Here is a 56,091-nt window from a genome sequence, read left to right as displayed (position 1 = left end):
TAGCTTTTGGTTTTCTTTGTCTGCCACTGTGTTTCCATTCCATCACTGACAGATAGAAATTTAACCATTTGTCACTGTTCACCCTGATTATCTGTCGTTTAAGCAGCTCTTTTTTTCGGTTGTTGTGACATGTGAGGTCGTTTATAATGTTACCTTTATCTGCTATATTTGGGAAAACAAAATACCCATAATAGTTTTTCAAGAATCAATGGGAATGTGGCTTGGCACAATCATGTGATTTTATATTGAAGAGTGAAGATCACGTCTCGCCTCTTGTTATTTCACTCACTGTATGTTTTTTCCTCAGGAGATTAGTGTTATCATCCATCAAGTTACAGGCACTAAATGAAGCTTGTGATTCGGGGGCCATTTAATGATGGGGGGAAAGAGAAGGCAGAGCCTTTAAAATCAGCGCCAAGGCAGTTCAAGCTGAGATCAGGAAGAATTTCTTAGCACAAAGGGTTGTGAAGATGTGGAACACTGTGATCTAACCCAGTAGGCTGTTAATTCCGCCCCAGTAGAGGCGGAATCAACAGGGATTTTTCAAAGCGAGAGATAGATACTGTAAACAAAACTCAAAATACTGTAGATGCTGGAAATCTGAAACAAAAACAGAAGTCGCTGGGAACACTCAGCAGGTCAGGCAGCATCTATGGAGAAAGGAAAGTGAGTAAACGTTTCAGGTCCACGACCCTTTGTCAGAACTCGATAGATAATGTACTTGGTTGATAGAAGGGGGTATGGCGGAAGGGTGGGGAAATGGAATTTAAAGATCAGGCAACATCTAACAAACTCGCGGAACAGGCTCGATGGCTGAAAGGTTTCCTCCCATCCTGTATTTCTATGGTTCCTAAATAAAAAGCTGCAGTACCTCACTGCTGTTTTCCACTCTCAAACCTTTACGCAATTCTCAGTCGCCAATGTATGCTCATGCAGTTTATCATCCGCCCACTGACTGGATTCATGTGGAGTATAAACACAGACTAATTGGGCTGCTTCTGTGTTGTACAATCTATATAAAATCCTTTGGGGTAGTGGAAAGTCATGCTTTATCATTTCCGTTGTTCCATATTTAAAAAAAATGCACTTTTTAGTGATAATAATGATAATAATCCTTGTATTTCATATAGCGCCTTATCACGCCTTCGAGACGTCTCAAAGCACTTCACAGAATATACTGTAAAATTAATTGACTGTATATTTTGTGGGTGAAACGCGGCAGCCAATTGCACACAGCAGAGTCCCACAAACAGTGACCACATTGTTTTTAAAAATTGTTTTTCTTTTCTTAAGCGATTATTACCCCTGGAAAAGCGATCCGCCAATCAACTAACAACCGGGTACCTACTTACTGCTAGGTAAACAGGCGTGTGGAGTAAGGAAACTTGCCTATCATTTCGTTTTGCCTGGGAATCAAACCCAGGTCCTCTCGCAATTGCAAAACACAAATGCTACAACAGCATGCAAACCTCACTCTTGCAAGCTGAATTTAGTTAAAGTTTTTGCAACATTCACCTACATAATACAGTCACTGCTCTTTACTGTAAAGCCTATGAAACACTTTGAGATATCAATATATCAAAATATCAAAAGCAGGATTTTTTAAATTAATACTTCCAATACAATATTTTTTAATGCTACTATCAATGCCGTTTGCACATTTCCTTTATCGATAAGCACCTAATCTGATCTCTATATATATATCAAGTCAGTATGGCACTTGCTTATAATTGTGGTAATGATTTGATTTGATTTATTTCCTCCACTGGACAGCTGATCCGGACTGATCCATGGAGCCACTTCACTCTGTGAAATAGAAGAGAGAATTAAAAAAAAAATCACCTGACACCTCTTTGCTGTAATAGACATAGACTGCTGGAATGTTCTCCTTGCTGATCAGGATGACTAAATAACTGCATTTACCTGTAATTGTTAGTGTAGTTGAACACATGGCTCGTCCCAATGAATTCTCTGCAATGGCTGTGTATAATCCACTGTCATTTGGACTTGCCCCAAAAATGCAAAGCGAACAAACTCCACAGACATTGGTAGACCAATAGTTACGATTGTTCTCGAGAGCGATATTATTCTTGTACCAGGTCACTTGAGGCAAAGGATAGCCTTCAACAGCGCAGCTCATGTTCACATCACATCCACTGGGCACGATGTGAGTCTTTAACTTCACCGAGAACACGGGGACTCTGTTTTTATTTACCTCCTTGTACGTTGGCAGTTTCAAAGTGAAAGGATCTGCGAGATAGACACGATCAGAAACGCAAAGGAGATCAGAAACCATCACAAAGACATGATAAGGCACTCTATCAAATATCAAACGCAAGGATTATTATTAGGGATTATTATTATTTCCTTGCACTGTATTTGGGAGGCCATAGTAATACTTATACCAAAGCAGTCAACGTTAATCGCTATCATTTGCTCAAAGGATTAGTGTCTGAGAGCACAGGTCTTGCTTCTACCAGGATCCTGGCTTGTCTAATACCTTGGCCTTGGGGTGTAAGAATATAATGGGAGTAAGTGTGTGATTGACTTGTGATTTTCAGTGGGCTCTCCACAGAGCTTGGTCTGAGGAGATGGAGTCTGTGATACAACAGCTTTCATGTATACAGAAGGAGTGGGCTTGATGGACAGAATGAACTTTTTTTTGTCCCATACCTTTTCCAATCAATGATGACATCGCTGAAACACTGAGTGTTTTAGGTTAGGTTGTGATCCTTCCTAATAATTTATCACTCCAGGCTCCTTTTCTTTTTGATCGTCAGAGGAGTTGGGGGCTCAAACCCCATATCCACATTTTGTGTTCATGGTCTGGGGCTAAGAATGATGGGGTGGCTTTTCTGTAGGTCTCAAACTTGCATTAAATCAGCTTGAAAATTAAGGCTGAGTTTATGTCTCTTCCTATTCTGCGCGCTCTGAAATGCTAAGAAAATAGTGTAACTCTAGATCAGGAAGAATTTCTCCCCTATTCCTTTTGCAGAGGTATAATCTATTGCAATAACTGTAATATTTTATGTAACTACACTGAGAAGCTATCCTGTGAGAAGGGCGCTATATAAATAAAGTTGTTGTTGTTGTTGGTGCCCATCTCCCTGATAAAACTTTGATACACATTTTGTGGTCAAAATATTGAAAGACAAGGATGTTCTTTGTATTTTCACATGTTGCGGAAACAGCCCATTTGGCTCAACTGATCCGTGCCGGAAATTCTGATAAAGTTAGCAACACTTGTACTTGTACAAGTACATGTATACGTAAAAAGAATCTTTCTTACCTCTTTTCTTGGAGATGGACCAGGGCTCCTTTGTGTCGGAAGGGTCACTGAAGGCCATGTCGTTCTTTGCCAGAACCCTGAAGTAGTATTTACGTTCTGGAATGATGTTGATGATCGTAAATCTGTTGTTGAAGATGTTATTGCCCACTGTGTGCCAAGCTGTTCTGCTCGAGTCTCTCTTCTTGACAACGTAATACAAGTGGTCATCGAGATGTTCATCCCAGGATGATTCCCAGGACACAGTGACTGTGTTTGGTACATTTTCATCCAATGTTAATGGCCCTGGAGGTTTGGGGATGGCTGGAAAACAAAGAACATTAGGTTAGATTGCAAGATCGGCTCGGATGAAGAAGGCCCTGGTCTAATCTGTCGTGAAAAATATCTCACAGCACTTCACTGTAAGAATCTACAGTAAAGTGTAGTGACTGTGTATGGAGGAACAACTGGAGTCCTGTAGCTCAGTGGTTAGAGCACTCGCCTTGCAAGCAAGACACCTGGGCTCAATTCCAGACAGGGCAAAACCTTGGGCTAGTTTCCTTTCTCCACACGGCTAATAATAATCCCTCTAAAACAAGCAAAAAAATAAATTGGTCATTTTCAATCCACGACAGTTTTTTATGGGACGCTGCTGTGTGCAATTGGCTGCCGCGTTTCGCCCACAGATATACGGTCTATTCACTTTACAGTCTATTCTGTGAAGCGCTTTGAGATGTCGAGAAGACGTGAAAAGCGCTACATCAAATGCAAGGATTATTATCATTATTATTAAGTATGACTAAATTGATGAAAAAAAGATGAAAAATACATTTAGTTACCTGTAACTCGTATCTCAAAGTCAAATGATTCTTGCCCAAAGAAATTCTTCAAGAAAATGCTGTAAATGCCAGAGTCTGATCTCTGAGATGCTGGAATAAATAGTTGAGAGTTCTCAGTAGTGTTGATGATTGTGGCTTCCTTTGACAGAGGTAATCCATCCTTCAGCCAAGTCACTTCAGGAGGGGGCGATCCCTGAAATAAACACAGAAAGATTCCCAGTTATGTGTCTGCCCAACACTTCAGATACAAAGGCAGCAATGTCTCGGTTAAGCTACTCACTTCAAAAGAAAATTGCGTTCGAATTGAATTTCCTTCTTCAATGACCATAAATTTGTTGATCGATTTATTCAATACAAATTTGGGGCAAACTGGAAAAAAAGCAGTAAGGAAATCCGTCAACAAAGGTGCAAAGAGAGAGTAAATAATAACAATAATCCTTCCATTTGCTAAAGTGCCTTTCAGATCGGGAGGACACATGAAAGCCCCTAACAGGTTACACTGTAAAGTGTAGTAACTGTGTATTTTGTGCGGGAACGTGGAAACTAGATATGTCTCAAAGTGCTTCACAGGACACACGATAAAGTGCGTGTATTTTGTGGGTGAATTATTGAATCAAAAGGTGACTTTCAATTCGATTGGACTTTGTGCTTCACTTGACTTTGAGCCAACAGCACAGTTTCCATGTAGAAATTGTCCAGTAGAAAAATATGATGTGGTTAAATCACTTCTCATGTTGCCCATAAAATATACAGTCAGTTCGCTTTATAATGTATTCTGTGAAGCGCTTTGAGATGTCTCGAAGCCGCGATGAGGCATTATATCAAATGCAAGGATCATTATTATTATTATTTAGTGAGGTTTGAACAAATAGTATTTGTGAAAACAGTTACCTGCAGGAGGCATTGCGAAGACATATCTGTCCAGTTCTAATGGGGTACCCATTCCACCACTATTGACAGCTGTCACTCTTAGCGAATACTTTCCCATCTCTTTCAGTCCTTTCACAGTGTACGAAGTCATGTTCACAGCTGCAGTGTTACATCTTGTCCAAGTGGTGCTTCCAAAGGACTTCACTTCTACTAGATAGCCCTCAGCAAAATCGTTATTCTGGCGCAATGGAGGAGTCCACGCAAGTGATATGCTTGAGTAGTCAGAGTATGTGACTCGGAGGTCTTTCACTATCCCAGGTGGGTCTGAAAGGAAAATATAATAATAATATTAATATAATAATCATCATAATAATAATAATGAACCTTGCATTTGATACAGTCCCTCCTCACCATTTATCGAGACGTTTCAAAGACCCTCATAGGATTTTACTGTCAGGTGTAATGACTGTGTATTGGTAGGAGAACACGACAGCTAATTTGCGCACAGCACAAACAGCAATGGAGTGAGTGATCAATTTTATCTGGGGGTGGGGTGTGTAGGGAGTAAATTGTTGGCCAGAAGACCATGAGAAATTGCCATAGCCATCTGAACGGGTGGAAGGGATGTTAGTGTTATGCCCCCAAAGGACGGCACCTCCAACAATTCAGTGCACCCCCAACACTGTATTGGTGTGACAGTTGAAATTAGTTGGAGCAAATCCGCAATTAGAAAATTATATGTATGAGCGTCGAATGCCAATCTAAAACATGGCTTTACAGTGATAATTAATAATCCTTGCATTTGATATAGCATCCTGTCAGGTCTTTGAGACAGCTCAAAGTGTTTCACAGGATTTTTACTGTACAGGGTAGTGACTGGTGTATTTTTACAGGTGAATAGATTGGCAACAATAGATTGTGGAATAGGATTTCAAATGGAACCATTAAATAACTACATCATGCTTCTTTATGATTATCGGACGTAAAATAAATTATTACTCAGAGGGTATTTTTGCCTGGGTTTTCTAATTACACGTTGACAGAAGGCTGGGCGTAAGTAAATTCCTCGTCATAATAAGGACGCCTTCAGCTACTCGCAAGTGAGTTGTTTAAGGTGTTTAAACTGCACCATATCAATTCTACGTGTCCAGCCAAGTCACGGGAGGTCCACTGTGCAGAAGCAGCGGCTTGATACAGTAATATCAGTCGACCCAAACTCCCGCTGCGTACTAGTGATCACTGGGGAAGTGCTGAGGGGAGACCAGACGCTTCTCTTCACAGTAAAGGAAAGGAAGGTTGTGATGTGTTAGTCATGAAATAGTCTTTGAAGGAACGGGCTCAAAGAGCCAAATGGCCTTCTCCAGTTTACAACAATATCATAATAATCCTTTTACATTTGATATACGAAGCGCCTTATCATGTCATCAAGATGTCTCAAAGCACTTCACAGGATATACTGTGAATGTGTAGAGACTGTGTATTTTGTGGGCGGACACAGCAGTCAATTTGTGCATAGCAATATCCCACAAATAGCATGCAGTGAGTGACCAATTTTATCGGAAAATTGTTGGCCAGGACATAGGGAGAAACTCCCTCTCTGAATAGCGCAATGAGACCTTTAATTTCCACTTCCAACCGTGGTTTAAGTCCTGCATCCAAAGGACGCATGTTGCTAATTTGTCAATGTTCCTATGATCATTTGCCTGGCATTTTTTTGTATTATTACATGCAAAACCTTTCATCTACAGCAGTTCTCCGCATTAAAACGACTTACCCATTGGCTCCCGTGCAAAGACTGACTCTGATTCACCACTGGGTTCTCCGCGACCAGAGGAGTTGACAGCTATCACTCGGAATTCATACTCCTGCCCTGCAACTACATCAGTGACTATCCACTGCAAATCTATGTGAGAGAACTTTATAAATCATTCATAGTTTTATCAACAGCGTTACAAATCGTTCATCTCTTTCAGATGCCTTGTTACCTGAATGCAGTTAACATTTAAGAACTCAAACAACACCAACAACTTGCTTTTACATAGCTCCCCTCACCCACGGTAGAGTCCCAGATCACTTAGAAAAAACGGAAAGCTGTCTGACTGTTTCTCTATAAAAGCCAGGTAGGGGGAAGGTGAACAAGCCACAGTGAAAGAGATAGGTCTTTACCTGGGCTTTGAAAACAGAAAGGGAGAAGATGAGGTGGAGGGACTCCAGGGAGGGAGAGGGTGTGGGCAAGGCACAGGGAGTTTGGAAGAGAATTCCAGAAGAGGGCAGAGTAAACTGGGAGTTGCAGCTGGAGGAGGAGAAGTAGACTTTGGGTGTCATCTGCATACATGTGGAAGTCGACCCCATGTTTGCGGATGACGTCGCTGAGAGAGAGCATGTAGATAGGGAAAAGAAGGGAAGGATAGAGACTTGAGGTACTCTGCAGGTGACCGGGCTGGCGCGGGAGGAAAAAACATTTGCTGAGATGTATTGTTGGCGGTTTGTTAAGTAGGACTCGAACCATGTGGGTGCAGGTGCCACTAAGGTGGATGAGTGAGGAGAGGAGGTGAAGGAGGATGGAAATGATTGGTTGTGTCAAACGCGACGGAGAGGTCCAGGAGAACGAGGAGGCAGAGGGGGCCCTGGTCAGAGAGAGAGAGAGAGAGAGAGAGCACGCCATTTGTTACTTTGACGAGCGCTGTCTCTGGGCTGTGAGTTAGGCGAAACACATGAAAGGCAGAAGAAAATAGTTGTGTAAGCAGTGAGATGAAGACTGGATGTAAATTCTAGCCTGAGACAAAGTTACAAATTTGGTTTTGGGAAATACTGTAACGCTGGCCAAATGGGTTGTTTTCTGGGAGTTATTTTTAGGGGAAAAAGATCACAATGGTAACATTTCTTTGCAGGATAAGGTGGAGAGAGGTATCAAACCAAGGGGTGGAAGCTGGAGTGTCGTGGGTTAATGCTGTCAGCTTGTAGTTACAGCTCGTTCACATCTACGGAAGATGCAGGTGGAAAACTGTGAGAAATGGGATTTTATTTTTTGCCGTTTTTGCCTTAATTAAAGGCAAAGTTTGAAAGGGAAAGCGTGGCCTTTAAAATTGCAAGGATTTCGGATATTAAACGCCTTCACAACGCAGAAGGCAGAGACCACTGTGGCTTTCGAGAGGGAAGTAGACAAGTATATAAAAACTTGAGGGGGTATCAGAATAGGGCAGGGCAGTGGGATTGAATGAACAACTTGCTATGAGAACCAGGTCAGATGTGATGCCCCAAATAATAATAATAATTGTTGCATTTGTGCCTTATCAACAACAACAAGATTACGTTTGTATAGCGCCTTTCACGTCGGGAGGACGTCCCAAGGCGCTGGACAGAGTACAGCATTTCAGACCCGAGCTGGGGTCAGGGGGGAGAAGGGAGGGGAAGGGGGGTGGCCGATGGCATGGTCGAAGAGAAGGGTCTTGAGGCGGGACTTGAAGGAGGCTAAGGAGGGGGCGAGGTGGAGTGATTGGGGGAAGGAATTCCAGAGGTTGGGGGCAGAGTGGCTGAAGGCTCTCCCACCAATGGTGGGGTGGGTGGGTTGGGGGACGTGGAGCAGGCCGGAGCCGGCTGAGCGGAGGGAGCGGGCGGGTTGTTAGGGGGTTAGGAGGTCACAGAGGTAGGGTGGAGCGAGACCATGGAGGGCTTTGTACCTTGAACCAGGATCTTGAACTGACATCTGACATTTCAAAGCGCTTCACAGAACATACTGTAAAGTGAATTGACTGTATATTTTGTGGGCGAAACGTGGCAGCCAATTGTGCAGAGCAGCGCCCCACAAACAGTCATGGATTGAGTGACCAATTTTTTGTTTTGAAGGAATTATTACCCCCGGAAAAGTGATCCACCAATCGACTAACAAACGGGCTCCTGTTTACTGCTAGGTAAACAGAGGCCTGTGGAGCAAGGAAACTTGCCAACGTTTCTCCCCACCCGGGAATCGATCCCAGGTCCTCTCGCTTGCAAGGCGAGCACTCTAACCACTGAGCTACAGGTCTCCTTCTGCACTGTAAACGTCTATGACTCTTATAACTCAGGCTTTAAGAAGCTCTTAGTGTCATGCTGCACCTGACCTGGTATGGGCTCTTCGTTAATGGTATTCCAGATGTTGCTGCCTTTCTTGCGCTTCTCTATGAAGTATCCAGTGAGTCGTAATCCCCCTGAGCTGCGTGGTGCTGCCCAGGAGAGTTTGATGGCTTTGCTGCTCGAGGTCACAATCTTTGGAGGTGCTGGAGGCCCAGCGAGAGCTGGAGGAATACAATTCCGACGAAAGTAAGATGAAGTGACCACATTTGGTGAAAATTATTTGATTTATCTGTGGATATTTTTCTTTTGTCTATCCACGCAACTACTACTATTCATTGTCATATTTGATACAGCGTCCTTTGTGCCGCGAAAATGTTTCACAGGAGATACTGTGAAGACATTGTGTTTGTGGAAGCCAGTGTGCAAACAGCAACACCTCGCAAACCGCCATAAAGACTCATTTTATCTGGGGTGGGGGGGTGGGGATACCGAATGAAAGTCCCTTTTCTTTCCGTTTAGCGCTGCGGGATCTTTAATGTCAGCCTGAAGGAGCAAAACAAGCAAACAAGCACTCCCCCCCTGCCCCCCCCCCATCGGATTGTGAGCCCACACAATGTGAGTTTAAGACCTTGATTCAGAGACGAGAGCGCTACCAACTGAGCCAGGCTAAGGACTCGCAAGGACTTGCCTTTGATACCGGCTGCCACTGCATCTGAGACCAGTGACTCACTGACACCTTCGGGGTTCACAGCCCAGATTCGGAACATGTACTTCTTCTGCGGCTCCACCTTATCAGTGGAGATTGTCGTCGTGTCCTTGTCCACGTCCCCGACTTTGTTCCACGTGTTTCTTCCGACCTGCTGTCTCTCGACCGTGTAGTGGGACAAAGGCACTCCCCCATCATCTCTGACCGGCTTCCATTTGATGGCGATGCAATGTTCTGAACTTTCTACAACTTCTACGGGGCCTTGAGGCGAAAGGGGTTTATCTGAAAGGCGCAAGTCGCGTCGTGTTAATTTACCCATTTTCGCCCCAAACTCAAAAGTACAACAAATGTGTTTAGTAAACCGCACGTTTTCGGGTTAGTGAGTTGAGTGTTTCATCAAGTGATACTTTGGAACTCTCTCAACCCCCAATCCCTCCGCCCGGCCCACTCCTTTAGATCATGATTGACGACCTTCCTCTCAGACCGTGCTTACGGTCACCTCCCACCCGCCATGCCCCCACCCCCCACCCCACCCCACCCGGCTCAGCGTCAGGCTCCGAGATGCTGCCCTGCATGAAGGGCGCTGTATAGATGCAAGTTGTCGTCGTCGTTGTTGATATACTTAGTGATATATTACCAGTAACAAGCAGGTCAGCCACAAATGTCTCCGTAGTGCCGCTTTCATTCCTCAGTTTAACTGATAGCTTCCCCCGGTCCTTTCTGCTGCAGTTGGAAATGGACAATCGGGTGAATTTCCCGTCGTTACTGATGGAGATTCTCCTGTCGTCCAACAGCTCATCCCCGTCCTTGGACCAAGTCGCTTTCACCGGCGGCTTCCCCGAGAACGGAACCTTCACCGTGGCCGTGTGACCGGCCTTAACCGTTATGGGTTTCTTCCTGAGCTGGTTGAGCACGTCCTGATCGAGCTCCGGGGGTTCTGAAGGCAAAGAGCGAGACAAAGGACTCAACGGGCTGAAAAATTACAGAGGTTTACGTGAGCTTCAGACTTTGTTCTAAACTTGCCTGTTAATTTCCATTCCTACCGCTTGCTGTGCAGATAGGATAGTGAAGAAGTAATTGACCTGATTATTGGCTATGGACCTCTAAGTGGTGTGACAGCCCTTCAGAGAGGCAGACCGTACAAACTGTGTGGAATTGCATAGAAATTTACAGCCCTGAAACAGGACTTTTGGTCTATCAAGTCTGCTAAGGTGTTTATTCTCCTCGCGATTCTCTACCTTTCCTATTCCCATCTCCCTTAGCCCTTCATGTGCACGTTAAGTTTCCTCTGAGATGTAGTAATGCTTTCTGCTTCAACCACAGGTTCTGTCAAGGAGTATCACATTCTCGCCATCTGTCTGTCTCAGTCGGTAGTTACTCTCGCCTCAGAGTCAGAAGGTTGTGGGTTCATACTCCATGTTGGGGCTTAGAGCTCACAGTGTAGGCTGACACTCCATTGCAGTGGTGGGGTTTGCTGCATTGTTTCTCCTACAAAATATATAGTCAATTCACTTTACGATATATTCTGTGAAACGCCTTGAGACGTCTCGAAAACGTGAAAAGAGCTATATCAAATGCAAGGGTTATTATTATTATTGTTGTTGTTGTTGGAGCTGAGCGGACTTTAAAGGTCCCTTAGCATTATTCGAAAAGAAAAGGGAGCTTCCCCTGTTGTCCAGATCAAAATTCCCCTGGTAAAATTCATCATTCACCTCCTGGCTGCTTGTGGCACATTCCTCTGTACCACTTTGCCTACAAAACACAATCACTACATTTTACAGCAAATCTTATGAAGCGTCTTGAGACGCTTTAACGATGTGTTAAGGTGCTGTATCAAATGCAAAGAAGTATTATTATTATACTTGCATTATAGGTAACTTATAGACTTTACCTTCAATAAGTAGAGAGGCTTCAGTTTTTCTTCCATCGGATTCAAATCTATATATCCCTGAATCTTCCTCTTGAACATTGTGTAATTTCAACGTGTGCTTTGTTCCGTCCTTAACCATTTCTGATTTGTCTCCTGCAATTATCTGCATGTACAAAAAAATTAAAAAATGGAGACTAGCTGCATCTGCTCTATGAAGACTGACCCAACCAAGCTACAAATACTGTACTAACGCAAGGGTTTTACAGCTGAACAAGCAAATGTATCACATGCAAATATGCTGCAGAACAAAAGTGAATGCACTTTGTAATAACTTAACACTTTGCATTCTGTCTATTTGGCTGTTTTGTGGGATATCTGTGTGCATATTGGTTGCAGCGTTCACCGACAAAATACACACAGTCGCATCACTTTACAGTGCTTTCAGACATCTCGACGACGTGACATGGAGCTGTACCAAATGCAAGAATTTTTTTTGTTTGTTTGTTATTTTAGTATCATTATTCATATTATTATAATCTGAAAAGCCACTCGGATAAATATTAAGGCTTACCTTTTTGCCATTCTTATACCAGCAGCCGTCTGACATCTCACTGGCCAACACACAGCACAGCTCAGTGTCCTGTCCCTTTCGAACGCTAACATTTGAGAGGCCGGTTTTGAAATGACGGGCTGAATCTGTGATGAGGCACAAGATGAATGCGATACGCAGCACAGGAAATGCAAAACAATAGAGCCACACAGCAAAGCTTTCCTAATGCCAGTTGATACTGCTGGACCTGAAGCAGTGAAATGTTTTGGCAAAGTGAGCCCAAATTCATCAGAACGCTACTATATACTGTATGTTCTGCAGAATGTACAGTAAATGGAAGCTCAGAAGAGTTCTGTACATAAACAACTGAACGCATGCTTAGGAACTCCCATTAAAAGCTGTTCGTTTCGAGGTAAATCCTATGAAGTGCTTTGAGGCGTTTCGACGGAGTGCTAATGCATTTGTATCAAATGCAAGGTTTATTATTATTATTTCTAGGTTAAACTTCGGTCTTTTCCTGGTGGCTTTCAATTACCCCTGTTCCCGCCAAAGCACAAGCAAGAAAGTTATGATCGTCACAGAATGCCAATCCATAACACCACCGTATTTGGATTTAAAACAGAGGTAATAGTCATGAACAGCAGCAAACGTGTCGTGCCTTGCATGTATCATTTGCAAAACAAAATTCAGGCAGTGAGGCGAAAAGCTCTCAGTAAACAGATTGGTTAAGAGTTGCACATTAGACAAAACCCAAATAAATCGCAGTCTTAATTTCAGAGAACAGTAAGCAGCACAATTTGCACCAGGAATGTCACTGGCTTCATGCTTTAACACTGCATCATTTACCACTAGCCAGAGAGTCGTCTTGCATCGATGTCTGCCGCCTCCGAGAAGAGCCTTTCTGACTGTCATCTCTGTTCGAAGTGGAATCTTGCAAGCCTTGTCCGTCTTGGCCAGACCCACTCGCGCCGGACAGACCTTTGTTTTTATTGGCATCATTGCTGGAGTCGCCAAGCCCTGTCGAATAATTTTCATCTTTCCCCCGAATGTGGGAACTAGCATTAAGATTATTTCCCAATCCCCCAAATCCGGTTTTACCGTCACCACCGGAACCAGCCAATCCGTCTGCTCCCATTCCATCCAATCCGCCACGTCCGTCTTTTCCCATTCCGTCCAATCCGCTGCTTCCATCTCTTCCCATTCCATCCAATCCGCTGCGGCCGTCTCTTCCCATTCCATCCAATCCGCTGCTTCCATCTCTGCCCATCCCGTCCAATCCGCTGCTTCCATCTCTGCCCATCCCGTCCAATCCGCTGCTTCCATCTCTTCCCATTCCGTCCAATCCGCTGCTTCCATCTCTTCCCATTCCGTCCAATCCGCTACGGCCATCTCTTCCCATTCTGTCCATTCCGCTACTTCCATCTTTTCCCATTCCGTCCAATCCGCTACTTCCATCTCTTCCCATTCCATCCAATCCGGCCCGTCCATCTTTTCCCGTACCATCCAATCCGCTGTGGCCATCTCTTCCCATCCCATCCAATCCACCTCGGCCATCTCTTCCCATTCCATCCAATCCGCCTCGGCCATCTCTTCCCATTCCATCCAATCCGCTACTTCCATCTCTTCCCATTCCATCCACTCCGCTACTTCCATCTCTTCCCATCCCATCCAATCCACTGCGGCCATCTCTTCCCATTCCATCCAATCCGCTGCGGCCATCTCTTCCCATCCCATCCAATCCACTGCGGCCATCTCTTCCCATTCCATCCAATCCACTGCGGCCATCTCTTCCCATTCCATCCAATCCGCTGCGGCCATCTTTTCCCATTCCATCCAATCCGCTGCGGCCATCTCTTCCCATTCCATCCAATCCGCTGAGGCCATCTCTTCCCATTCCATCCAATCCGCTGCGGCCATCTCTTCCCATTCCATCCAATCCGCTGCGGCCATCTCTTCCCATTCCATCCAATCCGCTGCGGCCATCTCTTCCCATTCCATCCAATCCGCTGCGGCCATCTCTTCCCATTCCATCCAATCCGCTACTTCCATCTCTTCCCATTCCATCCAATCCATCGCGTCCGTCTTTTCCCATTCTATTCATTCCATCCTTTGAGGAATTCTGCCCATCTCCCTTACCACGCTGACTGTTAGTACCATCTTGTGAAGACTTGAGTTTGTTAAGACCATCTAGATCGCTGCCATGCAACCCTCGCCTTTGACCATGTTTAGAACTCTTGCCGGATAAATTGCTATCTTCTCCACCGACAAAATAATAGAATTGTCAAAAGATAAAATAGAAAAGGAAAGAGAAGCTTTCAGCAATTTTAAACAAACATAAAAAATATCCATATCAAAAGCAGCTATGAAATAACTGGATTCTAAAAAGATAAATGATAAAATCTAAGCACGCATGGACTCAATTGATGAATTTAAGCATTTGTCACCATTGTTTGACGCTGCCCCAACATTAGGACATGTAAGTAATGATTCCTGGCTGACAATCTCCCAAAATAACATTGGTCGTTCATTGTTTGGCTGTTTGTGGGACATAGCTTGGCGCAAACTGGCTGCTGCGTTCGCCCACAAAATATAGCCAATGCACTTTATCATGTATCGTGTGAAATGCTTTGGGACGTCTTATGGAACGTGAAATGCGATACACCAAAAGTAAGCGTTACTATTTTATCACAGCGTTGGACTGGAGGGAGTTTTGACACAGCTGATCAGGAATTAAAGGATTTGAATGCTTTTCTTGTCAAACGTGAGCAATCGTGCACAAGCGCGGCACTTTTGTCCACAGATCTAATCTATCAGGCTTAATCATTCAATTGTCAGAGCTCCTGGAGAATTAACCATTCCACCAACAATGTGAATGAAGGTGTACAAAGATCCTAGGTTAAAGATCCCACATCTATGCCAACCACTTCCATTTTTTTTTAATGGTGCTTTATAATGACGATAAACTTACTTATGTCAAAGTCCAGAAAAGTTTCAAACCTGTTTGATGATGAGATACGTGGGTAAGGGGGAAACCTCATTGTAATGCGCCCAGCTCAGCAGCCGTGTTATAAGCGAGGCAAACGAAAATGGCTGGCTTCCAGATCGTCAGGTTACCATTGATGTTACTTCCTGGGCCTTGCTGTGCATGCTCTATGCTCAGGAAACGCCGATAACACCATTTCCTTTATAAACTAAGTGACATCAGTGGTGCTACCCGTGCACAGAATGTGTGCGCAGTAAACATGAAGTGATGTCAGCGGAGATCTGGTAACCCGAAGAGGGTGATTGTTTAGCTTTGGGAAGCCAGCATGTCAGCAATGTCATTGAAAAGTGAGTGTGTTACACTGGAAATGGACCAAGGAAGAGCTGTACACTCTGCCTATATTTAAGGACATTAGAATGGAGTTCCTCCTGTAATAGAATCTAATAATGATTGACACTCACCTTCCAGTATAAGACGTGCGCTAGACGATAGCTCGCCTGCAGAAATAGTATAAAGTCCACTGTCGGCAGGAGAGATGTCCTTTACAGTCAGGGAATGCATCAAACTATCTGGTGAAACTTCAATTTGGTATTTGTCACCGTCTGCTAGTGACTGAGATCCGAAGGTCCAATTCGCCACAAGTGGTACAGAGGAGGCACACTCAAAGACGGCATCTTCTGACTCCTCACACTTCACGTCGCTCAGCTGATAAGTAAAACCAACTGGGATGGCTGCAACAAAACAAATAGAACAAAGGAGCAGAGGGATTAAGAAGTGCAATAAAAATGTGTTATTGATACATGCGGTTGGTGGTGGGGGCTGAGGGCAGGAGGCTGAGGAGGGGCAAGGGTGGGGAAGGTCTCTTAAAGGTGGCCCAGTCAAAGGCGGGCAGGCAAGGAATTAATTTGGAATCTCACGGCAAAGAATGTCACTTACCACTTTCTTCAATCGCGGTGGAGAACACAGTGGCATCTTCAACATCAACCCTGTACATTCCCACATCATCAGGTTGGAGATCTTTAATGCAAAAGGTGTACTTCTTGCCGACTTGTTTCAGATAATGTCTCATCATCTCTTCAGTATCATATGAGATCATTTCCCCATTCTGTAAGAACCATCAATGTGACATGCTGCTGGTTCAGTATATTCAGTCTGATAACATTTCTTTTTTCTGTCTAGCTCCTCACTCTTTCTTCTCTCCCCCACCACCACCACACTTCTCCTCTACCCCAAAATTCACAACAGCATCAAAGGTTAGGCAAGTTTCCTTACTGATCACACCTCTGTTTACCTAGCAGTGAATAGGAACCTGCTTGTTAATTGATTGCTGGATCATTTCCGGGGGTTATATTACCTCACCCAAAAAATGTGGACACTCAATCCACGATTATTTGTGGGACAGTCCTGTGCGCAATTGGCTTCCACATTTCACCCACAAAATATACAGTCAGTCCACTTTACGATACATTGTGTGAAGTGCTCATGAGACACCTCGACGAAGTGATAAGGCGCTGTGTCGTATGCAAGGATTATTAATATTATTATTTACATTTTAATCCCGCTTTTCATGTCAGAAGGATGTCTCACTATGCTTTGTCCATTGGACTGGGAACCTGAGGTAGTGGTGGGAGTGGGGAGGGAGAGAGATGTTCATGGGGGTGACCAAAAGTATGGTCGAGAAGATGGGGCTTGAGGTAGATTTGAAGATAGAGTGGAAGAAGGGGTAAGGGTGTGAGGCAGAGGGACTCAGACAATAAGGCATAAACTTGAAATTATAGCTAGGCCAGTTAGGAGTGAAATCAGGAAGCATTTTTTCGTGCAAAGGGTAGTGGAAATCTGGAACTCTCTTCCCCAAAAGGCTGTAGATGATGGATCAATTCAAATTTTCAAGACTGAGGTGGATAGATTCTTGTTAGAAATGGGTGTCAAGCGATATGAGCCAAAGGCAGGGGAATTGAAGTTGAGGTACAGATCAGCCATGATCTAATAGAATGACGGAACAGGCTTGAGGGGCTGAATGGGGCTACTCCTGTTCCTATGTTACTATGACTCCGCAGTGGAGTTCCAGAGATTGGCTTTCAGACAGTTGTGCAGTAGATGGAGCTTTAGGCCTGTATTCCAGCCACACAGGCATCTACAATCACCATTGCACAGTTACTACAAAAATATCAGCTTGTCGTAGCTTTTCAGTACAGTATAGTATTTGAATAGTACTATCCCCAGCCGCAATTTTAATACTCTTCCTTACTCATTACTAATGAATTATGTGTAAAGTGCTCTACTGCACCCGACCATCACTACCTCTCTCCTTCCAGTGTTGCTGCTGAGACCCGCATCCAGGCCATCATCACATCTGGGCTCGATAATTCCAAATCCTTGATGGCTGGGCAACCCCCCATCTCCCCTAGCTAACTCTCTACACAAGCTCCAGACCATCTAGAACTCTGCAGCCCATGTCCTTTCCTGGACAAGGCTCCACGAGCCCATTACTTCTATCCTCGCCCAGCTCCACCGGATCTTCATTCTCCCAGTAGATCGAATTCCAGATCCTCCGTCTCACGTTCAAATCTCTCCGCAGCGCAAGAGTGGGATAGGAGACGATCACAGAGGGAGGGAATTGCTGGGGCTGGCTAATGTGTGATCAATAGCAGTATTGTTGAACACTTCACTGTATCGAAGCAGAATTGATGATCACCTTGTATAGAAAAATTTTGCTGGCTGGATTTTTGAGGTCCATTTCAAATCCAAATGTGCAGCTACCATCTTTCTTTGTTTCCACACGCTTCAGATTAGCAATGGATGTCACATACTAGAAAAGAAACGCGAGAGTTAAAGAACACATTCAAGGGGGGCAGCGACTTGTCCAAACACACAGTGTGAAAAAAAATACTGTAACTGAACGAAACATCTCCCAGGATCCACTATTTTGGACCAAGGTTTTGTGAAAAACAGAGGGACTATGTCAGCGAATTACTACCCTGCTGTAGGCAATTCAATAAGATGTACTCTTCCACTTCCATTTGATAAATTGCTCTAGTTTAGGGTGATCATAAAATCCCTGATTTCTGAGAATGAGGGATTGTGTCTAAATTTGCACTCTGTTGAGTTCAGCAAAACAGATACACTCATCAGAGAAACCCAGCCAACAAGCTTCTCTGGTATTGCCAGCATCAGGAATTGTGGTGGTTTCAATTTTTGTAATATTTGTCCCCAGATTTAGTTTACAAAATATGGTCACCCTACTCTAGATTCAATGTGAACCAGAAATCAATTTCAAATTTGGTTAACGTTGGTCAAACTGAAGCTGTGTCGTGCTAATGGTGTACTATGATGGACTTTGGCAGTGTGGTAGGCTCCTTAAGGTGGGGCGGAGGAGTTTGCACCAGAGATGAGAGTTGAAGGCCTGGGCTTCATAAAGCAGGTGATCGAGGCCCTTTCAGGAAGCTCTGTCGGCTCTGGACTGTGACACAGGGAGGTCCTGTTGCCTTTAGGACAGGACAGAGGAAGCCACATGGACCAGTGAAGGCTTGGCTGTTGAGAGTGGGGTGTGAGGAATGTAAGCCTCAGCTGTGTTAATTAACCTCTGTTTTGGAACTATGTCCACATGTGCACGTTCGGTTCTGTCTGACCCAGGTCTGAGTTACAATAATTTAGGTACTTCCTCTCTCCCGCCTATATCTATTTAAAAATAAAACAGCTTGATAGTATGATAAGCGTAATGGCTAAATGATGCAGGTTTCAGCCATCAGTAGTTAGGCCCCTTGACATCTTGGTCCCTGCAGGCAAAGAAGAGGTTGTGAATTAAATCAACACCAGGATATTCAAAAGGCTCAATATTGCATTTGAGATTCATAATGAAGTGAATTACAAGTCAGGGCTTCTGTGGAGGAATGTTTCAAAGCTTATTCGAAGAGGAAAGATAGCAAGAGCCCAGAAAATAGATGCAGGTAGTAGCAATTCAATCTTTAAAACTGCCAAATGCATGAAACATGGAAATTACATCTTAATAACCATAGTAAGAAATGATTGCAGTCCAATATATACGCTGGATCGAAACGCAACTGTGTTGACTCAAGTAATGTGAAATGTAATTGATGCTTGGTTAGACTAAATTAAGATTGAATCCGTTTAACAAAGATTAAGATTGAATAAGACTAAATTAAGATTGAATCCGTTTAACCTGCGCCTGACACATGTGGAAATCCAAACTAAACTGAGTCCTACATATGTATGGTACCTACACTCCAGTGTCAGACACCTCGTTAAACAAAAAGAATCATTAAAGAGGCAACCAAAGGCTTTGCAGGTGGCAACTCCAAAGGCTTTCGACATTGAGCTGTTTTTGAGCCTGACATTTCTTTGGAAGTAAGGGAATGAGATGAGCTTCAGACCAACAGCAGGTCTTTAGTTACCGACTCAGTTTATTTCCTCCAATTTTTTATAACTGTGCCTTTCCCCGACTCAGGATCCAGCCAGCTCTATGAAACGCTTTGAGACATCCTCCCCACATGAAAGGAGCTGTGTAAATGCTAAATAAATAAACAAACAAACAAACAAACAAATAAATAAAAAAATGCTGCATTAATGTGATAAGGTGCTATATCAAATACAAGGATTATTATTATTATTGTCTGTTGTAATCAGAGCAAATTGTCCCATTTGTCATTCCTTCTCTTCTCTGTGAATTAAAAACGAAAAGTCACATCATCTCATTAAGCCAGGAAACATTGTCGTTCCAACACAACAGATACATGATTCACCTCTGCTTGCTTTTCCTCTCTTTCTTTTTTCATCTGATTCAATTGTTTCAACATGTAGCGATAGTTAGTGATACCGTATTTGTGGCAAATCTTTTCATAGTCTTTCTTGTCTGCTTCCATCAGAATCTCCCAGACGTACTCTTCCGAAAATTCCTCTTTCTTTTCTGTTGCTTCGCTGGAATGAGGAATAGAACAATCTAATATTCCTTTTTATTGACATAGAGTCACGTTCGTCCACAAAACACAAAACACTTTACAGTATATCCTGTGAAGTGCTTTGAAGCGAAAGGCCCTATACCAATTGTAAGGATTATTATTATTGTATAATATTATATAATATGCACACGCAATCTAAATGATCTTGCTGGCCAAATACCCTATGCGCTAGAAGCCAGAAGTGGAGAGACAGTAAACTGACCCAGTGCTGTACTGAAGCAAACTACAATGGGATCAGTCTGGATATATATTTTTTTCCCCAAGTTTCTCCTCCTGAAGATAGCGTTCTAATGTTCCATGGATCAGTTGCCTTCCATCATCCCATCCCATCGAACTGTCCGTTATTCACTGCTGAGCCTCAGTGAGTGAGTGTTTGCAGCTTGTTGACAGTAGGGGACGCCAGAGCTAAATAATCCACCGTCCCCCGTTGAAGCTGTACTGCGGTTGGCACAGAGCCTGGAGTTTGGATTATGGATCCTTCCACTAAATTGGGGACAATCTCAGATCATACCGAAAACCACGGCTGGAGATTTTACAATTAAGACAGTGTTAGAGTCAAGTCAAAGGAAAACCAGCAGTGCAGGTGCTTCAATGAAATCCCTCCTCTCCCCCGCCCTCCCCCCCCCACCCCAGCCCCAACCCCTCTACTGAGTACAAAGTAAAACTACAAACTTCCAACATTTTGTGGGTTCAAGCCCCACGTCGGAATTTTGAGCTCATTGTCCTCCAGTCTAACTTTCCAATCTATTGCTGGGAGGGGTTTGGTTTTTTGCTGCATTGTTAGAGGTGGCATCCCTCAGGTGACACGTGAAACCAAGGTCCTACCTATCTGTACAGGTGGACATTATTGTTGCTATTTGAAAGGAGAGCGGAGCTTCTCCTGGTGTCCTGGACGAAACACCTTCAGGTTAAAAAAAAATGGCTCCGGCAGTGTGTGGGACATCGCTGTGCGCAAACTGACTGCCGCATTTGCCTGCAAACCACACAGACACCACACTTTACAGAGACCTTGTCAAGCGCTTTGGGATGTTTTTGAAATTGATAGGCCTGACACCAAATGTGAGGTTGTTATAATCGCTTACCGTTTTTTCAATATCTTCAGAAAATCGGCGGGATCTGAACCATGTGCTGATAGAATAAAAAATAATTTTAGAAAATAAATTTCAAGGCACGGTCTGATCGTAATACGATTTCAGTGTATTTTATACAGCTTTAAAATATAGCCAATTTGACCGCAACACTCTGGAATTCCATCCCTGACTCCCTCTGCCTTGTTCCCTCCCTTCAAAACCCACCGTAAGACCCAACTTAAACTGCATTCAGCCACTTTCAACACTTCTCCCACATAACTCCAGCTTCCAATCTGCTGTGGAAAGCCCTTTGAGAATTCCCTCAATGCAAAAAGGGTTCTATAAACGTTAATTTTTTTAAAAAAATAGAAATGTTAACACTCATCGTTGGCAGATCTTTTTCCCACGAGGTTTCTTACCTCATAGATATCAAACAAGCTCACAAAATCAGTTTGGCTGTCTGATCTCATCCCTCCAGAACACCCACCTTACCGTTCCCCCATCACAACATCAAGACATATTTTGAAATGAGTCCAGCTCCTGGCCTCAACTACCCTTACGCTCATTAATGACCCTGTGGATAAACTAAAAAGCTTCCTGATATCTGTCCTGATGTCCTGGTCACTGATTTCTCTTTGATGCTGTACAAAAGCTGCCGTCATTTCCCCATTCAATTATACTTCACAGTTGATTACTGGAAGAAATGTTTAGGTAATGCTAGGGCTCAACTCATTCAAACACAACCGTGACTGGAGTGGTAACTTGCTTGGATTGTCTCACTGAGAATTCCTAGTGCTCAGTATCCGAAGTATTGAGATGCAATCTTACCCTGTGCAACGATGAGATTGACTGTGCAGAAAGCCTCTCCGTACTCATTGGAAGCCGTGCATTTGTAGTAACCAGCATCACTGATAGTCAATTTTTTTATCTTAAAATAAATAGGAAGCACAATAAGAAACAGGCATTGTTGCTATGGAGAACATTCTCTGTGTCTACCGCAGGCATTTTAAAATTGATAAATTTTAATTGGCTTTATATAATGTTACTGATTCTGACACCAGGTTCTTCAATGATCGTATGTCTTTGATTGCGGTTTTGGTCAACTTTCCTTTCCCCATGCCCTTCAGCTTCCCACCAATTGACTCCCACCCACCCACATGTCTCACTGCCCTCTTTCAGGTTCCCAGCCAATATTGTTGAGGGTAGTCCTTTTGATTTGATATAAAGTTTCTTTACCTTTTAGACATTTTAACCCTTGCCACTTTGCTGAGGAATGAAGCATTTCTGCACAAAGTGATATCGTCAAACATGGCCTCATCACTGTGTCTTTGGCCAAAATCAAAGGAGCATTGTTACTGCGCCAATCTGACATTTCTGTTTCCCACCACAAATTCTCTGAGTGAAGTTACCAAATTGACAATTAAATCAGTCGTTCGTTTCGTTTGTTTGTTTCTGTGTGATGTCCGACGGAAAATAAAACAATAACAATCCTTGCGTTTGATATAGCGCCTTATCAGGTCATCGAGTCATATACAAACACAGCAGTCAATTTACACATAGCAATGACCCACAAACTTTTATGTGAATGACCGGTTTTATCTGGGGGATTGATGGTCAGGATATCGGGAGGAACTCTCTTCTCTTTTCCAATAGTGCCATGGGATCTTTAACGTGCAACCAAGCAGGCAGATGGGACCTCAGTTTAGTATCTCATTTCAAAGCAGAACTGCCCCAGCACTGCCCCATTATTCTGGAGTATCAAGACATTAAATCAAAATTCAAGGATTAATTTAGTGCAAAACTTGCGGAGACTGAACCGAATTTCAGGCCACTAATATTTCCCAAGAAATCTATTGAATTTCACGATTTTAAGATACTCAAATGAATATCATTCCTACCTGTAAAGTAAATTCAGTCATTAGTTTGTTGTGGAGTATTTTATGTTTCTTTCCATTCGCAAGGTTTTTTCCTTTGTGCGACCAGATGAAAGAGCACTTTGGGTTTCCTTCTGTCACTGCTTTAAACGTAGCACTTGCACCTTAAAAAGAAGTAGTAAATGTACAAATGTTAACACAATCTCAAGCACACAAAATATACAGTCAATTCACTTTACAGCGTGAAGCGCTTTGAGACATCTCAATGACGTGATAAGACGCTTTATCAGATGGAAGGATTTTTATTTGTTATATACAACAAATTGTGACTCAGAAATCTGTGAGCTCAGTTACCGATTCCCCTGAAAGCAATAAATTGTGAACTGTGTCATGCAAAGTGTGCTTGATGTTACACTTAATATTGGATTCAATATATTTGAAGTGAACCCCACTATTCTTAATTGAACTGTATTTCTGTTGCAGTTCTCTGCATTCGTAGAATACTTGTGCACCATCTGTCAATGTTACAAATAAAACAGCCGTGTGAAATTACACTAATAGTGCACTGCATTCTTGGGGGTTGAATGTTGCCGTTTGTGGTACTATATAGCGGCCGTCACATAAGATAGTGCTCTGGGACGCTACCCTGTGTGATGGGCGCTATATTAATGCAAGTTGTTGTTGTGGTTGTTGCAGTTTGTGGCAGCGAGGGCAGCAACCACACCTGACACCACCTGGAGGAACTGGGAGCAGGAATTTAACATCCTCACCTTCCCCCTCTCTTCCCAGCCCAGCAGTGAAACACATTAGCAGCCCAACTACTGCCCTGACTGAAATCAGCCAACCCCGCACAGACCAAGGTTGCTATCTTACATAATCTGATCAGTACGGCTTAACCTCAGCTGCTGCATAACCCCTGCCTTCTCCACCCACTTCACCCCCCACTACGAACCCAATGACACCACTGGTGGGCCAGGTTTTCAATTCTAATCCCCTGACCTCTGGAACTCCCTCTGGAGTCCTATAGCTCAGTGGTTAGAGCACTCGCTTCGCAAGCGAGAGACCAGGGTTTGATTCCCGGCAGAACGAAATGTTGGGCAAGTTTCCTTACTGCACACGCCTCTGTTCACCAAGCAGTAAATAGGAACCCAGTTGTTGGTCGACTGGCGGATCGAATTTCCAGGGGCTGATAATTTCTTCAAAGGGTCATGGACCCAAAACATTGACTCAATTCCCTTTCTCCATAAATGCTGCCTGACCTGCTGAGTGTTCCCAGCGACTTCTGTTTTTGTTATTATTACTATAGCTCCCTCCGTCAACCCCTCCATATCAGCTCTCAATCTGTCTTGAAGTTCTGCCTTAAGACCTGCCACTTCGATGCCTGTCACATCCTTCACTCCCCCCCTTCCCCTCACTGCCCCGCACGCTCACCACCACCCTACCATTGAAAGATCTCAAAGGCAATACTCTTCATGAAGGGTACAATATAAATGCATGTTGTTATAGGACACAATGGTACTTGGTTCTTCCTCCAGGTTAAGTAGGAAAAAGAGAAAGAGAAATTTTCTGTTTTTAGTGTCTCCTTACCCTCTGGTTTGGTGAGTGGCAGAGGTTTGCGTAAAATATTGGGTGCGTTGCATCCTTCAGGAATATTTTCTACGAACTGTAGAATGGTGACTCCTGGTATAATCGACTTCTTGACGACTGAAAGAATTGAGAGAAACAAAAGAAGGGTTTCGCTTTTGTAGAATATCACAGAGGTAATTATTGCTTACAGACCAGCGAATGGAAAGTCACCAAGAGAAATCCAATGATTTCAATTTCAAAGAAAGAAAAATTGGCGACTTGACATTTAAGAATCAGATTTTCACATTAATATCAAAGTAATAAGTGTCGCAAACATCATTCTATCTTATTCTATGCGAGTGGCTTAATGCTCTTTTCTATTTCCGGCATGAACTAGTTGGGCCGAATGGCCTGTTTCCTTGCTGTACAATCTTTGTAAATTACTGAACATAGTGGAAACGTTCAAATCTTTTTCAATGAGATCACATCAGTCTTACTTGGCGCTGAGTTATTCGTCATGTTCAAATTCTTGCTCATTTTGACGTTGTCTTGCTTTACTTGCCCAAACGATTACAATGTCATAGCTGTTGATCATAAGAACACAGCACACATCACACAGTGATCGGAACTGACACTTACATTGCACCTTACATGTGAAAGAACATCTTGGAACGTTTTTCATCTGCGGAGGAGGCGAGGGGTAGGAAACTAAGCAAGGCAATAATACTCCTTGCATTTAATGTAGCGCATCACGCCTTTGCGACGTCTCAACGTGCTTCCCTCCCAAAGGTGGGAAGAGATGGGGTATGGGGAGATGGTTGAAGGCATGGTTGAAGAGCTAGAATCTCTGAAGTGTTTTGAAGAAATGGAAAGAGGGATTGAGGTGAACTGAGTTCCAAGAGCAGGACACAGTGTCTGAAAACTTGGCTGCTGATATTGCTGTGCAAGGGACGAAAGATTGGCAGCAATCTTGGTTTGTGGAGCAAAGAGAGTAGGACGGAAAGCAGAGTTTGAAAATGATTGTAGAGGCAATGCAGGGCAAGGGCGTGCAAGTTTGGATGACTATCTTGAAGATGTTCCATTGGAGCACAGTGAAGACTGACAAAAATGGGGATAATGGTCTCAAAGTGCTTCCCACGTTGTACTGTAATGTGCAGTGGCATATGAAAGATTTCAGAAGCTTGAAGGGGTATTGGGATAGGAGGTGGCAGGACGATGGGGTTGAATGAATGCCTTGCTCTGAATGGTCCCGTCTGCCTATTCAGGTGGACGCTAAAGATCGCATGGTACTATTTGAAAAGAAAAGGGAGTTTCCCACGGGATCATGGCCAACAATCGTCCAGATAACATTGGTCACTCACTTCATGGCTCTTTGGGGACATTGCTTTGGGCAAATTAGCTGCTGCATTGACCTAGAAATACAGTCATAACATGTCATAGTATATCCTGTGAAGCGCTTTGAGGTGATCTCCTGACATGAAAGACGCTATATTAAATGCAAGCAATATTAATATTTACTATTAATTTTCCTTTAATTTAACTTAATTAATTTAACTCCCTACTCCTTGGTATCCCAGTGAACGTAACTAACTTGTTGCCAGGCCCTGCAAAGGTAGACTTAATAGATATGTATTTGTAGCATATTACGTTCCATATATGATGTGTGATCCGTGCCCAGAGAACTGATATTTCATACATATGAAACCCCAATCTCATAATTCACCAATGTGTCGAAATAATGCTGAACCGTGGACAGCAACATGCTGTGTTGCAAACTTATTTAGATATTCCTTGGACTCTATTCAAAACTATGTCCCCATTGAGTAAATCAAGTATCTTCCAAGTGACAACAATATTCCTATATATAAATTCGCTCACACCTCTAATGCCAACCTACCTCAGATGCCTCTGAGTCAGAAGGTTGTGGGTTCTAGCTACTTGTCAGGTCTTTGAACTCACATAGTCTAGGCTGACACTTTAGTGCAGAGCTGGGAGAGTGCCGCTTTGTTGGAGGTGAATTTCTTCAGATGAGACAGTCAACCCAGGTCTTGTCTGCCTGTTCAGGTGGACGTTAAAGATCATCTGGCACTACTCGTAAAGAAGAGGGAGCTTCTTCCAATGTCCTGGCCAACAATCCACCAGATAAAATTAACAAAATTCACCTTGTGAGTGTCTGTGGGACATTGTTATGTGCAAATTGGCTGCAGCATTTCACCTACCAAATACACAGTTATTACACTTTGGAGTAAATCCTCTGAAGTGTTTTGAGACGTCCATTTTGATGTCAAAGACTCTGTATCAAATGAAAGGATTTGTAGGACTTGCTCATTCAATCATTCACTCACTGGCTCCCCAGATAATTGCTATACCTCAGGCACTGCTGAAATATTCTCCTGTTATACCACAAAGCAAAGTCTCAGTCTATTGAATTCTGTCCAGTGACACCCTGATTTAGAGGCTAAAGTGATATGTTCAGACATGTGAACAGCAAATAGCATGTGAACTAGTCTCCACTCCTATTAATAGAGCTGTAAGGTCACATGAGGTATCTGGATGAAGATGATTATTTGGTCCATTTGATCTCATCCTTACAGATTACCAAGTCTGCCATCTTTCCACTCCCAGCAAACTGATTCTTAAATGAATCCCATGTCCTAACCTCATCTACGTTTCCTGATCACTCTTTCCAGTTGGAAATTATTAAGAGATACTTCCTGTTGTCTGTCCTAATAATAATAATTCTTACGTTTGATACAGTGCCTTATCACCTCGTTGAAACAACTCAAAGCCCTCCAGAGGATTTTTACTCCAAAGTGTATTGACAGCATTGAACCAAAATGTCCAATTTAATCTGGGAGATTGGTAATGAGGGCATTGGTTGAAACTCTTTTCTCTTTCTGAATAATCGATATTTAATGTCCACCTGAACAGATAGTGAGACTTCAGTTTAATATCTCATCCAAAGGACAATGCAGGGCATCTGCAGCACTGAACTGAACTGAATCTTAAACTGTGAGCTCATAGTCCCGATAGGTGGCTTAAACCCACAACCTCCTGACTACCCACTGCGCCAGCCTGAACTTGTACTTCGCAATCTTGAACCTATGGCCCACCCTGTGTCTGACTTGATGTATCTGAAAGAATTTCTCTGGGTTTAATGTCTTTATTCTACACAATATCTATAAGGACCCAATGTAATACCTCTTTGGAGATTGAAGAGCGCTAGTTTATCTAGTTGTTCCTTTTAGCTCAACCTTCTTACGTGGGATACCAGCTTCATTGCTTTGCCCTTTGCTGCTTCTATTCATTCAATAACCCAGATGTCCTCAGTATTGCAAATGCAACCTGAGCATAACCTCTGGGGATCTGCAATGTCCACTTTATACTTTGTTTATTACTGTTTCCCTAGGGAAGACGGTTGAAGCAGGAAATGTTGATTTCTTCAAGCACAAATTAGACAGTTTTCTTTTAGGAAACAATTTTATGGGATGTAGTACATAGGTAATTCAAAACATATGTGATGCAACCTCCAGGAAGATGGAAGGCGAATTAGATGGACCTTGGTCTTTTGCTCATTTAGCATGTTCTTATGTCTCACATTGTTGTCTCACAATAAGCAATGAGTCAAAAAGACCCCAGGTCTCTTCCCCTTTGGCAATGTCTATTCAATCACCAGAGAATTCGTGCACTTTTCTTAAAACATCAAACTAAAACTAGACTGTGAACTAGAACTGAGTGAACTACAAATGGACATTTGTTTAATACCATCACAAATATTCAGTGGCCAGATTGATTTGCTTTCAAAATACGCAGCCACCGCACTTCAAAGTATATCCTGTGAAGTGGTGTATGGCATCTTCCCAGCGTGAAACGTACTACACCAAATGGAAACATATTATTATTATTATTATTATTATTATTATTATTATTATTATTATTATTATTATTATTATTATTATTATTATTATTATTATTATTATTATTATTATATTCATTTCATGATCGGGGTTCAGTTGTATGGATGAGTTCGGACTGATCCGATTCCGATTTCTCTTTCTAAAACAACTTACCGTCGGGGAATGGATGAAAACATTTTAAGCTGTGACATTCCTGTCTGGAAATGCTGCTCTTAATTCTGTGCCCACAACTCGAGAAGGTTGGACTATGTCGAGGGCTTACATGAGTAATAAAGTTGCTACCAAGCTGGATGGACATTACCGTTGCATAAATCATCTGTAAAGTGCTGTAGCAGCATACTATAATCAAGCTATTTATACAACAGATGCTCTTTACCAAGCGAAGCATCTTGCAGCTCTGTTCGTATGAAATCAGTGCAGACCCCATGCGGTACAAGCACTAACTGGAGAGGTGTAAATTGAGAGGCAAAGGCAGATAGTAATCAGTTCCATTCACCTTTAGAAACCTTCTTGTTTAAGGTCAGTGCGTTGGTTACCAGTACACTAAGTTTAACCAAAAGGGAATCCTGCTCCTGCCTTGAAAGCTTATGACTCTTTACGCTACCTCTACATGTTCTGGAGTGCAATGCTGAACCCTACATGATCTTTAGTGATGTTTTTTTTTAACCCAGATTTCATCGAATGTATTTGCCCAGCTTCTTTAGAGAGAGTGAGTCATTGAACGATGCGAATCAACTTTAATCCACTAGATGGCATTGAGTAAGAAGGAGAACTATTTCTCTTCAACCCGGTCTGGTGGCACGTATGCTAATCTTTATAATCTGCACATTTCTTTTTCTTTATAATCTGCACATCTGCACGTTGTTGTTGTTGTTGTTATTGTTATTTCCTCTACTTCAATGTACAGTCAATCTGCACGTTCAGGCGATGGCTCACTCCAATAAAGTAATTACGCAGTTGAAGCTTACATTTCAATTCTCTGTATCACAAACAGTTCAACCCGCTAACATAGAATAGAATTTGTTTTCCCTCAATGTAATATTTTTGTAATGGCACATTTCGTGGGAGACTCACAATCGCCTTCAAACACACAGTCACTACACATTAAAGTAATTCCTCAGAAGCGCTTTGGGACTTTTTCGACGACATGATAGGGCGTTACCTCAAATGCAAGGCTTATTATTACCTAATGCTGAAAATCATTCAATAGGCATACAGTGTCAGTACATGCACTTTCTAGCACTTTATAGAGCTTTCAACACTACAAGTTAGTCAAAAAACTTCAAAATGTCTTTGCTTGTTGATGCTGATCACTAATATTACATCATTTCAATGTTTCAATCATTCATTTTTTTAACTTTTTATCTAAAAAAAAGCACATTTTACAAAACCAAGTGGAAACCGTAACCTCAAGCTACATTCTTTTGAACAATCTGTTCCATCAGTTAGTTTTACCCTTTCAATTTTTAGCTCAGAGAGTTGAAATTTCTAAATTAAACTCTTAATTTTAAAAAAAGATCTATGGTTGACCTTTTCATACGCTCACATTCATTCGTAATAATAAATCATCATAATAATAGTAAATAATAAGCCTTGCCTTACACGTTGGAAGAATGTCTCAAAGTACTTCGCAGGGTTCACTGTAAAGTGTAGTGATTATGTTTTGCAGACAAACATGGGAAGCTAGCAATGTCCAGCAAACAGCCAAAATATACTGCACACAAAAAAAATTCTCCTGGCATATTAAAAGGTATTCCAAGCATGAAATGCAAGAATACATAAAAACAAATACTGCTCTGGCACAAGAATTCAATCATTTGCCAAAAGGCATGATCGCTTAAGCATCGTTGTTGAAGCCTTGAGCCAGCAAAAGAAAATCGATTTTAAATTATTACAACGTTGAAAAAAAAATCAGTGGCCTTTTTGCTCAGCTTGGCTCAATCACACGTAGGTTATAGTGGAGAAAAGAAACAGCATTTCTTTTAGGTGTGTGTTAATATTCCTGTACGTACCTCTCCCTTACGAAGCTCTCAGCTCGATCCCAAATGGTTGAATGTGCAATATTTCTGACGTGGTTTGCACTTTAGTCCTGTGATAAATACTAAGATTACATGAACCTCGCCAAGATATCTATTGGTGGTGGGAAGTAGGCTTATTAAATTACTTGAAGCCAGTTGGTTGACAGCGACGGCTTCCTCGGGTTATACGCTGGACATCCACACTTTTCCCTCAGCACTTAAAAGGACAGAAGAGGTGACAGAAGGATACAAGCTTTCAAGCCCTGAAACAATTCAGCAAAGTAACTGGAAATGGGGAGGGCAGGGGCAGGGGGAGTTCACAGAAGACAGCGTTGAACTCTTTCTTTGTAGATCATGATAATCTACCGTAATCACCACAAAATCAGTGGCTGTAATTATTGTACAATCCAAAATTAAAAATAACCTTCTTCACTTCATTATGGGTTTGACTGAGTCGCTCAATCCACGACTGTTTGTGGGACACTGCTGTGTGCAATTGGCTGCCATGTTTTGCCCAGAAAATATAGTCAATTCGCTTAATAGTATTTTCTGTGAAGCGCTTTGTAATAAGGCACTATATCAATAGCAAGGATAATTATGATTATCATCATCAAGAATGGGGAAGTCAGTGGAAGTTAGATATTTTTGTGCGTCTGCATATCTGAGTAGAATAAAGTGTGTGTTAGCCGCTGAGTCAGAAGGTTGTGGGTTCATGATCTGTAGTCTACGCTGACACTTCAATGCAATGGGAGAGCACTGCATTATTGGAGGTGTGGTCCTTCAGATGACACGGTAAACCAAGGTCCCGTCTGCCCGTTCAGGTGGACGTTAAAGATCCCGTGGCACCATTTGAAAAGAAAAGGGAGTTTGTCCCGGTGCCTTGGACAACAATCCCCCAGTTAAAATTCATCATTCACTTCATAGCTGTTTGTGGGATATTGCCGTGTGTAAAGCCGCCTACAAAATACAGTCACTACACTTTGAGGTAAAATCCTGCGAGACGCTTTGAGACTTCCTCCTGACATGAAAGGCTCTATAACAAATGTAAGGATTATTATCATTATTCTAAGATTTTGATGATGTGCTTGCTTCGCTGCACTTGTGGATCTTAAGAGAACGCTCCAGTGTTTGACCTATCCATACTGAGTCAGATGGAGCTGCCTGTGTTAATATCACAGCAAACTGTGCGAACTGAAAATAAGCGGGAACAAGTGACGTGACTGCGTGTGGAACAAATGGATCAAACATCAACCAAGAGCAATGAATAAATTTCCTGGAACGCTTGCCTTCTTCAAGTGACACATTTAATTTCAATCAGTCCACTCAGCAGGTACTTAAATGTTCAGAGGTTCACAGTTAACGTTAACATGGGGGGCGAGGAGGGGATGCAAACAAAACCAGATCTACAGCCAAAATACGAAAGCGTCATGAACCTTCTATTGATAATTCAGTGCCTCCATTCTTTCTGACCACGCCTTGCAGAAGGACTTGTTCGCTGTCGATATCGCAGATGAACACGCGGGTGGCCCCTTTGCTGTTGAGGAGTATGTTGACGGCAGTTCTAAGCTTATTGGAAATCCCACCGGTGGTGTCGTGGGGAAGAGAGGCTGTTTGGATGGGTAGCGCCAAACTACCATCTGCTCTGAAAGAAACCTGGCTCAGGAGCTGAGAACCTGTTGAGGCAAGAGCTCAGTGAGTAAATCTCAGCTCAGCATGAACGAACGGTTCGCCAAAAAGAGTCCAATAAAACTTTGCACGTGAACAGGCGTGAATCACAGAAACAAAAATCGACATCACAGAAGGAGGCCATTTAGCCCATCGAGTCCGCACCGGCTCTCAGAGTCAAGTCAATCTCCCTGCACTACCCTATCCCCATACCACTTTCCCTCTTGAAAGCTACAATCAACTCTACCTCCACCATCCTACTTGGCAGAGTTTTCAACATCCCAACTATTCTCTGGGTGAAAGAATTCCTCCTAAGTTCTCCTTCCACTGTTCTTTCCAAACACAATCAGTTCCTTTCCAGGCAGCAAACATATGTTCATATCCTGTAATTGTCTCACGATGATGCAAGCATTATCACAAGTCAGTTACACTTCTCAAGGGTAATAATAATACTATTATAACAGTGAGTGAGATGACTTGGATTCGATTCCCGGGAGGGGAAAAACCTTGGCTAAGTTTCCTTTCTCCACACACCTATGTTTACCAGTATATAGCAGTATATAGGAACCCAGTGTTAGTCGATTGGGAGATTGCTTTCTGGGGATAATAATCCCTCCCCCCAAAAAAGATTGGTCACTTCAATCCACGACTGTTTGTGGGGCTCTGCTGTGTGCAATTGGCTGCTGTGTATCGCCCACAAAATACGCAGTCAATCCACTTTACAACATATTCTGTGAAGCGTTTGAGACGTCTCAACAATGTCATAATGCTCTATATCAAATGCAAGGATTATTATTAATATTATTATTAAACTGGGGTTGAGATCGGCCAAAGTAATTTCACGGGTTTTAATCTAGTCAGTGCCCACGGGCTGAAATTGCAGGAGTTTAAAATCACATGCCACAGCGGTTATTCATTTAAATCAGAAACTGCTTGGGTCACAGAAACAAGGTTTAAAGTCCATATCCACCTGGTTAAGACAGGCGACAATGATGCTTTGTCCCCTTATCCCTTGTTAGATAGAAACAATAATTTCTCGCAGTTGAGCTGCTTCGAGCAACGCAGTGGTGAACCCAACCAGCAGAAACAAAGCAAGTGGAAATGAGAGCAGATAGTCACTTAGTTGACTCCAATAACGAGTTGATAACTACTGTACCTGACAGATTTATAATTCGGGTCGATGAGGTGAAATCATTGGATTTCATTAATATTTTTGGGCAGCCAGGATGAAATATTTAGCAAATTAAAACCTGTTGTTACAATCTGTCTCTAGCACTTGTTCCCTGTTACTTTGAGGAAAGGTCATACCTGGCATGTGTGGAGGCTGATCATATATTCCAGCAACGTCCGTAAGGAATACCACTCGCTTTGGAATAAACTCCTCACACATGACCTACGAAGAATTCGGGATCAACTTCAATTAGTTCCGTGCGAAAGGAAATCAAAAACAGGAAGACGAGCGCGAGTGACCTTGACCTTCTGTTTATTCATTAATGAAAATTCACCCAACAACAACAACATGCATCTATCTATATAGCGCCCATCACGCAGAATAGAATCGCGGAGCTGTTTCTGTTGTCACACGATTTGTTTTTGCTATGATCTGAAATCTGTGATGTTGCTCCCTTGAGTAAATTTAATGGATTAAAAACAAGAATATGTCTGCATTCCAACCAATTCCAATTACCAGCACAGAAATTTCAAGAAACGTCCCTAAAATAGATAGAAAGGTGGACGAGGAGAATAGCCACGAAGGTTGATGGAACTACCTCTATAATGGTGTCTCCACTCAATATGCAGCAATGTTGATTGGAGTCCAAAACGCAGTCTCCGTGAAGAACAGGGACATACCCTGCTGCCAGCACATCGTGAACCGAAGAAATATTATGCTGAATCACACGTCTCCCTGCAGTTTTCCAAATCCCGAAAGCCTACAAGAGAACAAAAGCCACAGGCATGTTAGCAATTGTTCGTGACTTTTATTCTCTGTTTCTATACAATAAAATAGTAATAACAATCTTGCGTTTGATATAGCGACTTTCACGTCGGGAGGGCGTTTCAAAGGCCTTCACGGGATGTATTGTAAAGTGCAGTTGACGCTGTGTTTTGTGAGCCAAGTAAATGCAAGTTGTCGTTGTGCACATTATTTTATATAGACAATGGCAGACAAAGTGCAGATGTGCAAAGAGAGGCATACATAACACCAGTGCCAAACCACTTCATGAATCTCCCCGTAATGACCTAGAAAATGTACAGTCGCAGTACTTTATATTATAATCCCGTGAGGCTCAGCGTGAAAGGCGCTGTGTCAAATGCAAGGATGATTATATACAGGTGAGGGAAGCTTACGCCAGTCAAAGCAAACTGGAAGCCACAGTGGCTGAAACACAATCCCTGAGTATCGGCGACGCTGCATGTGACGATGATGAGATTTACACCCGCTGCTACCCCACATAGCTGCACTCAAAATAGCCAATCAGGTGATGTGAGGAAAGGAACACTCTAATTCCTTTCCAAGTTGTGCGAAAATATTGCATTTGTCACTGTCGGTGCAATGTTGCTGAATTATGCTTAAAACCTGGCTTCCAGCTCACTGTTACTGTGTCATTGTTACTGTGCAGTGGTGTCCTGCAGCTCAGTGTTTAGAGCACTCCCCTCGCGAGCGAGAGACCTGGGTTCGATTCCCGGCAGGGCGAAACCTTGGGCAAGTTTCCTTACTCCACACATCTGATAATAATCCCTCAAGAAAAAAAAAACAACAATAAATCGGTCGCTCCAATCCACCACTGTTCAATCCGAAATTAAAAATGACCTTTTTCGCTTTATTATGGGTTGGAGTGAGTCACTCAATCCACGGCTGTTTGTGGGGACGCTGCTGTGCGCAATTGGCTGCCGCGTTTCGCCCACAAATATGCAGTCAATTCACTTCACAGCATATTCTGTGAAGCGCTTTGAGACGTCTAGAAGACGTGATTAGGCGCTATATCTAATATAGGGATTATTATTATTATTATTATTGCTGTTTGTGAGACATCTCTGTGCACAAATTGGCGGACGCGCTTGGAAACAAATAAATAGTAAGTAGGTTGCTGTGTCGTTTTTTTTTGATCGGATGTCTTCTGTTCAATTTTGTAAGAAAATTATTGAAATGGTGAACGTCTGATTCACTGTGTGTTCGTGTTTGTCAAGCGCTGGGCTCTAAGTGATAATCTGCCGTGCACAATTGGCTGCCGCGTTTCCCCCGCAAAATATACAACCAATTCGCTTCACAGTATATTCTGCCAAGCGCTTTGCAGTATATCCTGTAAGCTCGGCACAGATGAGGGAATAAAGCTGGAATCGTGGCTCTGTACCAGACCAACTGTTGCATTCACCCGCCCAAGCCATCAGGAAAGAGCCTCAGTCGCCCATTAAACATTCTGTAATCTGGGCGCTGCCGAGCTGTGGCTTACAGACCAGATGCTCGCTGGTTACAAATACTGCGTCGAGTTCGCTGGCTTTAGCTAGTGACACATGCAGGAGGTTACATTGGCGCCAGCCTTCTCGGGGTTAGGGAGAGGAAAAGCAGCCAGGATAGCTGCTCCAGGTCCCTCTATTGTTTGTGCGTGTGTGGCTGTGACGTCCTCTGCAGTCCAGTGGGCTGCCCACACTCACTGCCAAGCCTCACACAAGACCAACAGCCACTTGGGGCAGGGTTACCAGAGGGCAACCTGTGCCTGTGGAACTGTAACCCAACCAGACAAGAGCAGAGAGACACACACATGCCGATGGGGGGAGAAAATCGGAAACAAAATCTGACACAATTTGTGCTTTTCTTAAAACCACACACGATAAGCAAGTCTTTACTGTTGGGAAACTCACCGATAGCCCGACCGCTGGCACTCCAGCTTTCACTAGTTCTTCAATTATCATCAGATTCAGCTGTAAAACATTTTGAAAATGATTCAGTACACCCCACGAGGTGAGGGCGGTCTCCATGTGCCAATTACATGTAGTCCCATTTCCATCAACGCATGTCTGCACACTGGCTGATCAGTGGAGCCCAACAACAAGTCAGTTTGTGCCCTAAACGTTTGGAAAATAATGATATTAGTAACAATAAGAATAATAATTATTTGCATTTAATGTAGCTCGCTGTGTTGTTGGAGACGCCGTCCTTCGGATGAGACATTAAACTGCCTATTCAGGTAGACGTTAAAGATCCCACGGCACTGCTTGAAAAGAGAAGGGAGTTTCTTCCAGAGTCCAGGTCCACAACTCCCCAGTTAAAATTGGGCATACATAATAATAATAATAATAATAATAATAATAATAATAATAATAATAATAATAATAATAATAATAATAATAATAATAATAATAATAATAATAATCCTTGCATTTGATATAGCGCTTTTCACGTCTTCTAGACGTCACAGAATATACTGTAAAGTGAATTTCATTTCATGGTTGTTTGTGGGACATTGCTGGTGCACAAAATGACTGCTGCATTCACCTGCAAATACCAAGTCCTACACTTTACAATATATCCTATAAAGCACGCTGAGATGTCCTCCCAACATGAAAGGTTTAGAAGGATTGCTTTAGGATTATTATAGGGCCGGGCTGTTGTGGAAAGGATACTGATATGAAAATAACCAATTCCAATTCAAGTTGTTGAATCCAGGACACATCACTGGATTAAAGTGCATCCACTCCTGTATTTTAACGTTTTGAAAATATATTAAACAATACAAGGAAACAGAGAAAACAAATAAAATAAATAAGCAAAACACTATACACAGATTTAAAATAATGCCTGTCTGGACAAGCAATGGGAATCTTAGCAGTGTTCAATGGGACACTTGAAGATGTGCTAAGGCGCTATATCAAATGCAAGGATTATTATTTATATTATTATTTATAAGCTTTAAGCGATCGGAGACACCGCTTGGCGTGAGGGGAACGAGATAAATGTTAGTTGTCATTGATCACAGCAGTAAACTGTGTGGTTTTGACTGGTTAAACTTCTCCCAATGCACATTCTGGATTCCCCAAGTCTTATCTTTTGCTAAAACTTCCCCTAAACTCTCAGATTAGGCAAACACGGGATGTCCCTCTGCGGAGAGAGTGGGCACTCCATACTTGGTGAACAGAAATCATCGATGGGTAGAACTGTTAAGCATGGCGATGGGTTTCTGTGCGTGTTGGACCAGATGAGGGCCAGACATTAACCACACAGGTATCCTCTGATCTTTATCTTATTCATATAATGTTGGCGATTACATTTGGCGATTAACCACAGTCATTTTGGTGACAACTTGCAACATAAATGGGCTAATTATGGCATACTCAGACCACACACACTCTTGTGATATTACTCCCTAGTAGGTTTGATAAAGGGAATTGAAGCATGTGTATGTGTGTGGGTGTGTGTTCTAAATGTGCAGTCACACTCATTGATGAAAACTTGCGGAAATATTCGCAAAGTTTGAAATAAACAAAGAAGCCTTTGATCAGCATCTCGGTGAAAGACCATTACAATTGTTGTATTTGGTATAGTGCCTTTCACATCAGGTCTCACACCGTAATGTGTCGTGACTGTATTTTATAAGCGAACGCAACAACTAATTTGCAAACAGCAATATCTCACAAACAGCTATAAAGTGGATGGATGATTTTTTTTATCTGCGGGACAGAATTAGAAGCAGCAGGTTAACAGAACCTGATGCAGGAGACACGAGGAAGATAAATTTGGATTTCCTTCATTACCTTAGTAACAGACAGCCTTGTGAGGCACAGACCAGTCCTCATGCGATCAATGCCATCACTGCCTTCAGTAACTGCCCTTCCTTTTGCCACCTGATATTCCTTCGCTTGAAAATGCCCAAATGACCTGCGATCAATATAGAATATAAAAGCTTTATGTGAGCAGCAAAGAGTATAATTTAGCTCCAAATGTCATAATGGGGTAATATCTACAGCATTTGATGTTTAATGCCGAGGTTAATTGTTGAACACCTCAATTTTTTTAACACAGTGTTTCACCAAGGCCATAAGAAATATAATATGTTCTCTGCCATTCCAAAACAAATCCTTTTTGACCCTGGAGCTGGCAAAATGTAAGGTTTATTGACGTCAGCGACCACGCTGGAGGTAATGCTAAGCTTCCTTTTAGCTTGCCGAGATTAAATGATTGAATGCAGTGTTTATCCAGTAGGTGGCTCACAACGTAAAAAATAAGACGGCAAATGTTTATTACATCCTGCAAAGCAAATCCCCTTCTGCTTACCATCCCTGACACATTGAACAAGTATCACAACACAGAATCAGTTGAAAGTTAGCGGAGAACTTTAAGTTTTAGTAAAAGTTACACCGGCTCAATTGAAAAAAAACACACGACAGATTCAACACAGAAAGGAGAGATGGGTTTTGCTGGGGGGGATGGGGGGGGGGGTGGTGTTGGGGGGCAACTGCTGAATGCAAAAATAACATGGAAAAGTTCAAACAGTAAGAGAAGTCTCGCTTTACAGCATTGCAGAGCTTGAGTTTGATCTTCTTGCTAAGTTAATAGCTGCCAAACAACCTGATACAAATATTGAGGGTTGGTGGTCTTTTGCTGTGGTGATAAACATATGATGTGATAACAGTTGCTTGTGCCATGAACTCTGCAATGTAATTTCTCCTCAAAAAGTTCTCAGTTACAGGATACTGTTGCCCTTGGCAGATGGTACCAGGATTTTACAACAACAACAAAATACCAAAATTGCATTTGTATAGCGCCTTTCACGTCGGGAGGACGTCCCAAGGCGTTGGACAGACAAGAGGTACGGACCCGAGCTGGGGGTCGGGGTCAGGGAGGGTAGAGGGCAGGTGGGGGAAACAGGGAGATCGAAAGCATGGTCGAAGAGGAGGGTCTTGAGGTGGGTCTTGAAGGTGGCGAGCGAGGGAGCGAGGCGGAGGGAGTTCCAGAGGGTGGGGGCAGAGTGGCGGAAGGCCCACCTGTCAATAGTGGGGCGAGTTCATGTAACAAACGTATCAGGAAAAGTTAAAGACGTTGGGGAAGAAAAAGATATCGAACCAGTAGAGTTTGACAAGGCTGCCCTGGATAACTTTGCATGACATTTTACATTGATACAGGGTGAATCAGAAGTCCTTCCTCATAGGCAGGGCCAATAGAAAATTGCGGAAATATTTGCCAAAAATCGCAGGGAAATTTGACAAATGTTGCAGAAAATTGCGGGGAGTTGATGGGTGCTATTGAGGTGCATTTCGCTGCCAACTTGCATTTTTTCACTCTATTGATACAAACTAAACATGAAGAAACAACACATTTTAGATTGTTGCAAAAGAAACCATTATGAATGCTTTCTTTAACAAAAAACTAGGGGGGTGGGGGGCGAATGACGATGACAACAGTGCAGTCCTGAAGGGCCTGGAGATCTGCCAAAAAACAGCATCGCTTGCCAAGCTCGCTAGTGTCCTGACTGCGGGGCTCACAGACACAGAGAGAGACGCACACTCACAGACACAGAGAGACGCACACTCACAGACACAAAGAGACACTCACAGACACAGAGAGACACACACTCACAAACACAGAGAGACACACACTCACAGACACAAAGAGACACACACAGACACAGCGAGACACACACTCACAAACACAGAGAGACACACACTCACAGACACAAAGAGACACACACAGACACAGAGAGACACACACTCACAAACACAGAGAGACACACACTCACAGACACAAAGAGACACACACAGACACAGAGAGACACACACTCACAGACACAGAGAGACACACACTCACAGACACAGAGAGACACACACAGACACAGCGAGACACACACTCACAGACACAGAGATACACACACTCACAGACACAAAGAGACACTCACAGACACAGAGAGACACACACTCACAGACACAAAGAGACACACACAGACACAGAGAGACACACACTCACAAACACAGAGAGACACACACTCACAGACACAAAGAGACACACACAGACACAGAGAGACACACACTCACAGACACAGAGAGACACACACTCACAAACACAGAGAGACACACACAGACACAGCGAGACACACACTCACAGACACAGAGATACACACACTCACAGACACAAAGAGACACTCACAGACACAGAGAGACACACACTCACAGACACAGAGAAACACTCACAGACACAGGGAGAGACGCACACTCACAGACACAGAGAGACACTCAGACATAGAGTGTCACTCACAGACACAGAGAGAGACACACACTCACAGACACACAGACGCAGAGAGAGACACACAAACTGACAGACACACACTCACAGACACAGAGAGACATACACAGACACAGAGACACATACACAGACACACAGAGAGAGAAAGAGACGCACACACACAAACAGAGAGAGAGAGACACACACACACTCATAGATACTGAGAGACGCACACAGACACATTGACACTCATAAACACAGACACACACATATAGAAGAGACACACACAAACACAGACACTTACAAACACAGTGTGTGTGCGTTAGTGAGTGTATCTCTGTGAATGTCTTTATGTGTCTCTCTTCTATATGTGTGTGTGTTTGTGAGTCTCTCTGTGTGAATATGTCTATGTGTGTCTCTCCTGTAATAGCTGCACACGCTCTATGAACGTTGTCTTAAAAAACATAATTGGTAATTAAAGATTCTGTGAATAAGGACTTCTGATTCACCTTGTATCGCGTCTTTCACATTGGAAGGACATCTCAAAGCTCTTAATGGTGCTGGATGGGTACCCAAGCTGGGGGTGGGAGGGCAAAGATGACTGAAAACTCGGTCAAATAAATATCTTTTGAGACACACACAATATGCAGGAAAAATTATCCAGAAAGGAACAGAGAAACAGTAGACAGTAGAGGAGATAACGGGATGCATTTCTGAGAAAAGATTAAAGAGTTTGAAGGAGAAGGCAGGGAGCTGAGCTGGAAAAAACATCAAAAAGGATATAACTATTTTGGCGAAGTAACCCTTTCCTGACCTAAAAATAATTAAGTTCTTTTTAATCCCATGAGTTCTCAGGTAAGGACATGTGTGTGAAGAATTAATAAGTAATAATCCTTGCATGATATGGCACCTTATCACATCCTTAAGATGTCTCAAAGAGCTTCACAGAATATACTGTAAAGTGAATTGTCTGTACATTTTGTGGGTAAAATGGGGCAGCCAATTTTGCACAGCAGCGTCCCACAAACAGTCGTGGAGTGAGTGACCAAATAATTATTATTTTAAAAAATATATTTATTTATTATTATTTTTTTGAAAGGATTATTACCCACAGAAAAGCGATCCGCCAATCGACTAACAATTGGGTTCCTACTTACTGCCAGGTGAACAGAGGCGTGTGGAGTAAGGAAACTTGCCCAATGTTTCACCCTGCCCGGGAATTGAACCCAGGTCCTCTCGCTTGTGAAGCAAGTGCTTTAACGACTGAGCTACAGGACACCATGCTTCTTGTCCTCAAGCTGCCTTGGTTCTGATTTTAAGTCTATGCCCCCAGGACACAAATACTACACGTTGAGCTCCAAGTGGAGTTAGATGCATACCATTGCTCAGGGAACACCATTGAAGGATGGTGGTGATATTTCTGTCGCCAGGAATGATATATAAAGCATGGCGGGGGATGGGGAGGAACGCTCTGAAGGATTAGGACTCTAGGATTCCCTCGTGTAAGCAGATATTTTCTTTGAAAAAGCTCTGGGTCATTCTTGGCATTACCTCAAACCACGAGATTCATGTCAAGGAAAAACGCTGGCAGCTCTTATCGACAAAGGCCTCGCTTCATTTCATACAAAAATAAGCAGAGGCAACGCAATAAACCTGAGAGGGTTTCTGATCAATTCCCTCTTGACAACTCAAATGAAGCATATTCTCATTGAATGCTCAGATGTCAACCTTGCAAAGAATCTTTCTGCCTTACACTGGGAGGGGGACTTTCGCAAAGTGCTGGGAGAATTATCAGTGAGCTCACAATCCAGGCTGACACAGCAATACAGTGTCAGGAGAGTGCTGCATTCTCAGAGGTGCCATCCTTCGGATAAGACATCAAACCGAGGTACCGTTCAAATGGTCGTTAAAGATCCTGCTGCACAACTCATAAAGAGAAGGGAAGTTCTCCTGGTGTCCTGGTCTACAATTCCCCCAGATATAAATCAGTCATTTACTTCATTTACCCTGACCATTTCCCCCCTGCTCGGGTCCTGACCCAACTGTGCAGCGCCTTGGGACTTCCTCCTGACGTGAAAGGCGCTTTATAAATGGAATCTTGTTGTTGTTGTTGTTGTTGTTCATGGCTGCTTGTGGGACACTGGTGTGTGAAAATTCACTTTGTTGACCTATGATTACGCAGTAACTGTACTTGTCAGTAACTCCTGTCAAGGTCTTTGAGGTGCCTGGCTAACACAACAAGGCACTATATCAAAAGGCCGAATATATCTTTTCTGGTTCTATTCCGAAATGTAGAGTAAATTCCTGGATGGATTGAGAGAGCTAATAAAAATAAAACCCTTCCATTTGCTACAGAACACTCAACACATCAAAATATCTCAAAAGTGCTTCACAGACGTTTCTGTAAGGTGCATTCATAGGCGAATGTGGTATGCAATTTGTACACGGCGAAGCTGCACAAACAGCCTTGAGGTGAATGATCAATTTTATTTGGGGGATTGTTGGCCAGGACAACGGGAGAAACTCCCTTCTCTTTTCGTGTTGTATCATAGGATCCTTATTACACACCTGAACAGACAGACGAGACCTCAGCTTGATGTCTTATCTGAAGGATACATTATTTTATTACATATATGATGGTATATATAGTTAAACAACAAATTAATGGGAAAAATCAAAGGCAAAATATATTTGGTAACTATATCAAGCAGGAAAATATTCATTGCCCTTATTATTAGCACTATTAGCAGTATTAATAAGTAATAATGCAATATTATTAGACATCAGATGTCTAGAATTGACCATTATGAGGGATGCCAAAGGAAGTTCTAAATCTTTTTTTCACTCACTGTTAAATCTAGGAAAGGGAGTTTCACCTGGCCAACAACCCATAAAAAATGACTAGTTTATGACTGTTTATTGGGGGATTGCTGTGTCAAATTGGCTGCCACATTCACCTAAAAAAGGACACAGTCACTACACTTTACAGTTCATTCTGTGAAGCACTTCGAGACTCCTTTCCGACATGAAAGGTGCTATATGTAATGTAAGGATTTTTTCCTTATAAATCTGAGGCTCTGAATCTTATTCTGCAAAGGGCAAAATGTCAGCAATTATTCGAATGGGAAAGGAACTGCATTGTATCTCGAGCGAAGATGGGGCTTAGAGGGATTGACTCTGGTGAGATGAAGCGAGCTTCTATTAACCTATAAAAGATTGCTACTAAGTGGCAGAGCACTGATAAAGAGATCAGTCTCCGACTAACAGCCATCAGTCAATTCTGCTTTCAGAAACCTGCCAAAGATAAATGAGCTGTAAGTACAGCTCAGAAAACTGATACCTGCTTCCAGGATGGTGAGTTAAACAAATGATACGGGACATTGTTGACTATCTAATGAATTATTTTACATTTTGACTGAGCACTGAAAGGTACATGGCAACACACTGAAATGAAATGTTCTGAGTTCGAGGCGTATTTTCTAAGAACACAACTTTCCAACTACTAACATCACATGACATGTCACACAACGCACATGCTGAATGCCTATGAAATGCTTCTGAAAGCAGAGCTCCAGACCATTCCACAAAACTGACTGGTAGACTGATTTATTCCAAAGTGCCAGGTTGCTACCTCTCAGTCTCAGCGAAATCACATGTCATCTGAACAAGTTGCCAGCTGCAAAGAAGGTTCTAGTTTATTACCTCTCCTGATTAACTTTAGTTCCCTTCCCCTCCATCCTATTTTTTTGGGGTGTATTTTGGTAATTGTGCTGATTTTTAAAAACAGATATCTCGAATAAATGACCTACTCCATCTACCATTCACGTTACTCAGAAAAGACAAGTGAGTTTCTACTAATGCCCTGGCTAATAGTCATCCAGATACAAATTGATCATTCACTTCAAGGCTGTTTGTGGGACATTGCTATGCGCACTTTATCGTGAATCTAGTGGAGCTCTTTGAGAAGTCCTCCCTTCCAAAGTTTGACGGGTGGTATATCGGATACATTGAGTAGTATTACTATTATTTCACTCTATTTTTCACCCCAGAGTGGGGGTTCTGTACTTGACTTGGCAGAAAATCCTGTGAAGTCATTTGAGATGTCCCCAGAATGATATCCCACAGTGGGAAAATTATCAATGGAACAGAGGAATCTATAGATTTTAAAAACAGGGCTATATGGTACGTCCCTCTAGGGAGAGAGTGCGCATTCCTTTCCAGGCAAAGGGAAATTTCTAGATGTAAGTGGCACTACATATGTGGAACTCTGTATTGCCACCTCGCCTGGTTTGGATTCTCTTGAGCACCGATGGGTTTTGGTCGTTGACTGACCCGGCTGACCAAAAAATAAAATTCAGAAAAGTCAAAAGCTTTACACGCTATCGCTGGGAAAAGATGACTTTCACAGCTCAGAAACCTAAGAGACAAACTGTCCAGGCTCGTTACATATTTTAGTTACGAGCTAATATAATCCTCCATCCTACTGCCAACAAGTAGCAATGACATGGGCTAACTTAAGTCGAGTCTCAGCATAACGTGTTGGCCACCTGTTCCGTGTAAATACTCTTCTGCTTTGGTCAGAATAGTGCAAACCTGGTAACACTTTCCGTAATGACCTTTCTAGTGAACTTCTAAATGTGTTTTTACAACAAACGTGTTATCGCTGAATGTTATTCCATCTCTCAGGAATAGCTTACTTGGATAGCTACACAGAATGTTGGGTCGGAATAGGAGGAAAAGCGAAGAGAAGGGGTGAGTCGAACTCTTACATAAAGAGAATGTGAACCGTAGCACAAACTGTAATGCATCCTCCACCAAGTGAGACACTTTAGGCGAGTTCTGATGAAATTGCACTACATTATTAGGATTAGCGAGTATCAAATTTTCATGGTGTTACTAAATCAATTAATTTCGCACTTAAGGATCGACAGGATTAGGATTGTGAAATGCGCTGCGTTGCTTGTCCCGTGGCGGACAAGTTACAGTCTTGGATTCCAACGTAAGTACGTCTCTCTTTATTATTATCGTTGCGGCACTCAAGCCACGCTTGACTATATTAAGCTATTAGAAGGGGAGCGCGGTTTTCAACAAAAAAAACGTGGAGGCAGCAAGGACTCGCAAAGTATTGACGCCAACACAAAGGACGCACTGTTGCTCTGCATGACTTTCGATTGGGTGTTAAACTGCAGCACTTGACCCCAGGAGTTTTTAACTCTTACCACGTAATCAATCAGAAACTCAGTTGTTCATCTCTGAAGTGCAGAGGTTCGTATGTGGGAGTCAACACATTTGCCCTTCGAATCGACCATTCGGCGTCAAAGAGATTCCCAATGTAGTCTACGCAGCACAAAGTACTGTTGAGTCGTTATATCTTTTAAATTGGTATTATTTGGAGAGGGGAAGAGCATCTGTAATTCAGCTTCTTCAGCTTTGCAAAAATGTAATGTTAAAAAAAAACCTGGGAGACATAATTTCACACACTCGTTAAAAGTATTCCCTGAAGAGCATAAATTTTGGACTGAGATTAGGCCGTTTAGATCAGGCCAGTTTTCTTCAGGGCTGTTTCGCATATCTATTACTAATTCCAATTCTACTCGAGATTTCTGTTCAAAACCTCTAACTTCTAATGTTGCTCTCCAGGCTCAAGTCAAATAGTTTATTTACCAGGATCTCATGCCCCCCCCCCAACTATTCTCCCAATGAATGAGCTCTTGCTCAAAGAATCCTCCTCATTGCTCTTCTTAGAATTCTATTACATGCTTCAAAGGTCAGAGGAAATCAGAAGTCTTAAGCAGGACAAGAACTTGAATTAGTACAACACAGTTTGCAGTTATGTAGTGCCTTTCGCATGGGGAGGATGTCTCAAAGCGTACATTAATGGATACGTGGAACAGATTCTGAAAGAAAAATATTCTAAATGTGATTTTATTTTGGTTAGCTGGGTGTCTAACACATTGTTCAATAATCAATAATAATATTAATAATTCTTACACTTGGTATAGCAGTGGAGTCCTGTAGCTCAGTGGTTAGAGCACTCGCTTTGCAAGTGAGAGACCTGAGTTCAATTCCAGGCAGGTCAGGGCGAAACCTTGGGCAAGTTTCCTTACTCCACACACAGCCTAATAATAATCCCTTCAAAAAACCAAAAACAATAATTAATTGGTCATTTTCAATCTACGACTGTTTGTGGGACATTGCTGTGCGCAATTGGCTGCCGCGTTCGCCCACAAATATACAGTCAATTCACTTTGCAGTATGTTCTGTGAAGCGCTTTGGGACGTCCTCCCGACGTGAAAAGCGCTATATCAAATGCAAGGATTATTATAGGATTATTAGCATCTCTCATGTCGAGAGGAGGTCTCAAAGTGCTTCATGGGGTAATACTATAAATTGTAGAAACCGTGTATTTTTTGGACAAATGTGGTAGCCACTTTGCGCACAGCAATGTCCCACAAACAGGCAATTTATTTGGGATATTGTTGGGCAGGCCACCGGGAGGAACTGCGTTCTCTTGTTGAACAATCACAACGCATCCATTCAGAGTTGATAGCTGCACATTGCTATTGCGACGACAGCTTATCAGCTGTCAGTTGCCACAGTTGCTAAGCTAACACATGTGAACCACACAAAGTTAAAGGGAACCACTAGCTGGAAGCATTTAATGAATGAACACCCACGTTCTTGCCTGTCTCCATGTCAACTGAAATGATCTTTATTATGTGCAGTACCACAATATTTATTACCTTACCCCCATCGATCCAGTGCGTTGAAAGGTTTAAATCTTCTTGATTGTTATTTATCCTTCTATTGTTCACCTCAACAATTGGCAAGGCAGGGGCTTGGGGAAAGAGCAGGTAAATGGACTGAAATGATTGCTCTTTAAAATAGCCAGGACAAAATGATGGGGTGAATGGTCTTCTTCTGCACTGTAAATTGTTACGGTTCTATGGTTCTAAATCTGTGTACCTCCAAGGCACCGTTGTTGATGGATAAGGCAGCCTGGCTTGTTCGTAGGAATTAGTAGGGCAGTTCAATCACTAAGGTTTTTGGATTTTTATCACTTACCTTCTGTAACCATGCAAGCCAGAATCCTTTGTGGGAGGGTGATCCTAACTGGACAATCAGCAGGTAGCTTAAGCCTGGCTCAGTTGGTAGCATTCTCAACAACAACAAATTATATTTATATACCGTCTTTCACATCAGGAGGACATCCCAAAACAGTCAGGGATCTGCACCTGAGCTGATGGTTGGGATCAGGAGGGGTGGAGGGCAGGGAGGGTAGGGGTAGGTGCGTGACTGAACTTCTCGCCCATTTTTCAGAATGTTTTCAGTTCAAGCCCCACGTCAACTTTGAATATAGTTCAGGCCTCGACTCCAATGCAATGCTGGGATGTGTAGCATTGTTGGAGGAGCTGTTCTTCGGACAAGATGTTAAACCAAGGACATGTTTGCCTGTTCAGGTGGATGTTAAAAATTCTTGCGATGTAATGGCCAACAAATCCCCCAAATAAAAATGATCATTCACTCCTAGGCTGTTTGTGGGACATTGCTGTGTGCAAACAGACTGCCACAATCATCTACAAACACAGTCACTGCACTTCACACTTTACAATAAATCTTGCGAAGCACTTTGAAACGACTTCTGGACGTGAAAGGTGTTATACCAAATACAAGGATTGTTGGATATTGTAGTTAAGAATCACTCTGCATGCGTACAATTCTATTTCAATGGCCGATGACCGTCAAAATGATCATAAAGTGTTTCAAGAAAATGGTCAAATATCTCAACCCAATAGCACCTCATCAAGTTCCCTCCTTCTCCACTCAAACCATACTTGATTTTTGTAAAGTTCAAACTTTTTTTTATATCTGTCTCAAGCGCACAGAGACCCTGCCCTGTGTGAAGGGCGCTGGGTAAATCACATTATTGTGGTTACTTGCCTGTCACATCTCAGCTAAATAAAACCAAGAAGCTTATATGCTATCCATTGCGTTCTTTCGATTGGCAGTCCCCCAGTGATTCAGAATAATGCTAACCCAGTATTTAATGGTGTAGACTTGGACTTCCAATGCATTTTCATGCTTGCACTTTATAGAGCTCTAGATATCATTGCTATGCCAAAAATGCATCTGTGTTCAACTGGTCAGATTTACTGGTTGAGAGGATTATGGTTATTAAACGAGGCCAAGACTGAGCCACAGAAAACACAAAGTCCAACTGAACTAATGGTGAAACCTGAGCATGTGTCATCCAAGCTCAGCTCGCCTCTAAATCAAGAGGTTGTGGGTTCAAGCCCTACGTCATGACTTTGAACACAAGATCTAGGTTGGCAGTGCTCAGGGTAAATTGCATCAAGCACATCCCTTGGACGAAACTGAGGTCCCGTCTACTTATTCAGGTGGATCCCACAGCCCTATTTGAAAAGAAAAGGGAGATAAAGATAGAATCATTTAAAATTGGATGTGCAAACTTTATTTCAGAAGGTGCAAAAGTTCTAAGTTATTATAATAATAATAATTCTTGCATTTCATGCAGCGCATTAATAATAATAATAATAATCCTTGCATTTGATATAGCGCTTTTCACGTCGGGAGGACGTCCCAAAGCGCTTCACAGAACATACTGCAAAGTGAATTGACTGTATATTTGTGGGCGAACGCGGCAGCCAATTGCGCACAGCAATGTCCCACAAACAGTCGTAGATTGAAAATGACCAATTTATTATTGTTTTGTTTTGGAGGGATTATTATTAGGCTCTGTGTGGAGTAAGGAAACTTGCCCAAGGTTTCACCCTCTGCCTGGAATTGAACTCAGGTCTCTCACTTGCAAAGCGAGTGCTCTAACCACTGAGCTACAGGACTCCACGAGTCATGTCAGGAGGATGTCTCAAAGCTCTTCAGAGGATTTACTGTAAAGTGGAGAGACTGTGTGTTTTGCAAATGAACGCAGCAGCTAATTTGCACGCAGCAATGTCTGACAAACAGCCACGGAGTTGAATGACCAATTTTAATTGGGGCAATTTTAATTGGGGAACTCCCTTCTCTTTTCCAATAATGCCATGAGATCTTTAACATCCACCTAAACAGGTAGGTAGGACCTCGATTCCACATCTCATCAAAGGACAAAACCCTTCAACAATGCAACATTCCCTCAGCACTACATTGGACTGTCGGCCTATTCTGTGTGAGTTGAATGTCCGAGCATGGGGCTTGAACCCACAACCTTCCGACTCAGAAGCGAGAGTGCTACCAACTGACCCCGGCTAAACAGCTAAAGTAAGTAAGTTATTAGGTAAGTTATAAATAAATGTCAACACTCTGAATTTCGACCCATTTCCCATTACCTGCCATTCTCTTCTACATCAGTCGACATGTTTACACATCTTGCTGGATGAAATTCGAAAAGATGGATAGCCAAATGCTCAAACAAGAAGAGTATTTGAAATCAGTTATTGACACAAAGAAACCAAGAGGGTAGAAACAATACTAACATTCTCAATGGATAATCTCCCAGACTTTCCTGCTACATGAGCCTGACAGCAGCTGTCCACATATTATATCAGCTCTTGGGATTTGCTCGATGTATAGAATGCACTGTTTTCGACTGCGTTTTTGGAGGGAGGGGAAATGGGTGGTTGCGGGTGGAGGTCAGAGGACAACATTGCATTCGATATAGCATGTTATTACACTGGGAGGTCTTCTCAAAGCGCTTCACATTTTTATATGGGGGAATGTTGGCCAGGACACTGGGAGCAAATCCCTTCTTGTTTCGATTAGTGCCGTAGGATCTTTAATGTCCACCTGAACAGGTAAACTAGACCCACATTTTAAGATCTCACCCAAAAGACTATACCTCCAGTAATGCAGCCCTGCCCCAAAACTGCATTAGTAACGTCAGCCTCGATTGTGAGTTCAAAGTCCTCATTTGGAGCTTGAACCAACAACCTTCTAACCCAGAGATAATAGTGCTACCACCTGAGCTAGGAAAACACAAGGTTGTATACGCAGAAATACACAGATTGACTGATGTCTAAATCTGTATTAACATGTAGAACTGAAAGATGTCACACACACTATGGGGTCCATTCATGGATAATAATAATAATCCTTGCATTTGATATAGTCCCAAGCACGTCATTGAGACATCTCAAAGCGCTACACAGAATATACTGTAGAGTGAACTGGTCATATATTTTGTGGGCGCAACCGATAGTATCCTTCGCAGACATCAGTCTTGAACAAATCATCTGTTTAAGACTTCGGAAAATGAATCACAAAGATTTCCTTCTAGATAAGACACTGACAATATCTGATGAAATATTGAAGAGGCGATTCAATAAAAAGGGAAGAAAAACTTTACATTGAAGGTATCACCACTTAACAGCAGCAACAACAAATGACATTTGTATAGCGCCCTTCACGTCAAAAAGACGTCTCAAGGCGCTGGACACTGATTCAGGTTTTTTTTGGACCCAAGCTGGGAGTTGGGGTCAGGAGGGGATGGAGGCCAGGGAGGGTGGGAGTTGGAGGGACCCACTGCAGTAACGCTCTCTCATCGGATAACACTCACCTCTGCCAAATAACCAGCAGAATATCGACTTTTATTATACAAATGTAGAAATCTGCAGGAAGTTAAGCAGCATCTGAAAAAGGTAGATTCATGTTTTAGGCTCAAATTTTCTTCCGTCTGTTTCTTTTACCTGCAAACTTTTGTTTCTGATCAGCAACTTGAAATCTTTCGCGTTAAGGGTTAAAGGTTAAAGTCTTGCGATAACACTGAATACTGTACACATTTCATTTTAGATACAGATTTACTGGTTTTAGATACAGATTTACTCTGAATACTCTGTCTGGTTCTCATTCTTTCTCTCTCTTTCCCCAAATTCACACTGGACTCACATCATAGTCAGACATTTCCTCCTGACATATTTTCTTACAAAAATATGTAGAAGTTTGTTCGCCTACAAAATACACAGTCAATACATCACAGCAAGATCTCTTGATGTGAAAGAAGCTATAACAAATGCAAGAATTATTAAGGGATTTTTTTCCTGCATTTTCCTGGATCTTCTCTGCGTTTTGCTACAGATAAAATGAATTTAAAATACTGCGTTTAGATGATTTCCTAAATGGGAAGAAATACGATTGTGAATGCCTTTAGTCAAGCAAGGCAGAATTGTCACTATTGAATTATGTGACACTCAGTCAGTAATACTCATTAGAAATTGAACGCTTGAACACTTCACTGCAAAGTGAAAAAGCTGAAGTTGATGTCATATGATGAGCAAACAACAATAATATTCTTACATTTTATAGAAACTGACAGCATGGACAGAGGCCATTCGGCCCATTGTGCCTGTGTGGGCTCTTTAATAAGAGCTATCCAACTAGTCCCACTCTCCAGCTCTTACCCCATACCCCTGCAATTTTTTTTTCCTTTTCAGGTACATATCTAATTCCCTTTCGAAAGCTACAGTTCTATCGAAGCTGCTTCCACCGCCCTTTCATATCACACTTTTTACGTCAGGACTTCTCAAGAGGATCTGCAAAAGCTGAAATACAGGTTTTTCTTTTAGCTGCAAAACTACAGAACATGTCAGTGCCTCGCCCTATCTGAGCTTCCATTGGTCAGTGGCCAATCCTTCAGTTCCTGAACCTCTCGTCTCTGGAACTCTCTGCAACCACATAGCACAGTGCGTGCACCATCTGTTTATGTATTCAGTGCCTTCAGTTTTGGCCTTTGCAGTTCTGGTGATTTACAGCTGGTTACTTGCTCATCACCTCCAACACATGCCATATTCTGACAGTGACTGAACTTACTTGCATCTTTCACGCGCACACACAAAACCACACATCCAAATACCAAGTGATTGATTTCTCCAGAGGAGCAGGTCGTAAATTAATGAATCATACCATTTGTCTGAATCAATCCAACTTTTGATTCTAACATTCCATTCACGGAATGAGGTCAGTCGATTAACCTTCGGCGTCTCTGCGACGGCTGTCAATGTGCTTAACCCCTGATCAGAAAGCCGCCAGCTTTAGCACAGACACCGGTTTGCAGCATTGATGCACTCAAGCAAATCACGTTTCCATTCGGGTGTGTGAACGCCTGCGATTTTTGTGAGACGTTTTTAATCTCTCTTAAACAGTGATGACAAATGATAATCGTCGCATTCAATAATAGGGCCTTTATCAACTCACAACTCTGCACAGGATTTACTGTAAAGTGTAGTGACTTTTTTGGTAGGGGTTCGCGACAGACAATTTGCGCACATCCTCTCTTTCGTTGCATAACCGGCGAATTAGTGCTTCACATGAAGGCAGTAGAGTAAGGATTATTATAATACTTCTCCAGCACAAAACCAATCCTGTTCACATCATGGATTTTTAATAAGAGGTCACAAGAAGTTATTAGCAAAAGTGAAAGCATGTTGAATCGGAGGTAACCTTGCGACGTGGCTTGGTAATTGGTTGGGAGGCAGGAAACAGAGAGTTGGGATAAAGGGAACGTTCTCTGATTGGCAGGATGTGACCAGTGGTGTTCCCCGGGGGTCTTTATTGAGGCCTCAGCTTTTCACCTTATATAGAAATATATGTATACATATAAATAAATGATTTGGATTAAGGAATAGTTTTATATCCAAATTTGCAAATGACATAAAGTTACGAGGCACAGTCAATTTTTGGAGATGGGATCAGGAAGTTACAAAGGGATTTAGATAGATTGAGTGAGTGGGCAAAACTGTGGCAAATGGAATTCAATGTGGGAAAGTTTGAGGTCATCCACTATGGATCCCAAAATAGCAAAACAGAATATTTTCTAAACTAAGAACTGTGGAGGAGCAAAGGGATTTGGGTGTCTATGTACACAAATCACTAAAAACAAGCTCACAGGTGCAAAAAGCTATGAAAAAGACTGATGGGATGGGATGTTGGCTTTTATATCAAGCGCAGATTCACCAGGTATCCGGCCTGAAGGGTTAAATTACGAGGACAGGTTGCATGAACTTGGTCTGTATTCCCTTGAGTTTGGAAGCTTGAGGGGTGATCGAATTGAAGATTTTAAATTAATAAAGGGATTTGATCGGTTAGCTGGAGAAACTATTGCCTCTGGTGGGAGAATCCAGAACAAGGGCTATAATCTTAAAATTAGAGCTCAGCCCTTTAAGAGTGAAATCAGGAAACATTTTTTCACCCAAAGGGTAGTGGAAATCTGGAACTCTCTTCCCCCAAAAGGCTATGGATGATGGATCCATTCAAATTTTCAAGACTGAGGTGGATAGATATTTGTTCGGTCGGGGTATCAAAGGATAGGGCGGGTAATTGGAGTTGAGGTACAGATCAGCCATGATCTTGTAGAATGGCGGAACAGGCTCGAGGGACTGAATGGTCTACTCCTGTTCCTACGTTCCATGTCTCAATGACTCAGCTCTGACTCTTTGCTGTGGTTTTACCAAATGAGCCACTGAGGAGCCAGGAACCAGGTTATATAGCAGCAGTTAAAGGGAACCCAACATAACATTGTATAGATCAAAATGTCAAGGGTTAAATCCATAGTGTGTGCTCTGTGTGCTGGCTCCAGTGTGTGTGTGTGTGGGCTGCAGTGTGCACTGTGTGTGTGTGTGGGGCTGCAGTGTGTGTGTGTGTGGGGGTGGGGGGGGGCTGCTGTGTGTGTGTGTGTGGGCTGCAGTGTGCACTGTGTGTGTGTGTGTGGGCTACAGTGTGTGTGTGTGTGGGGGGGGCTGCAGTGTGTGTGTGTGTTTGTGTGTGTGTGTGGGCTGCAGTGTGTGTGTGTGTGTGGGGCTGCAGTGTGTGTGTGTGTGTGTGTGTGACACTGTTATCTGCAGTGTGTGTGTGTGTGTGTGTGCTATCTGCAGTGTGTGTGTGTGTGTGTGTGGGCTGCAGTGTGTGTGTGTGTGTGTGTGGGCTGCAGTGTGTGTGTGTGTGTGTGGGGCTGCAGTGTGTGTGTGTGTGTGTGGGCTGCAGTGTGTGTGTGTGTGTGTGTGGGCTGCAGTGTGTGTGTGTGTGTGTGGGGTTGCAGTGTGTGTGTGTGTGTGGGGCTGCAGTGTGTGTGTGTGTGTGTGGGGTTGCAGTGTGTGTGTGTGTGTGGGGCTGCAGTGTGTGTGTGTGTGTGTGTGGGCTGCAGTGTGTGTGTGTGTGTGTGGGCTGCAGTGTGTGTGTGTGTGTGTGTGGGCTGCAGTGTGTGTGTGTGTGTGTGTGTGGGCTGCAGTGTGTGTGTGTGTGTGTGGGCTGCAGTGTGTGTGTGTGTGTGTGGGGCTGCAGTGTGTGTGTGTGTGTGTGGGGTTGCAGTGTGTGTGTGTGTGTGGGGCTGCAGTGTGTGTGTGTGTGGGGCTGCAGTGTGTGTGTGTGGCTGCAGTGTGTGTGAGTGCGTGGGGCTGCAGTGTGTGTGTGTGCTGGTTGCAGTGTGTGTGTGTGTGCGTGTGCTGTGTGTGTGTGTGTGCGCGTGTTGTGTGCTTACCCCGCACCATGCACCACCACTGCTCTCTTGCCTTCCTGGCAGAGCCGACTGATGAGTGCGGCTGCTCTGCGCAGTTCCCCGACTCTCAGGGTTTCCAGCTCATCTTTCACAGTCACTGCACTGCCTCCCAGCTTCACCACACAGTCAAGAGCCATGGTTAGACCAAAAAAAAATACACCAGACGTCATTTCCTCCTCACCAGCCCTCTTCCCCAACAACGAAAATCAATGAGTTTTCAGCAGACAGTAAAGAAAAGTTTCTTCGAACGTTTATTCGAAAGATTTTTTTATATATATATATACAAAAAAAAGTTTTTCAGGTGTAAATCAGAGCATTATTTGTTCCTGGCTAAATTTTTCTTCCAACCCCCCCCCATTCAGTCCCCCCCCTCCCCCCCTCCACCCCCTCTCTCTTTCCTCCAATTTTGTTTTAATTTCGAATGGATCTCTGCTTCTTGGATTATGATTATGATTGTGAATTGATGGAGCAAATATTTTTGGTGTATGTGTGTGTGGGTGCGTGCGTGTGTGCGTGTGAAATCTGCCCAGGACTAAGACTGATCATTATCTCGCACTACAAGATAAATAAGTCACCACTAAATAATTCGAGAGCTCCAAGACGCCTTCTGGCGTGAAGCTATACACATGTCAGTTGTTGTCGTAACTCCTGGGTGCGCATATACCCGCAGCAATAACAAGATCATAAAACAGAGCAAACAGCAGCAATAATAATCATAAGCCCTGCGTTTGATATGGCGCCTTTTACGTGACGAGTAGGTATTAAAGCGCTTCACAGGATTTTACTCTAAAGTGCAGTGACTGTGTATTTTGTAGGTGAACAGGGCAGTTAGTTGGCACACAGCAATGTCCCCTAGATTAAATCTAGACCTGGAATTTGTAGTAAAAAATAGTAAGATTGATTTGGAGGCTTGGATGGAAAAAAAACATAGTGAGGAGCACAGTAGTAAAGTACTGTATCATAATCAAACAAGGCGGTAGTCATCAAATAATAATAATAATATTCCTTGCATTTGATGTAGCGCCTTATCACGTCTTCGAAACGTCTCAAGGCAGTTCACAGAATATACTGTAAGTGAATTGATTGTTCATATCTTTCAGTCATGGAGAGCTTTCTTTTTAATTTTTTGTACTATAAATAATATTTCAAAAGGCCAA

At 42.8% G+C, this 56,091-nt stretch overlaps 2 protein-coding genes across 3 annotated transcripts; both read right to left on the bottom strand.

Moving 5' to 3' along the window:
* Nucleotides 1-1,609: 1,609 nt before the first annotated feature.
* Nucleotides 1,610-30,588, bottom strand: LOC103179097 (immunoglobulin like and fibronectin type III domain containing 1). Its single transcript, XM_007894189.2, has 23 exons — nucleotides 30,552-30,588; nucleotides 25,120-25,206; nucleotides 24,644-24,760; nucleotides 23,081-23,220; nucleotides 22,011-22,110; nucleotides 21,195-21,240; nucleotides 19,897-20,071; nucleotides 17,832-17,945; nucleotides 16,073-16,241; nucleotides 15,598-15,867; nucleotides 13,000-14,406; nucleotides 12,175-12,299; nucleotides 11,625-11,766; nucleotides 10,371-10,670; nucleotides 9,716-10,015; nucleotides 9,075-9,248; nucleotides 6,749-6,877; nucleotides 4,996-5,298; nucleotides 4,385-4,473; nucleotides 4,105-4,297; nucleotides 3,290-3,589; nucleotides 1,924-2,250; nucleotides 1,610-1,806 (listed from the first exon to the last, which is right to left on the bottom strand). The coding sequence occupies exons 2-23, from the start codon at nucleotides 25,157-25,159 to the stop codon at nucleotides 1,802-1,804; spliced, it is 4,965 nt and encodes a 1,654-aa protein (XP_007892380.2). The 5' UTR covers nucleotides 25,160-25,206; nucleotides 30,552-30,588; the 3' UTR covers nucleotides 1,610-1,801.
* Nucleotides 30,589-31,839: 1,251 nt separating this feature from the next.
* Nucleotides 31,840-55,123, bottom strand: LOC103179096 (isopentenyl phosphate kinase-like). 2 transcript variants are annotated; one of them, XM_042342159.1, is made up of 6 exons: nucleotides 54,917-55,123; nucleotides 37,974-38,097; nucleotides 36,084-36,143; nucleotides 33,992-34,153; nucleotides 33,531-33,615; nucleotides 31,840-32,230 (listed from the first exon to the last, which is right to left on the bottom strand). In XM_042342159.1, exons 1-6 carry the CDS (start codon nucleotides 55,102-55,104, stop codon nucleotides 31,983-31,985), a joined length of 867 nt encoding a protein of 288 aa, XP_042198093.1. In that variant the 5' UTR covers nucleotides 55,105-55,123; the 3' UTR covers nucleotides 31,840-31,982. The 2 variants fall into 2 exon arrangements, with proteins under 2 accessions (XP_042198093.1, XP_042198094.1); XM_042342160.1 differs by lacking the exon at nucleotides 36,084-36,143.
* Between the last annotated feature and the right edge of the window lie 968 nt (nucleotides 55,124-56,091).

This window comes from Callorhinchus milii, unplaced genomic scaffold (genome assembly GCF_018977255.1).
Source record: "Callorhinchus milii isolate IMCB2004 unplaced genomic scaffold, IMCB_Cmil_1.0 Scaffold19, whole genome shotgun sequence".
NCBI lineage: Eukaryota > Metazoa > Chordata > Chondrichthyes > Chimaeriformes > Callorhinchidae > Callorhinchus > Callorhinchus milii.
Note: the sequence above shows the minus strand (reverse complement) of the source record. Positions and strands in the feature narration are given on the sequence as shown.

Excerpts from the sequence above, each read along its gene's own strand:
- LOC103179097 (XM_007894189.2), bottom strand. The coding sequence starts at position 25,159 with ATGAGCAAGAATTTGAACATGACGAATAACTCAGCGCCAA. Across the intron at positions 14,407-15,597 it reads CGCACGTCTTATACTGGAAG|ATAGCAATTTATCCGGCAAG; the intron begins GTGAGTGTCAAT and ends TCGGTGGAGAAG. Across the intron at positions 10,016-10,370 it reads GGCTGACCTGCTTGTTACTG|ATAAACCCCTTTCGCCTCAA; the intron begins GTAATATATCAC and ends TGCGCCTTTCAG.
- LOC103179096 (XM_042342159.1), bottom strand. The coding sequence starts at position 55,104 with ATGACGTCTGGTGTATTTTTTTTTGGTCTAACCATGGCTCTTGACTGT. Across the intron at positions 38,098-54,916 it reads GTGGTGGTGCATGGTGCGGG|GTCATTTGGGCATTTTCAAG; the intron begins GTAAGCACACAA and ends TATTGATCGCAG. Across the intron at positions 34,154-36,083 it reads TGCCAGCGGTCGGGCTATCG|GCTTTCGGGATTTGGAAAAC; the intron begins GTGAGTTTCCCA and ends GTTCTCTTGTAG.